The sequence below is a fragment of the Capra hircus genome, chromosome 18 (genome assembly GCF_001704415.2).
Source record: "Capra hircus breed San Clemente chromosome 18, ASM170441v1, whole genome shotgun sequence".
Taxonomy (NCBI): Eukaryota; Metazoa; Chordata; class Mammalia; order Artiodactyla; family Bovidae; genus Capra; species Capra hircus.
Genome location: NC_030825.1, coordinates 53150581 through 53214025, shown reverse-complemented (window position 1 = coordinate 53214025; position 63445 = coordinate 53150581). Strand labels below are relative to the sequence as shown.

Here is a 63445-nt window from a genome sequence, read left to right as displayed (position 1 = left end):
CATCCTGTTACTGCCAACCTAAAGCAGTTCTCTAACGCCAGTAGTGCTTTGTTTTATCTCATTGATAAAACATAACTAATATTTGAAGAATCAGAATCTTAATAAAAAGAACTATAAGAAACATATCAATGCAGTAGGATTGTAACCACTCTACCAGAAAAAACAAATGGGGCGGGGGTGGGGGGTGGGGAGGATGATAGCTTTAAAATGTAGTTTTAACGTTTTTAGATATGAGTGAAAGATCCCAAAATGCAATGGGGGAAGGTCATGGATTTCTACTATTGTTAACAGAAAAGTCAAATAATTCAGAACTTGGCCGCTGAGGACAACTAGACATGAAGTGGAAAGACAAGTTTCGTAGCCTGTGGGATCAATTTCTCAATGCAATCAGGGCCTTTGTACTCAATCCTCAGAGTTACTGAATTTGAAAGATGAAAACATTATTGTTAATTAGCTGTTTAGTGGCCTCACTCGTGTCCAACTCTTGGCGACCCTATGCACTGCAGCCCACCAGGCTCCCCTGTCAAGGGGATCTCACAGGCAAGAATATTGGAGTGAGTTGCCATTCCCTTCTCCAGGGGCTTTTCCACCACCCAGGAATCAAACCCTGGTTTCCACCAGGGAAGCTCCTAGCTGTTAAGTCTTGGGCAGATACAATAAACTCACTAAAAGTAAAATTCTAAAAACCTGAAAGAATTTTCCTTGTCCAAAGGACAACTAGACATGGAGTGGAAAGACAAATTTCGTAGACCGTGTGATCAATTTTTCGATGCAATCCGGGCCATTGTAATCAGAGAGTTACTGAATTTGAACTTTTCCTGTCCTTTTTCTTATAGCAATTTCATAAAAAACCCAGTGCTTTTGGATCCTTTCACTAACCTTCTGATATGCATGAAAATTTTCTAAGACACTAAGCTCTGTAGATCACAACAAACTGTAAATTTCTTAAAGAGATGGGAATACCAGACCACGTCACCTGCCTCCTGAGAAACCTGTATGCAGGTTAAGAAGCAACAGTTAGAACTGGACATGGAACAACAGACTGGCTCAAAATTGGGAAAGGAGTAGTCAAGGCTGTATATACTGTCACCCTGATTATTTAACTTATATGCAGAGTACATCATACAATGCCAGGCTGGATAAAGCACACGAGTTTGAGCAGGCTCTGGGAGTTGGTGATGGACAGGGAAGCCTGGCATGCTGCGGTCCACGGGGTTGCAAAGAGCTGAATAAGGACCGAGCGACTGAACTGAATGACACCACGTTAATAATGCGGATAATGAGGCCAGGACAGAGTAAGTAACTAGCACAAAATTATACCCTAGGAAGTGGCAGAACTGACTGTAGTTGAAGGAGGCCAATTGAAGCCCCGGGAGACCTTTAAACCTGACGACCAGTCCCCAAGTTGGGGCTACAGGAACTTCTCTGAACTGGAGGCTCAGCAGAGAGGAACACAAACTCTGCAGCCTGCCGCGGTTTCTCTTACTCTCTCTGAGGACGAGGGTCAGAGACTCGCTGGCTCCACCACCAAGATTAGCCGGGCCCCGGGAACTGAAGACACTTTTACCCGAAGGGAAAGTGGAAGGTAGCCTATTCCTCCTACAGCGAAAGCACCGCCTATCTACTGGAGACAGCCCGTGGACCACTTCCCAGAATGCTCCAGCCATGCATAACGGAAGTGCTCTGTGCCACACGGACCTCAGACTACACGTCCCAGAATGCCCTGGAGAAATGACGGACACGGCCCCGCCCCCTGAAGTGGAAGTACTTCCGAATACCCTGAACTTCTAGGTACTGAATTCTAGAAGGCCAGCGCGGAGTTTGGCGAAGTTGTTCCGTTTGGAGCTGCTGTCTTTCTTGAGAATCCCAATCATTCTAGTATTGAAAGCTGAGCATCACTTTAGCCACGTTCAAGGGGCTTGAAAGGAGGTCGGGGTAGGGAAGAGAAGTCGGTAGTAAAACCTCAAAGAACTGCCTATAGGAATAAGTAACGTAGGGTAATGGATCACCTTTGGTGGAGACTAAAACCAAACTCTAAATCACCTCAATTACTTGAAATCAGATTAGCGTGAATCTTTTCTGTTAGTATCTTCTAGCACTTAAAAGTCTCGGCTTCCCTGGTGGCTCAGATGGTAAAGAATCTGCCCGCAATGCGGGAGACCCAGGTTCGACCTCTGGATTGGGAAGATCCCCTGCAGAAGGAAATGGCAACCGACTCCAGTACTGTTGCCTAGAGAATTCCATAGACAGAGGAGCCTGGCGGGCTACAGTCAGTCCATGGGGTCGCAAAGAGTCGGACACGACTGAGCTACTGACACTCAAGCACTTAAGGGGAATAAATGACAATTCTCTCTAGGGAAGATAGCATTATCCAAGGCTTCAAATTATTCCTATAATTTAAAAATAATATAGGGCAAAGTAGTCCTTGAAGAAAAAAGCATTATAAAATATACAAAGTTGATAAATTTCAAACTACCAAGAACGGGTTCACATACAATATAAAGCAAACTTGGAAAAGCAAAACTGACAGAACCACAAGGAGGAAAATTCACTATCAGAATGGGAATTTTTAATACAGAATTAGGAAGAAATGTGGGCTTTTGAAAGCATATACTAATACATAAGCTAATTATTAAAATGAAAAAAAAATAGCCCCTTGGTAATTTAAAAAATAACAAAAAATACAGTAAGTAGATGTAAGTGAATGAAGAGATCTATGAAATAGAAAGCAAAGACTTCCCTGGATGGGGAACGAAGATCCCATATGCAGAGAAGTGTGGCAAAACAAACAAACAAAAAAACACCAAATTTAAAAGGCAGTAGTTTTCCAGTCCTTGACTTAACTCACTAAACTATACAAATTACTTTGAGAGTTGGTGGGCTATTTTGATATCTACTCAAAACAAAATATAACATCTAATGCAATTTGAGGTAGCATGGACTTTCATACTCATATGAAGGTGTGGTCTAGGAAATGAATCTGAGAAACCTGCCTCTCACATTATATATACATACTCATTTTTGCTGAGTAAAGTTCTTTAACCAAACAAGTGTTAAACATCAGTGAAAAATGAACTAAGAACTAGGAAATAATATTCAAATCTCAACAGGTTGTTCTCATCATGCTATGTTCTTTCCCTAAGCACATCTTTTCCTTAGGGAATCTTTGATAAATTCTACCTCCAAGACTTACATATATTGACTCTTTATCTTCAGGTTTGCCCAATCAGTGTTACCTTGGTAAACAATTAAAACACTCATTTTCTAAATTCCTTTCCCCGCATAGCTCAAGGTTCTTTGTGTTACAGTACCTGGAATGAACCAGTTACTTTCCTAATCAAACCAAGCACTTGAAAGGACAAGCCAGTACTCTGGATTATCCATCAGCCCAGTAAGAAACAGAACTAAGACGTATTAATTTCTACTATTGGAATTAAAATAATCTTCTGGGCTGTATGGATTTATGCCTAAACTTCATTAGTTACAAAAATAAAGTTATACTAGCTGATATTCTGTATCTTTGAACACCCATTTATGTTTCTTTTTATAATTGATTCCCAGAGTTCTATTCCTTAACTTGGGCTATATATACATTTTCTTAACTGTGAGCGATTAGTATGTTTAGTAACTTTCTATGTTTTACATAGTTTTACTACCTACAGTGCTATAAATATCAGCATTTTACTGTAAAATTGATGCTTAATAAAAATTTTAAAATATGGAACCTAAAATGTGGAAACGCTCTGAAAATCCTGTCACTGTTTACATGAGGGTGAATATCCTTTTACAGATGACAGGATGGATTAAAATACACACGTTTAAACTGTGTGACGTCCCTAAACTACATTAGCCTGTTACATGCTTTCGTCCTGAGTCTTGGACATCATTTCTCTAGATCTGGTTTCATATACCAAAATATATTTAAATAAACTCCTACTGGAGATTTATTTCACTTTTATAAAATTTAGCAGCATCCTTGATGTGCTACTCACCTTTTCTACTTGACTCTTAAGTTCCATTTCTATGATTTCTGTATCATAGAAGTCACATCCTATATCTTGATATATATTTGCCAACTTCTCTTCAAAAAGCAGTTTTTCAACCCATCGCTATGAAAAGTGTGCAAGTCAGTCACTGAATCAATATGAAATGACCAACTTCCAACAAATAGTTGTTTTCCTTTTATTTCAGGCCAGGAAGGAGTAGTAATGGGGTAGAGAACTTGATGAAAGTAATCTACTTTATAAACAGTGTCTCTTCTTAACTTTGAAAGTCTTGATCAAAGTTAACACTAAGACCTTTGGAAGGCTATGACATCAAAGCCTAGATGGAAACGTGGAGAATAAAAAACCAACAATCGATTCATTTACTAGAAATGTTTGTCCTTTGTCACTGTCATTAATAACTCCGACTTGAAAAGAGAATCAACAGTATGTTTTCTGTACTGCAAGGTTAACCATCCATTTTTTAGTAAGTCTATACTGTCACAAGGGCTTCCTTGCAGCTCAGCTGGTACAGAATCCTCCTGCAGTGTAGGAGACCTGGATTCAATCCCTGGGTTGGGAAGATCTCCTGGAGAAGGGAAAGGCTAGCCATAGTATTCTGGCCTAGAGAATTGCAGAGAGTTGGACATGACTGAGCAACTTTCACTTCATTTCATACTGTCACAAAAAGTACCTGAATTTGTACCGTATAAATCTGACAGAATACTAGACAAACTCCAAGATGGTCTTAAGATACAACTGGAAGCAAGGCTAGGCAGACAAGAGCTAATCAAAATGGGACAACGTCAAATTAATACTGCAGACTGCAGTACTGAGTGGTTTACTCGTACTTTTAACTCTTTGTCTCTCTGAACTACTTTTAAGGCCACATTTAATTACCTGTTCTGAATAAAACTTTTAATGAAATTTTGAGCATGATTGCAATATAATCTATAAAACATTTTTCAATTACTAATGTAACAAATATTGAACACGTATGAAGTATTATGGGTTTCCTTTGTGGCTCAGCTGGTAAAGAATCCACCTGCAATGCAGGAGGCCTGGGTTCGATTTCTGGGTTGGGAAGATACCTTGGAGAAGGGAAAGGCTACCTACTCCAGTACCCTGGCCTGGAGAATTCCATGGACTGTATAGTCCACGGGGTCGCAGAGAGTCAGACATGACTGAGTAACTTTCACATGAAGTATTACTTGGCCATGGTCAGACTATGCAAATTCAGAACAAAGTCTCTGCATTCTGGAGAGACTACTGGGCAACAAGAGTTCTAATGGGCATTACTTTTGACCCATCCATCATACTTTTGTACAAGGCCTGATAAAATCATACTAAGTCTTCTCCTCTGAGTAGTATTTAATAATAAGGTCAAAGTTGAACTGAAGCCCTTACTATACTCCTTATAAGGGATCTCCGTTATGTGGCCTTCTGACTACTGGGACATGTTGAGCTATGGTTAAAATGCTGACTTTTTAATGAAACAAATGATTTTTTTTTTTTCTTTTGAACTTGACAACCAGAAGAATTCACATGACACTTGAGTTTTAAAAAAATCACTTTATAGAACTTTTCTCCTAAGTTGAATCTCTGATGGTCTTACCACCCCTATGACTTTTATAGGATTTATCAGCAGCATGGATTCTTTGATGAATTGTTAGATTGGAGCGCCAACTGAAGCTCTTACCACACATCTCACACTTGTAAGGTTTCTCCCCTGTGTGGACTCTCTGATGAGACTGAAGCTGTGAAGACCGACTGAAGACTTTACCACACACGTCACATCTGTAGGGCTTCTCTCCAGTGTGGACACTCTGATGAAGCTGAAGACTTGAGGCCTGACTGAAGCGCTTCCCACACTCCCCACACTTATATGGTTTCTCTCCTGTGTGGACCCTCTGATGCATGTCGAGGTTCAGGCTCCACTTGAAGCCCTTCCCACACTCCCCACATTTGTATGGCTTCTCTCCAGTGTGGACTTTTTGGTGGGCTTGAAGGTGTGAACTCCGACCAAAGCTCTTGCCACATTCTTCACATTTGAATGGCTTTTCTCCACTGTGGACTCTCTGATGGGCCAGGAGATTTGAGGCCTGCCTGAAGACTTTTCCACACTCCTCACAATTGTATGGTTTCTCTCCAGTGTGGATTCTGCAGTGAATTTTAAGATCTGCTCTACGACTGAATCCCTTCCCACACTCTTCGCATTTATATGGTTTCTCACCAGTATGGATCAGCTGGTGGATCTGAAGTCGTGAACTCTGATTGAAGCCCTGCCCACACTCTTCACATTTGTAGGGTTTCTCTACGCTATGGGCCTTCTGATGGATTTGAAGATACGAACTCTGACTGAAGCCCTTCCCACACACTTCACATTTATAGGGTTTTTCTCCTGTGTGGACGACCAGATGAACTTGATAATGGGAGTTCCTCCTGAAGTTCTTCCCGCACTCCTCACATTTGTATGGTTTCTCCCCTGTGTGGACTCTCTGATGTGCCTGAAGGTTTGAACTCAGAGTAAAGCCTTTACCACACACATTACATACATATGACTTCTCTCCAGTGTGGATTCCCTGATGGGCCTGAAGACTTGAAGGCCGACTAAAGCCTTTCCCACATTCCTCACATTTGTAGGGTTTTTCTCCTGTGTGGACTCTCTGGTGAATGTACAGATTTGAGCTACAAATGAAGCCCTTCCCACACTCCTCACATTTGTACGGTTTCTCTCCTGTATGGACTCTCTGGTGGGACTGAAGGTGTGAATTCCGACTGAAGCTCTTACCACATGCATCACATATGAATGGTTTCTCCCCAGTGTGGACTCTCTGATGGTCCTGAAGGTGGGAGGCCTGACTGAAGGCTCTGCCACACTCCTCACAACTGTAAGGTTTCTCTCCCGTGTGGACTTTACAATGAACAGTAAGTGCTGACTGACGACTGAAGCCTTTCCCACATTCCTCACATGTGAACGGTTTCTTTATGCTGTGGACTTTCTGATGAGTTTGCAGTTGTGAGCTCTGACGGAATTCCTTTCCACACTCATCACACACACTGCATTTTTCTCCTATGTGCACTCTCTGATGAATATGAAGAACTGAGCTATAACGGAAGCCTTTTCCACACTCATTGCACACGTGAGATGTCTCTTTTGAGTGTAACTGCTGGTGAAGATCAAAGGTAGAAAGGCTGGTAAAGGTTCTTTTACATTCATCACATTGGTGCGGCTTTTGTCCTGTGTGAATCATACTATTCTGATCCAATGTGGAAACCTTCGTGCTGTCTTTTCTATCATCACTGTGGCAGTAAGACTTTTCATTCTTGTGTACTCCTCGATCACCAAGGTGGCATGAAATCCGACCAACACCGTCAACATCCTCTTCACACCGACACAGTTTACTTTGCGTGGAACTTTCCTGGTATCTATTCTGATAGTTCTGTGACTCAGTCAAGGAACTTTTTCTCCAAGAATCGAGGGTTCTCAAAGATGCAAACCTTGGATTTCCAGTATCACCAGGATCACCTGCTTTCTCATTTAATATATAGTTCTCATCTTCAGAAATCTGAATAGATAGTCCTGCCCCAACCTGGTGCAGGGAATGACCTTGTTTGTGGAACTGACAACTATTTATCACAGAGTCTTGACATCTGGTTAAGTCATTCGCAATCTGTTGCCAGATTTGCCAGCAGGAAAGCTCTTCATGTAATCCTCTCTCTTCAACGGCCCTCAACTCACTTTGATTGTTTTCTTCTATAACGACAGAGAATTGAGAAATGTGGACAGGTGAAAGCTTTGTTTAAAGAGTCAAGATTTCACACTTAAGACACACTATGAGACTTTAATGAACCCCAGCATGGTCTGACTTATCTTTTTCCCCACAAATAAAGTTCTCAGGTTTATATATTGACAGCAACCAAGAGATGGTCCATTAAACTCCCAAATACTTAGAAGTAATGAAAACCATGTAAAACAAAATGCTATCTGACATACTATTTACAGCATCTTTTTTTTTAATGAAGTACAGCATCTTTCAAAAATTACATATCGCTCCTATCACAGTACAGTATCCAGACAGACAAGCATTTTGCTGTGCTCACAGGTTTCACAATGTTTGGCAGTTAAGTTAGTCAGGGCTTAAGAAAGGCATGTACGGGGGAACACCAGTTTGATTTCCAGGATGCTCAACAATTTTGAATTCTAGATTATCTCTGAATCAAGTCAGAGAAGCAAAAGAGCTTTCAGAAGGAAGGCGTCTGAAAGAGGAAAAGCACTGGAAAGTACAGCGTGCTGAAAAGCTGCACAGGCAGCAGTACACCAAGGGGGTAGTGCTGAGAAGATTCAAGGTGCTAAGAATCAGTGGGGGTGAAAAAAAGCACGAAAACCTATACAACACTCTGGCTTCTTAGTGCAGTAGGCAGCACATCAGTATCATAATCTGAAACCTATACACTGGATCCTTCTGAGGTAGCTATATAGCCTAATATGGCTCCACATCCCCCTAAAGTAGGAATCAACATTTACAGGCTAAGGAAGAATGATCTCTCAGCATAGAAAGGACTTCCCTGGTGGTCCAGTTCCCAATGCAAGGGTTCCAGGTTTGATCCCTGTTTGGGAACTAGATCTCACATGCTGTAACTAAGAGTTTACCTGTTGCAACTTAGAGATGCCACACACCGCAACTAAGACCTGGCACAGCCAAATACATAAATAAATAAAACAAACTGGCTGCTTATTTTTTTTAAAAAAATAACCACAGCATGGAAAAATTTTGGACATAATTGGCCTTTAACAAGAATGATTTCCAAAGTGAAGAAGGCAGTTTATGAGTGAGGTGGGAATAAATTCCATAGCTTATGATAAGTATTTAGAAAGACTGCTGCTGCTGCTGCTAAGTCGCTTCAGTCGTGTCTGACTCTGTGCAACCCCACAGACTGCAGCCCACCAGGCTCCCCCGTCCCTGGGGTTCTCCAGGCAAGAACACTGGAGTGGGTTGCCATTGCCTTCTCCAATGCAGGAAAGTGAAAAGTGTGAGTGAAGTTGCTCAGTCGTGTCTGACTCTTCATGACCGCATGGACTGCAGCCCACCAGGCGCCTCCGCCCATGGGATTTTCCAGGCAAGAGTACTGGAGTGGGTTGCCATTGCCTTCTCCTTAGAAAGACTAGACACTGTCAAAGAATCATCAAAGCAGTCAAGGCAAACATGATCTGAAATTCCTTCCAAAGGATATGTACAAATCGCCACACAAACAAAATGTTTGTAGAAGTAACAACCTAAGATCCATTTCTTGTTATTGAGGTGGGCTTGGGAGGAAGGAGATGGGACAGAGCTGGGAAAATCTTTTCAGGGCAAGACTAACTCACCAGTTAGCTATTTTCTGAGACCTTTCCCCTCCAGATATGATGGATAAGGAAATAGAATTTTTTTTTCCTTCTATGAAAAGCTACCTAAGTAGACATAAGAATTCTTCATTCAAAAAACAAATTTCTCCCCAAATGAATATGCTTGCTACTAATGGCTAAAGGAAAGTCACAGGAAAAGCATTCACTCAGTTTGGTTATAATTACAGGTTCTATGTGTGTGCCTGCTCAAGTTGATGAGGGTCAACTTGTATGGAAAGGCAAACAACCACATATACACCATAGGACCTGAGAAGTTAGAATTAGGCTGCTGCTGCTGCTAAGTTGCTTCAGTTGTGTCCAACCCTTAGTGACCCCAGGGACTGCAGCCTACCAGGCTCCTCCATCCATGGGAGTTTCCAGGCAAGAGTACTGGAGTGGGTTCCCATTTCCTTCTCTGAGAATTAGGCTAGGAATTCGTTGGAAGACACAAAAACATTTCGCAATATCCCTATTCACTCAGATTTGTTCACCAGCCATTGCCTATTTAAGTGGTAGGCAAATTTCTCTATCCATTGACTCATCCATTTATTCAACAAATATTTAGAGTCCTTGTCATGTACCAAGGCTATTCTAAGCACTTAGGCTTGTAAGTTATAAATGGAACCGACCAAATTCCTGTACTCTGGGGACTTCCCTCGTGGTCCAGTGGCTAAGACTCCACACTGCCAATGCAGGTGGCCTGGGTTTGATCTCTAGTCAGGGAACTAGATCTCACATAGGGAATGAAGACTGAAAATCCAGCATGCCTCAGCTAAGACTGGCACTGCCAAATAAAGAAATCAATATTAAAAAACAACAGGGACAAATTCCTCCATTCCTGGAATACTCTCCAGGGGAAGAGAGAGAAGTGACAAACAGGTAAACCAAAATGTATGTACATGAGTGAAGATCAAGGCTCAGAGATCACACAAGGCAGGGCAGAGAAAGAAAGAGAGGACTGGATTTTCCATAGGGTGGTCCAAGGACAGCCCTCTCTTCCTCCTGAAGGTGAGTGACCTGAGGTAAGTACATAGGCCTGAAGGATTACAGGTGAAAGAGTATTCCAGGCAGAGAGGACAAAGAGACACATCCTGTGCAGGTCTGAGACAGGAGGGAGGATGATGGAGATGGAAAAGACAGAGTCAGAAGGAGAGGAGATGTACTCAGGGAGGTGGTGGGGTCGAAAAGCAGACCGTTAGAGGATTCCAGAAGCTGCTGCAAGTGGTTTTCATTCTAAGTAAAACAATCCATAAGAGAATTTTGAACAGACAACTAACACAATCTGACTTAAAGTTACAAAGGATCCCTTCGCCACTTCAGGAATGAATGGTAGGAGGGGAAAGGTGGGAGCAGGTGACCAGTACAGGCTATGCAGTAACCAGGGAAAGAGGTGTCCCGCTGGGACCAGGTGAGGGACAGCACAGGGCTGGCGAGAAGCACAATGTATGGAGAGTTAACCACGACAGTGAACAGCTGCTCGGTGCCTACCTAAATTTCTATCTGGGTCGCTGAATTCATCATCCAAAGCCTCTTTTTTTTTTCTCTCTCTCTCTTCTCTTTCTATATGTTTTGTATCTCTTTTGAAGAATGAGAACATGCAGAGTTGCAAGTTAAAATGAACAGGTCAGAGCTACAGTTTACTGGACGTTTGAGTTTCCAACTGTATATTTAAGATACTGAAGAGGGAAGTCTGAACAGCAGAGAAGGACAAACTGTAAAATGGTTCTGATTATATTTCCATTAGCAAGGCTAAGAGTTTGAAGAGACTTTGCCTTGATTATAACAATAATAAACAAATAATTTATGTTTCAAAACTAGATACCGAAGGCCCTGTTTTTCAAACTTTGTATCATGAGCCACTGAAGAAGTAGCACTTATTTCATGACTCAGACACATATGTAGGAATATGCAGTACTAAAATGAAGGCTGAAAGACCTATTTCTGACCAATGTCTATTTTCCTAAATTCTGTTCCCACTGGCTCTCAGACCACTCATGCATCAACCAGGGTTTTCGCTGCAACATGATCTATTCTTCCTAAAAAGCTTTTGATATCTTCTCTAATATTTGATTTCATTAAAAATGGCATGTTAGGCTTGATAAGTTGGCTTTATAACCCACTAATGGGACTGCCACTAATGGGACATGAGTGAAATCTGAAAGATAACAGACAAGGTACAGCAGGATACTGTTCATTTACTGTTCTTTGACCAAAAAAAGAAAAAGACCTGAAACACACTGTTTATAAAGACCAGAGATAGCCTCTCATGTCCCACTGGAACTGGAAAAGTCTGGTCTCCAAACTCAGAGAACCATTTCAAGAAGCCCAGAGCCTTGAAACACCAAGGTCACAAGACACTTGCGGAGAAAGGCTGTCCTCACCTACTGAGACCAGGTTCCGGAAGTTCTCCACCATCACATCCTGGTACAGCTTTCTCTGGGCTGAGTCCAGTAACCCCAGCTCCTCCTCTGTGAAGGCCACAGCCACGTCCTTGAAGGTCACTGCCTCCTACAACAAACAATACCAGCTCAATCTTATAGCCAGTGTCCAGTGGAAGAGGGGCAGCACCAGGAAGGAGAGGAGGATGAAAAGAAGTTGCTCTGGCTCCTGTGCAATGTGTAGACTTCTCAGTCCTCTCCTTCCATCCTGCCAACATCACACTGACTTCCCTTAGCCTCACTGCAAGTACAGCTATGAAGAAGGAAGCTTCGTGTATCTACCTGGTGTTCCCAGTGAACTCATAAATAAACTCCCTAGAATTCTAACCGCTGCATCCTGAACTAAAAAGCCTTCACTTTTATTTCTGGCCATGCCTTGCAGCTTGTGGGATCTTAAGTTTCCTGACCAGGGATTGAACCCGGGCCATGGCAGTGGAAGTGCAGAGTCTTAACCACTGGACCACCAAGTGAAAGTCACTCAGTTGTGTCTGACTCTTTACGACCCCATGGACTATACAGTCCATGAAATTCTCTAGGCCAGAATGCTGGAGTGGGTAGCCTTTCCCTTCTCCAGGGGATCTTCCCAACCCAGGGACGAACCCAGGTCTTCTGCATTGCAGGTGGATTCTTTACCAGCTGAGCCATAAAAGGAACTCCCCAAAACACTTCACTTTTTAGTTACAATTGTTGATTGTCCCAGCAACATTTACTAATTTAGGCCCGGTAGTATATGATGGCACCTGCCTCTCACTGAAGTAGGAACCAGGTGAGGAGGGTCATATGAGAGAATTAACCAAAAGGCCATGCCAGGCCTCAGATGAAACCCCTCTTTCTCTCCCTGTTTGTCTTTCTCTTATCTAATGGTATAGTCTGACTCCAGAATCTTGGTTTTCTGGATAAATCTGAATTGGTTCCTCATTTTTCACAACCGTTTTATTTAAAACAAAGATAAAACCAAGTATGTACCTCTTTAGACAATTGTTCTCAGGTGTCAATGCAGTGACAAGTGAAGTACCACCTGACTTTTAAAATTAAGGTCGTGGATTATTTTGATCAAAAGAGAAAAAAAATACTGGGTTAGCCAAGAAGTTCATTCCAGATTTTCCATACCATCATACAGAAATATCTGAACAAACTTTTTGGCCAACCCAGTACAAGATGGAAAAACAAACAAATCAGTAAATGAAATACACCCAGAGTCTGATTCAAGCACAGGAAGACAGAATCTCACTCTTGTCATAAGAAAACTAACAACAGTTATTTTTTCTGTGTGAAGAGGCAGTTTGACCCTGCTGTGCCATATTTGGCTATTTTACCAAAAAACATTCAAGGCACCACTTACAAAGCATACCACTTCAATTTTGCATATCTAGTATGTCAAGGGCAAAAAGAGACAATATTTTTCAGAATATATTTTTTGAGAAAAAAGTTAAATCAGCAACATCATCACTGTAATATTCTTAAAACAGTAAAAGTCCTAAACTAAAGATCTATGAATAAAGAATAGTTTAAAAATAGGTATGTAAGAAAGCTAAGCCCCAGAGAATTGATGTTTTTGAACTGTGGTGTTGAAGAAGGCTCTTGAGAGTCCTTTGGACTGCAAGGAGATCCAACCAGTCAATCCTAAAGGAAATCAGTGCTGAATATTCACTGGAAGGATTGATGCTGAAGCTGAAACTCCAATACTATGGCCACCTGATGTGATGAACTGACTCATTGGAAAAGACCCTGATGCTGGGAAAGACTGAGGCAGGAGGAGAAGGGGATGACAGAGGATGAGATGGTTGATGGCATCACGATGGACACGAATCTGAGCAAGCTCCTTGGTGATGGACAGGGAAGCCTGGCGTCCTGTAGTCCATGGGGTCGCAAAGAGTCAGACACGACTGAGCAACTGAACTGAACTCAAGTTTTTGGGAACATGATAAAGCAGTTAAAAGTAAATGTTGACAGTGAAAGTGAAGTTGCTCAGTCGTGTCCGACTTTTTGCGACCCCATGGACTGTAGCTTATCAGGCTCCTCCGTCCATGGGATTTTCCAGGGAAGAGTGCTGGAGCGGATTGCCATTTCCTTCTCTAGGGGATCTTCCTAACCCAGGAATCGAACCCAGGTCTCCCACATTGCAGGCAGACGCTTTACCATCTGAGCCACCATGGAAGCCAAAAGTGAATGTTGCTGCTGCTGCTGCTAAATCGCTTCAGTCGTGTCCAACTCTGTGTGACCCCATAGACGGCAGCCCACCAGGCTCCCCTGTCCCTGGGATTCTCCAGGCAAGAACGCTGGAGTGGGTTGCCACTGCCTTCTCCAATGCAGGAAAATGAAAAGTGCAAGTGAAGTTGCTCAGTCGTACCCGACTTTGTGACCCCATGGACTGCAGCCTACCAGGCTCCTCCATCCATGGGATTTTCCAGGCAAGAGTACTGGAGTGGGTTGCCATTGCCTTCTCCGAAAGTGAATGTTCAGCTCAGTTCAGTCGCTCAGTCATGTCCGACTCTTTGCGACCCCATGAATCGCAGCACGTCAGGCCTCCCTGTCCATCACCAGCCCCCGGAGTTCACTCAGACTCAAGTCCATCGAGTCCGTGATGCCATCCAGCCATCTCATTCTCTGTCGTCCCCTTCTCCTCCTGCCCCCAATCCCTCCCAGCATCACAGTCTTTTCCAATGAGTCAACTCTTCGCATGAGGTGGCCAAAGTACTGGAGTTTCAGCTTCAGCATCATTCCTTCCAAAGAAATCCCAGGGCTGATCTCCTTCAGAATGGACTGGTTGGATCTCCTTGCAGTCCAAGGGACTCTCAAGAGTCTTCTCCAACACCACAGTTCAAAAGCATCAGTTCTTTGGCGCTCAAGTTTCTTCACACTCCAACTCTCACATCCATACATGACCACTGGAAAAACCATAGCCTTGACTAGACGGACCTTTGTTGGCAAAGTAACGTCTCTGCTTTTGAATATGCTATCTAGGTTGGTCATAACGTTCCTTCCAAGGAGTAAGCGTCTTTTAATTTCATGGCTGCAATCACCATCTGCAGTGATTTTGAAGCCCCCAGAAATAAAGTCTGATACTGTTTCCACTGTTTCCCCATCTACTTCTCAAGAAATGATGGGACCAGATGCCATGATCTTTGTTTTCTGAATGTGGAGCTTTAAGCCAACTTTTTCACTCTCTCCACTTTCACTTTCAGCAACAGGCTTTTTAGTTCCTCTTCACTTTCTGCCATAAGGGCAGAAACATAAGTGAATGTTAGGTAGTATTAAATGAGAGAAGTTTTAAACTGTATCTGTTATAAATGAACTTCCCTGTAGCTCAGATGGTAAAGAAGCTGCCTGCAACGCAGGAGCCCGGGGTTCGATTCCTGGTTTGGGAAGATCCTCTGGCAAAAGGAATGGCTACCTACTCCAGTATTCTTGCCTGGAGAATCCATGGACAGAGGGGCCTGGCAGGCTACAGTCCATGGGGTCACCAAGAATCAGACATGACTGAGCGACTAATATAACTACTACTATGTTATAAATACAAATACACAGCTATGAATACATACGATGAAGAGATTACAGAAATATAAAAGCAGCTAATTTGTAAGCTGGGAAATATTAAAGTGGAAGATGTTCTTCGTGTCCCTTAATTTTTCTTTTACTTGTGAAATAAAAAATGACAAAATAAAACCAAAATTAAAACCAAAACTCATTACATAAGACAGGGATTTTTAAAAAAAGCACACATGGCTCACGAAGGTCCTCACAGGCTTAGACTCTGCTTGAAAAAGAAAAACCCACAGGGAACTACAGTCAGTATTTTGTTATTACAAAATATTTCCCTGTAAGGGAAAAGAATCTGAATATATATATATAGATACACACATATATATAACTGAATCATTTTGCTGTACCTGAAACTAACACAACATTGTAAATCAACTATGAAAGTGAAAAGTCACTCAGTCGTGTCCGACTCTTTGGACTATACAGTCCATGGACTTCTCCAGGCCAGAATAGTGGAGTGGGTAGCCTTTCCCTTCTCCAGGGGATCTTCCCAACCCAGGGATCGAACCCAGGTCTCCCGCATTGCAGCTGGATTCTTTACCAGCTGAGCCACAAGGGAAGCCCAAGAATACTGGAGTGGGTAGCCTATTCCTTCTCCAGCAGATCTTCCCGACCCAGGAATTGAACCAGGGTCTCCTGCATTGCAGGTGGATTCTTTACCAACTGAGCTATAACTGAAGTATAGGGAAGCTATACTTCAATTAAAAACAAAGAAAGAAAAATCCATGTAAAATCTCTGAGTACAAAAGTGGTATTTTTAACAGCAAAAGAGACAAGCTCTACTCACCATGAACATGTTCATCTTCTGTCTCCTTCCAGGGAAGTGCAGAATCCTAGGAAGACAGAGGGGAAAAGAGAAAGACATCAATGAAAACTGGTTTACAAAAACATGACTAACCCAGGTGGGGCTCGCTGTGAATCAGCAAGGCACTCAGTCCTCCAAGTGGCTACAGCTGAGTGGGCTTGAGAGGGATCCTGCACGGATACCAGATGCCTCCAAGACCCCTCTCATTAGCTGTTCAGGGAGCAACACGCCCACCTACACACTGGCCCCATCAGTGAGCTGCGGCTTCCACAGTGGTCGTTCTTATTCCAAGGTGTAATCAGAGACCATGTGAGTAAGAGCAGGCTTTGGAGTCAACACACATGGGCTCAAATCCGGGCTATACCACTCACTAGCAGTGTCATCTTCAGCAAATTATTAACATTTCTCCGCCTCAATTTTGTCATGAGCAAGTAGGGGAGAACAGGGGTATCCACCTCATGAGACTGGTGTAAGGCAGAAAGCTCTGAGAACCCCGTCAGGATTTCTTATTTCTCAGCAACTGTGGTAAAGCAGATGATACTGTACAATTTGAAATGATCCTTATAGATGTGATTTCTAACAACAGAACACTGTCAAATACAGGCAGGTCCCAGGTTGTTGTCCCGAAATGGAAGTTTTTAGAATTCTGCAAATCTCTGCCTGTATTCCTCATAATTTTGTTACCACAACATTAATATTTAACCTGAAAGAGGCAACTTTTTATAAAAGATATAAAAATACAGTTTCTTTTTAAGCAGGAAGTACCCTTTGGACAATTATGCATAGATGTAAAGAGCACTAATAAAAGCCTGGATTCTGCAACAATAATAAAAAACACCTTGACAGGCCATACCGAAAAATTCCATACAGGAATCTGAATTATACATAAAGAAATGTTTAAGAAATAAATGGATGAGAAGAGAGAGCTCCTCCCCATTGTAGAACACAAACTAATAACTGCAGAATGAAAGAGAAAATCATCAACGGGTGGTGAAATTTGGAAAAGTTTAGCGGGGAGTAAGATAGCCACACTGTTTCAAAATATTAATTGCAAAAAGGACAACAGTTACTTCCCAGACACCTTAACCAAGCACACAAAGCTGAAATCACCAGCTGGAACACACCCACAAACTGACATTTGCTTGGTATGATGCCTTAGAGGGCTGCCTCACCACTTCTGGGGCATCACTGTTAATAATGGGTAACCCGAATCCAATTATGAACAAATATCAGATAAACCAGGGCTTCCCTGGTCGCTCAGTGGTAAAGAATCCACCTGCCAGTGCAGGAGATGAGTTTGATCCCTGGTCCAAGAAGACCCCACATGTTATGAAGCAACTAAACCCATGTGTCCCAACTACGGAGCCTGTCTGTGCTCTAGAGCCCGTGAGCCGCAACTTCTGAGCCCTCGAGCTGCGACTACTGAAGCCCACGTGGCCTAGAGCCTATGCTCCACAATGAGAAGCCACTGCAAGGAGAAGCCCGTGCACAACTAGAGAAACGCCCGTGCAGCAACGAAGACCCAGCACAGCCAAACACCAATTAATAAAGTTATTTTTTAAAGTGCATAACCTGAATCTAATCATCAACAAGCATCAGATAAACCACAGCTTCCTTAGGTGGCTCAGTAGTGAGGAATCTGTCTACTAATGCAGAAGACATGGGTTCTACCCCGGATCTGGGAAGATACCACATGCTGTGGAGCAACTAAGCCTGTGTTTCACAACTACTGAGCCCACAAGCAGTAGAACCTGTGCTCCACAACAAGAAAAGCCACCACGATGAGAAGCCCGTGCAACTAGAGTGCTCGCCATAACTAGAGAAAAGCCTGTGCAGCAACGAAGACCCAGCACAGCCAAGAATAAATAAATAAATAAATTTATTTAAAAAATGATCATGTATAACCTGAACCTAATTATGAGCAAAGGTCAGAGAAACCAAAAAAGAGGGCCCTCCCACAACATAATTTATCAATACTCTTCAAAAATATCAAAAGCCAAAAAGTCTGAGGAATCATTCTGGGCTAAAGAAGACTAATGAAACAAAAACTAAGTGCAATGCATATAACTGGACTCCTTGAAAAAGAAAAGTGGCTCGCCAAGACTTTATTGGAACCAACAAGGACCGACTGTATAGCATAGGGAAATTATACTTGACATTTTGTAGTGACCTGTAAGGGAAAAGAATCTGAAAAATAAATGAATCACTGTGCTGTGAAATAAACGTGATATTATAGATCAACTAGATTTCAATTTTAAACAAGATCTTAAAGAAAAGGCTAATAAAAAATGTAAATATGGGCTGTGCATTAAATAGTAGTGTGTTACCAATGCCATTAACCTCCTTTTGATCAACTGGCTCTGCAAACGAAAAAATAAACAAGCATGATAAAGCCGTGAAAAACCACACTGCACTGAGAACTAGCAACAGAAACGGCTCGAACTTGCTGTTTTCAACTGATCAACAAGAACTGTGTTGAAATGAGAAAAAGACAAGCTGCTCCTTAACACAGACAAAAATAACCAAAGAAGTGGGACTTCCCTGGTAGTCCAGGGGTTGAGAATCCACCTTCCAATTTAGGGGATGTGGGTTGGACCCCTGGTCGGGGAACTAAGAGCCCACATGCTGTGGAGCCACTAAGCCTACTTGTCAAAACTAAGACCTGATGCAGTCACAAGTAAATAATATTAAAAAACAAAAAACAAAGAACTGTCCTCTCAGCAAACATGAGTGATGGACCACTTCAATAGTGACTCCAGTCCCATTTTGTTTCTTTCACCCACTAGATGCAAATCATTACGATATTCAGTAGTCAAATTGCATCTCCTTCTTGACACCATCCAATCCAGAACAAACCCTCACTGCCTAAAGCTCTCCCCAACTCAGTTAACACAAACCAAAACTGTAGAAGCAGCCATACCTCACGGCCTCCTTACCAGGACACCAGTGCTGCACAGGCGTCCTTGCTGCAGTAAGCTCAAACAAACTGAGCTCTTTGATTACAGGTATGTTCCTGGTGGCTGCTGCCTGGTGGTCACAAATGAGCAACTGAGCAAAACAGAAATAATTGGTGATTCCACATAAAGAGTATATGAGAATTCCTTATACTATTTTTGCAACTTTTCTGTTTGAAATTATTTTTATATTACTTACTAATATTTTAATGAAAATAAAGTTATAGAAAACAATAACAGCATATCAACTATACTCCAATAAATATTCTAATAAATAAAACTTAAAAAGAGAAGCTAAGAAACAGTCATAGTAATAACAATAGTAATAATAGTAGTGGTTCATTGATGGTGACTATGGCAAAAATATCTAGTACAAATTAACAATAACTACCAGTTGATCTTCCCACTTTAGGCACAAGTACTCTAGTTTACGAGGCTTTCCAGGTGGCTCAGTGGTAAAGAATTCGCCTACCAAGCAGGAGACTCGGGTTTAATCCCTGGGTGAGAAAGATCCCCTAGAGAAGGAAAAGGCAACCCACTCCAGTACTGCTACCTGGAAAATATCATGGACAGAGCTGCCTGGTGGGCTACAGTTCATGGGGTCCCAAAGAGTCAGACACAATTTAGCAACTAAACAGCACCAACAGGACTCTAGTTTAAAAGATAGCAATGAATCTATCCCCAAAAGCCTGGAAGGGATATATCTTCACATCTAATACCCTTCCATTTTGATTCTACACTTGCTAGCTACCTTTTGCTCAAGTCAGGATTTTTTGCAAGGATTCCTGACAAGTGATAATCATTAGTTGGGTAATAAAATCCTCCGACTAAGTAAAGCTCTGCTTTATCCAGCTCAGCTTTATCTGCGACATCCAGCAATTTCCTCGGCCTCAGTTTCCAGACAAGATCCTTTCCTGAGCTTCTCATATTTTCACGTGCAGGGGAGTTACTACAGGATCTTGTTGGAATGCAGACTTCTGAGCCCCCTGTGCAGAAATTCTAAATCAGAAGGTCTTGAATGGGGCTCAAGGCTGGGCCTTCCTACCCAAGTGATGCCAATGCTGCTGGTCTGTGGACCACAATTTGAGTAGCAAGGCAGTGTAACCTCAGTCCCAAAGAAAACAGCCTCCACTAAACAGACACATAAATAAAGAGTAACCAGACAAAAAGGCACTAAAACATTAACAGCTGTTATCTTTACATCCTAAACTTATGGGTAATTAAAATTTTTCTTTATATCTGCATTTACCGTAATGATTGTTATTTGTGTAATATAAATATTATTTGAAATAAAATAAATGACCCAGTTGAGAAAACTATCTTAAAATTGATAGACTAGGGAATTCCCTGGTGGTCCCTGGTTAGGACTCGGTACTTTCACTGCCATGGGCCCTGGTTCAATCCCTGGTCAGGGAACTAAGATCCAGCAAGCTGTGTGGCGAGGCCAAAGAAACCACACAAAAAAACACACAACGAACAAAGAAAAAAACTTCATAGAATAACCTAAACCTCGCTCTCAAGGTCCCCACATTTAAATCCCAACCAACTTTCATGAGGAAATTCTAGTCAGTTCCCTATGCTCAACAAGAATATATCAAAGAGATTAGCAAACTAAGGTGTTGGACTCAGCCTGCCTGGGGTTACAACCACAGCTCTGCTTCTTACTATTTAGGTGAGGATGGGCCAACAGGGTTGTGTTCCCTGGCTCCATCTCCTTATCTCTAAAGCAGAGAAAACAGCAGTACAGATGCACAGAGCCAGTGTGATGGAAACGTGTTCATCTGTATAAAGCTTTTGGAATGGAACTTAAGTGACCAAGGCATAGTTACAATCATTACTCATGCCCATCCATTCTACAGTTTATGCATCTTAAACAGAAGAATGCCAAGTTCTACTCCGCTGGGTCTCTGTTGCCTCTTCCTTCGTGTAGTGCTTTTTGAGAAGTCAAGGCTGGGGAAGGAAAGGAGGTTGTGAAATCCCAGGATTGTGTTGCATCCCCTATATTTCACACCCTCTTGTACCAGCTGGAAGAAACCCTCCCTTTTCTAAACAAGTCCGGAGTCCAGGATAATTCGGCTTCCTGGGCTCCCAGAATCTCACTGTGAGAATCCAGGTGCTTCTGAATTACAGTAGCATTATTAACAATTACGTGTCAGGCAATTGTTGACCTTTTGCTATCTCTTTTTTCTCCAAATACTGTATTAAGAAACCATTGCTTTTATTTCTCTTTTACGGAACAGCAACGGAGGCACAAAAGGGTTAAGCAACTCAGCCAGTGTGACAGTATGAAGCCAGAGTTACCTTCATAAGTGGGAGGTCAGGTTAGAGGTGCAGAAAGCCGGGGAGACCCTCAAATCCCGAGAAGCACGACCTGAGCCCGCCCCATCCCGGGATGCTACCAAACGCCCAGCCCAGGGACACGGACATCATCACCCTTGGCCGTCAGACCTCTGCTTCTAGCCGCTGCTTCGCTTTCTCTCCAAATGAAAGGTCAGGAGATGCTGGCCCCGAGCGCATTTCGGGGAAGTTTGAATGGATCGTGAAAAGCGGACCTGAAACACCATCATCAAGCGAAAGATGGCTGCTACCTCGTCCTCCTGGGGCCGAAGGGCCTACGACTACCCGGAGCTCCTGGACTACACTTCCCAGAATTCCGCGGGGAGACAGTCGCAGTCCAGCCTTACTGTAGCTGCAGTAGACGAGCCTACACGGAGCTTTGGACTACCCGTTCCAGAATGCAAAGGGAGTGCGTGTGGGCCCTCCGCACTACCGCCCTCTTGGACTACACTTCCCGCGAAGGTCCGAGCGGAAAACCGTCGAAGCCTCGCCCCCTGATGAGGAAGTGGCTAGTTCCCCTAGTTTTCACTTCCCTTAACCCCTAAGGTCTCAGGCAAATGTCTTGCCAGTCTACCGCGTCAGCCTTAGAACAGGGTCACAAGCTTAGAAGCACTTTGGACATGTCCAAGGGCCCAAATGCATTACCAGCCACAGAGGCTTCCTGGTAAACCCCAGAGTTTTACTGTTGAAATAAGAGAAGGAAACTGGGCTTTCTTTGGAATGGGCTATAGTCAAAAGTCAAAATACCTCAATACCTGAAATGTGACCAAACATGCTTTGTCCTTACTGGTTCCACACTGAGGGTCCTCTGTTGTAATTCTGTGTTCCCTCCTCACGCACATCTTTTCAACAGTAAAAGTGAAAGTCACTCAATCCTGTCCGACTCTTTGCGACCCCATGGACTATACAGTCTGTGGAATTCTCCAGGCCAGAATACTGGAGTGGGTAGCCTTTCCCTTCTCTGGGGGATCTTCCCAACCCAGGTTTCCCACATTGCATTTTGTGGTATTTTGTGGATTCTTTACCAGCTGAGCCACACATGTAAAGAATCTGCCGGCAGTGCTGGAGATGGGGTCAATACCTGGGTCGGAAAATCCCCTGGAAGAGGGCATGGCAACACATTCCAGTATTCTTGCCTGGAGAATTCCATGGACAGAGGAGCCTGTCAGGATACAGTCCACAGGGTCGCAGAGTCAGATGCCACTAAATGTATACCTACTTCGTTTCCAGCTACTGAATTTGCCCTCTCCATGTTATGTATTTAAAGTACAGCATAAAGATTCAATGGTTGAAACATCAATTTATCTGTGTATGCAAAACAATCAGATTTTTTTTTTTAATTTTGAAATTGGCTTCTGGGATCCTATTGTAATTTTTGATCTTTATATGCCTTATGACAATAGAGAACAATCATATTATGAGGTGTTAACTACAAGGGATATATAGTAGTAATTTTTTCAAATTCTGTTGTAATTTCTTGCTTTGGTAGTACTAGTCAATGAAAAAAACCATAACATGAAATTATAAAATGAAAAAAATACCACAAAATGCTCCTAACTAAGGAAAACCACTATGGAAGAGTATCCCTTTACACACGATCTTATGCATGTCTACATACAGATGTATGTGTGCATGAATACACATACATGCACACACATACATGCACACACACACAGATTCGATTATAATCTGAAGGTTACAATCTGTGACCTCTCAAAGCCCATATTGTGTATCTCTTGCCATTATATTTGCCATAATTTTAATGGCTTCAGATTAATATACAAATATAGCAAAACTCAAATTCCTACAGCTGTACACTTATTTCCATTTAAAAAATTCAGTGACATCATTGATGTGATGCTTATCTTTTTCGTATCTTAACCTCATAGTCAAAAGCATTCAATTATATGAATTTGAGATCAAAGAGATATATAACCTATATACTGATAAGTACTCCTTTCCCAAAACCATGCTTTACTGCTAACCAGTAGGTCAAAGGACATAAATGTCAATCTTGCCTCAATAATACATTTAATAATTTTATCAAATTCCTACAAGTTTCCTGGGTAGGAATGGATGTGTGTGAAGAATATGGCATAGCCTCTACCTGAGAAGTTTTGACAGAAGAAATGCTACAGTTCTTAGTAAACAAACATTTCAAAGTCTGGATAAAAATGCAGGGAATTAGAAATCAGTAAGTTCAAGGTCGACTAACAAAATTTTTTCTAGTGACCATTTTTGTGACATTTTCAAAATGTTACAGTAAATCCCACCTTAACATTGAGTGACTCACAAAAAAATCAATTGTAAAGTATGCAGTTACCTATTGTTGCAAAGTTAGTAACATTTTCAGTTTGTACTGTCAGGAAAGAAAATCACAAAACAGTTCAATTTTATATTAGACACAATCCTTGGAAAACTAGACAGGGCCTCAGAAAATAACCCTACTTGAGAACAGAGGCTGTGGGAGGCAAGGAGCCAGCTGCAATAGGCTCATATCATATTAATACTGCAGATTACAATATCAAGTGGTTTTCTATACTTCAACAAATGATCACTTTCTGAATTAAATTTACTTGGTAGGTTTCCTCCCCTGAAACAATTTTCATATAGTGTACATTTCCCCCTTTTGGTTTATTTAACATACATGAGCTGACCACACCTACAAACAAGAGTCGATGTTAAGGTTGTGTAGATTCAGCATCCAAGTCCCTGCCCTCATGGAGCTCACATTCTCCTGGACATCAGTTTTGACAAGCCCATCCTTACACTTTCATTAAGGCAAGACCAAACTCTTCCTCTCTAAGTGCTATCTCCCTAAGTGGTATCTGACGAATGTCAAAGTTCTGAATGCAATCCTTACTGCACCAGTCAGAGGAGGTTTCTGCTGTGTGGTCTGGTGAACACTGGGATATGTTCAGCTACTGCTTCGACAAGCAATACCTTCTCTCCTATGAGACCTGACGCTTGCAAGAATTCAGGGTTGCACATGAGTTTTTTGACACAATCATTTTGTGCAACTTCTTTCCTTTGACAATTCCCTGATGTTCTTAACACTCTCATCACTTTCATATATCTCCAGTATGAATTTTGTGATGACTTACAAGATTGGAGCGCCAACTGAAGCTCTTACCACACATCTCACACTTGTAAGGTTTCTCCCCTGTGTGGACTCGCCTGTGATACTGAAGCTGTGAAGACCGACTGAAGACTTTACCACACACGTCACATCTGTAGGGCTTCTCTCCAGTGTGGACACTTTGATGAAGCTGAAGACTTGAGGCCTGACTGAAGTGCTTCCCACACTCCCCACACTTATATGGTTTCTCTCCTGTGTGGACCCTCTGATGCATGTCGAGGTTCAGGCTCCACTTGAAGCCCTTCCCACACTCCCCACATTTGTATGGCTTCTCTCCAGTGTGGACTTTTTGGTGGGCTTGAAGGTGTGAACTCCGACTGAAGCTCTTGCCACACTTTTCACATTTGAATGGCTTTTCTCCACTGTGGACTCTCTGATGGGTCAGAAGATGAGAGGCCTGACTAAAGACTTTTCCACACTCCTCACAATTGTATGGTTTCTCTCCAGTGTGGATTCTGCAGTGAATTTTAAGATCTGCTCTACGACTGAATCCCTTCCCACACTCTTCGCATTTATATGGTTTCTCACCAGTATGGATCAGCTGGTGGATCTGAAGTCGTGAACTCTGATTGAAGCCCTGCCCACACTCCTCGCACTTGTAGGGTTTCTCTATGCTGTGGGCCTTCTGATGGATTTTAAGATATGAACTCTGACGAAAGCCTTTCCCACATACCTCACATTTATAGGGTTTTTCTCCTGTGTGGACGACCAGATGAACTTGATAATGGATTTTCATCCTGAAGGTCTTCCCACACTCATCGCATCTGTATGGTTTCTCTCCTGTGTGGACTCCCTGATGGGCTTGAAAACTTGAACTGTAAATGAAGCCCTTACCACACACTTTACATACATATGGTTTCTCTCCGGTGTGAATTCTTCGATGGGCCTGAAATTGTGAAGGCTGAACGAAGCATTTACCGCACTCCTCACATTTATAAGGTTTCTCTCCTGTGTGGACCCTCTGGTGGATATGCAGATTTGAGCTACAAGTGAAACACTTCCCACACTCCTCACATTTGTATGGTTTCTCTCCGGTGTGGACCATACAATGACTGTTAAGTGCTGATCTGCGGCGGAAGTTCTTACCACATATATCACATTTGAACGGTTTCTCCCCAGTGTGGATTCTCTGATGTTCCTGAAGATGTGAAGCATGAATGAAAGCCCTTCCACATTTGTCACAATTGTAAGGTTTCTCTCCCGTGTGTAATTTACAATGAACAGTAAGTGTTGATCTACGACTGAAGCCTTTCCCACACTGCTCACATCTGAACGGCTTCTCTACAGTGTGGACTTTCTGATGAATTTGCAGCTGTGAACTCTGGCTGAATTCCTTGCCACACTCATCACACTTATAGCGTTTCTCTCCCGAGTGAACTCTCTGATGAATGCGAAGCGCTGAGCTGTAACAGAAGCTTTTTCCACACTCACAACATGTATGAGACTTCTCTCCGGAGTGAATTTGTTGATGAAGATCAAAGTTGGAGAGATCACCAAAAGATTTTGTGCATTCATTACACTGAGAAGGTGTCTGGCCTGTGTGAATTACAGATAGTCCTGCCCCATTCTGGCTAGGTGAGTCACGTTGTTGGCGGAATTCAGAACGGTTTATCCTGGAGTCTTGCCACCTGGTTAAGTCACTTGCAATGTGTTGCCAGATCTGCCAGCAGGAAAGCTCTTCATGTGGTCCTACTTCTGAAATAGTCTCCATCTCACTTTGGATCTTTTCTTCTGCAAAGACACAAAATTCAGAGATGTGGACAACTGAAGGTTCTGTTCACTGTTTTCAAGATTTCACATTTGGGAGAGAGTATGAGACGTGAATGAATCCAGAGAATGTTCAGTTTGTCTCTTCCTTTGTGTGTCATGTGCTCTGGTTTGTATGCCAACGGAAACCACGTGGTGGTCCAGGTCGCTCCTACCCACCACCACTAAGCGTAGCAAAACCCACTGGTGTGAGCTTCCTCCATGAGGTGCGAGTTAGACGTCAAAAATTTAACTTGAAAAATTGATAATTAGATTCAAACTGTTCACCTATAGACACTTTCTATTGGATTCAAAGGCAGTGTAGAATCTCAGATAGTAAACTTTATAGTTAGTAAATGATGCAGACAAAAAAGTTATATAGATAATAAAATATGAATCAACTAGAACTTTAAGGGAATGCAATAACTTTTTTTGTAAACAAAACCTGGAAGCAACTAAGATGCCCTTCAGCAGGTGAATGTATAAATAAAAAGTATGGTACTTCCACACAATGGAATATTATTCAGTGCTAACAAGAGATGTACTACCAAGCCAGGAAAAGATGTGGAGGAAATGTAAATACATATTTCTAAGTTTCTAAACAGAAGCCAATCTGACAAGCATACATACTGTATAATTCCAACTATATGACATTCTGGAAAATCCAGTGCAGCCGAATAAAATAAAGTAAATAAAAATAAATATTTAAAAAGAAAAAAAAACCAGTATCATCATCAACAGGAAAGGGGTCATCACATGAAATACCTATGAAAGTGATACATGTAAATCTCCAACACCTGAAATGCAGGTTTTGGTTATGACAAAGCATGCATTTCTTACCATGGTTCATGTTTTACAAAAAAAAAAAAAAACACCTCAACAACTGAGTCTAACTTCTTGAGTTACTTTGCTGCACAGCAGAAATTAGCACAACATTGTAAATCAACTATTCTTCAATTTAAATTAAAGAAAAAAAGGAAAGAAATTAAAATAGAAAGGAACTGGGAAAATTAACTAAATTTTAAAAACTAAAAGGAAGAAAAAAAAGAAAGTAATCAGATAGGCAATCATCAAAAGACGAAAAATGCTCTGCAACCTCCTTCCTTCACTCTGGTTTTTACATGACCTATAATTATCCCCTTCACACTGAGAGAAATAGAGCTCTCCCGTCCCATCCATCAAACTCACACAGAGTCAACAAATATTTACAGATGCCTGCCACATACTGGGCTGCTCCGGGTACTCAAGACAGACAAAACTCCACACTCCTGGTGATCACACTCCAATGCAGAGAAAGGGGTGATAAACAAGCAAAGTCTGTGAGATCCAGTAAGATGCAGAATGAGGAGAGAAAAGGGGGGATAGAATTTTACACAGGGTGGTCAGAGAGGGCCTCTCTCATGATGTGGGAACTGAGCGGAGACCTGAAGGCAGAAAGGGAGGGAGCTGGAAGACCAGAGGTAGAAGAGTAGGTCTGGCGGAGTTAAGGGCTCACAGGCGGAAGTATCTGCTGTGATCACAGTAACTGTCCCCCAAAGAACTCACATCCTGATTTTTGGAGCCTAGACTATGTCAGATTATGTGGCACAGGGGAATTAAGACTGCAGACAGGATTGAGGCTGCCGATTAGCTGACCTTAAAATGTAAGTCCATCCTCTACTTTGGGGTGGAGTGGGAGGCTCAATGCAATCAAAAGTCTCCTACGAAGCAGAAGTGTGGTGCAGGGAAAAAGCAGAAGAGGGACACGTGACAAGGGAGGACGGGGCAGAGAGAAGCGATGTCGCTAGCCGTGAAGCTTGAGGAAGGTGGCCACGAGCAAAGGCAAAGACACAGATTCTCCCCCAGAACCTCCAAAGTGAAACCACACCACACCTCTGACCTCTGGAAGTGTAAGATGTTCAACATGTGTTGTGTTAAGCTATGGTGTTTGCAGTGATTTTCTCAGGCAGCCGCAGGTGATACCGCATCCCTGGCGAGTCTGAGCCTGGCGTGGTGTATGGCATGGGTGGGAGACAAAGAGCGAGAGGAAAGGAATCAGAGAGACAGTGGGGGACCATGAGCAGATCCTGGAGGACTGCAGAAGCCACTTTAAGAGGTTTAACTTTAAGAAAAATATGAAGCTATAAAAGATTTGGAAGAGAGGAATGGCAGTCTTTCCTAAGCATCACTCTTGGCTGCTACTTGGAAAACAGACTATAGGAGGGGCAGGGCAACCAGTACAAAGGTGTTAGAGAAGAGAAGTAAAAACACATGGGAGGGCTTCTCTAAGGACCCCCATCTGCCTGGTTCTTACCTGACTTGCCTTCTCTTTGGGTTGCTGTCTTCACCACCCAAAGCCTTTTTTCCTTTTCTAAGTGAAATATATCATGTCTGAAGGGGTGACACCCTGTGAACATGCAGAGTTTAACATTTCAAATGAACACACACTGTGTGGCTGATTCATGTTGACATGTGGTAGAAACCAACACAATACTGTAAAGCAATTATCCTTCAATTAAAAATGAATAAATTTAAAGTCAGAAAAACAGAAGAGAAAATGAATACACTAACAGTACAATTTACTGGAAATTAAGATTCCTGTATTTAATGTTGATCAATGAGTCAAAACGAGGGTAATTAAAATATTTTTAAGAAAACATGACCTATTTGAAAAAATATTGGAACTTCTTTGATGGTCTAGCAATTAGGACTCTGAGTTTCTATGCAGGAGGCACGGGTTTGATCTCTGATCAGGGAACTAAGATCCCTCATGGCCCAAGGTGCAGTCAAAAAGTTAAAAGGAAAACACAAAAAAACCCCCAAAATACCAATATTTCAAGACCTGGACACATAAATACAGTAAGTATTACAGAAACCAATTTCTCACCAGTGCCTATTTTAATTAAATCTCCCCTCACTGGTTCTTATATGACTCACACAATTGGCCAGAGTTTTTCCTGCAATGTATTCCATTCTTCCTGACGAATTCTGATATTTTTCTCTCTCATTTTGTTAAAAAGCTTTGGTATAAAAGTCAGGTCCCCAAATGCCATTTCAATACCCCAAAAGCCTTCCACATCTGAGGACACAAAGCCAAACCAGGGAGATGACCTTGTCAGAAAAGGTGCCTGGGACCTCTCTGGTGGTCCAGTGACTAAGACTCTGCACTCCCAATGCAGGGGGCCTGGGTTTGATCCATGGTCAGGGAACTAGATTCCACATACCGCAACTAAGACTTGAAGCAGCCAAGTACATATATTTTAAAAAAGAAAGGGCGCCTGTCCTCACCCACTGAGACCAGATTCCGGAAGTTCTCCAGCATCACATCCTGGTACAGCTTCTTCTGGGCCGAGTCCAGCAGCCCCAACTCCTCCTCCGTGAAGGTCACAGCCACATCTGTGAAGGTCACTGCCTCCTACAACAAACAATCTCAGCTCAATCTTACAACCAGTGTCCAGTGGAAGAGGGACAAAGCCAAGAAGAAGAGGTGGATGATGAAAAGATATTCTGGCTCCTGTGGAAATGTGTAGACTTCCCAGTCCCCCTCCTTCTGTCCAACACCATACACTGACTTTCCTCGGCCTCCTCGGAAGTGTGGCTATGGAAAAGAAAGGATGGGTGACATGTGAGTTCAGATTCTGAAGGACTTCAGTCAATCTGCAGACCTCCCAGCCCTTCTTCTATCCTGCCAGTGCCACACACTGATTTTCCTCAGCCTCAGTGGCTTCCTCAGTGATTCTCCTTCCTCAGTGGCAACAGACTGACTGAGTCCCTCAGAATCTGGACTCACTTCCGACTCACCCTCTCCACCTTCTTGGCACTTTCCCTTTTCAAGTAGCCACTGATTGTAAGATGGACATTACATGTGTCTGGTGTTATACCAACTTTTAAAAAAAATATATTTATTTATTTATTTGGCTGAACCAGGTTTCAGTTGCGACATGCAAATTTTTAGTTGGGGTATGTGGGAGCTAGTTCCCTGACCAGGGATTGAACTCAGGCCCCCTGCATTGGGAGTATGGAATCTTAGCCACTGGACCACCAGGAAGTTTCCCCAAATCTTTTTAACAAACTAAAATCCCACAAACCGTGTGGTGCATCAAAAAAAAAAAAAAAACAAAGAGAGAGAGAGAGAGAGAAAGAAAGAAGAGCTGTGCCATGCTGTTATTTGGATATTCTACCTAAGAAACAGCCAACACAACACAGATCAAATGTACTCTTTCTATATTGAATGCATAGTACATCAAGGACAACACCGACATTGTTTTCAGAACTGATTTGAGGGGAAAAGGTATCATGGAAGAAAGCTGTCCACTTAAGTGTTGCCTAGAACAGTCAAATTTGTAAACCACCTAAATGTCTACAGGTGGAAAGTAGTCAAAAATAAAAAGGCGCCCCCCCCCCCCAAAAAAAGGTATATCAATACAGTGGCAAATGTGAAGTACCCATTTAAAAAAATATACAATATAAAAGGAACAAAGTCATAATTTAAAGTTAGATGTACACCATAAATACAAATACAGTTATAAATGCACATGAGGAAAAGACAAAGAGAAAATAAAAACAGTTAGTTTGCCAGTAGGGAAGTAATGAAATGGGAGAGTTATTCATTTCTAGTCATTTTTCTACTCCATAAAATATATAATAATCACATAAAATAAAAACAAACACAAAGAAAACTCAAGAAGGACAATGCAATGTCTCCCGTGTCTCCTGTTCTGCTTGAGTCATCCCGAAACAAACGTGTAACAATCTGAGCAATGAGATGGAACTTTAAAGTGAGAAAGGCAGGTGCTACTCACCTTGAATGTGGTCATCTTTCCTCCTGTGCCTAGGGATGGGCACAGTCCTGAGTTATACAGGTTCTAGGAGGTCAGAACTATCTGAGGGAGTTCTGAGAGTCTGAGAAGGCAGAAAAAGACACGAAAGAGTAGCTTGGGTCACTGCTCATCCACACAGATGCTTCCTGTGAAAAGAGTGCATGAACGTTCATAGCAGCAGTACTCATAATAACCTAGAACTGGAAACAACTGGAATGTTGGCCTATGTGTGAATGAATGGAATATTATGCACGCATGAAAATGAATCCAGTACTGATTATGCTACAGCATGGGTAAACCCTGCAAATGCTATGGAAAGCAAAAGAAGACAGACACAAAAGACTACATACTGTATGATTCTATTTGTGTGAAATGTCTAGAATAGGCAAATCTATGGAGACAGAAAGTATGTTAGTGGTACCCTGGGTTTCTGGGGAGAGAATGGGGGTTTTAACTAAGGAATCCAACTGCAGAAATGAAAATGTTCCAAATTATTATGGCGATAGTTGTACTGCTGAGCAAAGTTACTAAAAATCATTCATCTGTACACCTGAAATGGGTGAATTCTATGACACACATATTTCAGGCTGGTAAAAGTAAATGTTTATTAATCTACATGTCATTTAGATTTTCAATATGAATTGATGGCTTGAGTCAATACTAATATTTATATATGAATGAATAAATAAATAAGTAGGGAAGGAGAAGCTTCTCTTTATAGTACAATGTGAATTAATAAACATATCTCCCTATTAAAAAACTTTATTAATTAAAAAAGATTACAATGAAGAAACCTGACAGACATTACTTGAGCCTAGCAAACAAAGCTGAGTTTACTAATATAGGGATATACTGATATCCTCTGGCTCCAGCTATGTTGCAGTGACAAGGACACCTCACCGCTTCTGTGGAATCCCTTTGCCAACAATGCATAATCTGAACTTAAAAATGGAAAACATCAGACGAACCTCAAATGAAGAACTTTCTCCAAAATAACTTGACTCTATACACCCCCAAAAACCTAGCCGGCATATTAAAAAGCAGAGACATTATGCTACTGACAAAGGTCCGTCTAGTCAAAGCTATGGTTTTTCAAGTAGTCATGTATGGATGTGAGAGTTGGACCATAAAGAAACCTGAGCATCAAAGAATTGATGCTTTTGAACTGTGGTGTTGGAGAAGGCTCTTGAGAGTCTCTTGGACAGCAAGGAGATCAAATCCATCAAACCTAAAGGAAATCAACCCTGAAAATTCACTGGAAGGACTGACGCTGAAGCTGAAGCTCCAATACTTTGGCCACCTGATGCGAAGAGCCGCCTCATTGGAAAAGACCCTGATGCTGGGAAAGATAGAAGGCAGGAGGAGAAAGGGACGACAGAGGATGAGATGGTTGATGGCATCACTGACTTGATGGCATGAGTTTGAGCAAGCTCCAGGAGTTGGTGATGGACAGGGAAGCCTGGCATGCTGTCCATGGGGTCATAAAGTCAGACAGCGACTGAACTGATACTCCTACAAAATACCAAGAACAAAAAAGACAAAGGTTGTAGAATCATTCCACATTAAAGAAGAACATTAAGAAAAGTATGAGAAAAATTCTGTAAAATGTTTATTAACAAAAAATACGACATAAGGCAAAAAATTGGACTTTGAACTGGGGGAAAACCAGTTATGAAGACTCTTAGTTAAAAAAAAAATAACAAAATACAAGACTGTGGATTATTTAATAGCACATTATCCAATATGCTATCTGGCATTACTTACTTATGATTAACTTAATAGACCCTTGCTAGATAAAACACTATTCTTTAGTATAATATCTAACATTACCAAGTATGTGACGCTAAAATTCTACAATCAGTCTTTCTGAAATCCCTCTTACCAAGACACCTCCTGATTTCATGGTATGTGGGCTTCCTTTACGCAGAAAGTTAAGATAAGCTGTCATTGAATACAAGTAACTTCCTGGTGTTAGATGATGGAGGTACAGAGCAGATGGGCAAAATGTAAACAATTGGTCGATTTGCGTAACAGGTATATGAGAGCTCCTTATACTATTTTTGCAATTTTCCATAGTTTTAACATTAGATAAAGATAAAATAGCCTTAAAAATAAAAAAAACAGTCATAGGAATGGCAATAATGAAAACAGTAAGACTAATTATGAAATTACATGGAAGTTCATTAGTTTATTCTTTCTTATTGGGGTTTGGAAATTCCCATAGTTAAAACACATAAGGGGAAAACCATTGAAAATGGCATGATTAAAAATAAAATCTGTAACATGTTTATAGACAAATACACAAAAAGAGCCACTAAGCAAAAACATATTAGAAGCTTAACAGTTGCTATCGTTACACCCTGGATTAATGAGTAATTAAGAAATTTTTTCTCTCAAATTTCTTAATTCCTGAATGCTCCACAATAAGAGTCTGTAAGAATAAGAAATATTATTCACAACAAGGGAAACAAAATAGTTGACAATGACTTTAAAAACTCACAGGAAAGTCCAAACCCATCTATTTGATTTAAGGCCCTTCATGATCAATTCCTAACTATGATGCCTGATTCCACCTGGTTCCTAAGCCTTAAGGACTAAAAGACTATAAACTCAAGCTCTGGACTAACTGCCTGAATTTCAACCTCAGTTAAGCCCCCTGACTTGGTGGGTGACTATGGGCACATAATTTACAGCACTCTGAGTATCAATCTCATTTTACAGAAGGGGGAAAAAAGCAACATTTCTGTTCAGAGTCATAGTGTGGCACAATGTATTTATTTGTGTAAAGCCCTCATCATTGGTGAAGAAGACAATGGCAACCCACTCCAGTACTCTTGCCTGGTAAATCCCATGGACGGAGGAGCCTGGTGGGCTGCAGTCTATGGGGTCGCAAAGAGTAGGACACAACTGAGCGACTTCACTTTCACTTTTCACTTCCATGCATTGGAGAAGGAAATGGCAACCCACTCCAGTGTTCTTGCCTGGAGAATCCCAGGGACGGGGGAGCCTGGTAGGCTGCCATCTATGGGGTCGCACAGAGTCGGACACAACTGACGCGACTTAGCAGCAGCAGCAGCTCATCATTGGGGCTTCCCTGGTGTCTCAGAGGGTGAACAATCTGCCTGTAATGCAGAAGACCAGAATCGGATCCCTGGGTCAGGAAGATCCCTGGAGAGAAGAGAAAGGCTACCCATTCCAGTATTCTTGCCTGGAGAATTTCATGGACGGGAGGCCGAAGGGCTACAGTCCATGGTGTCGCAAAGAGTTGGACAGGACTGCGCAACTAATACTTTCACTCATTGAAGTTAACGGTTAAGGGTTAATTGTTATCAATACCCATGTCAAATTACACATCGGACAAATTCTCTGATGTAACCGTCATTGTAAGAGAAAAATATCAAGTCCTACTCACGTGGAGCTTTGCAGTTAGTAGCCCAGGAGTCACTCCTACCTCCTGTAGTTGTTTTTGAGGTCACGCTGGGGAAAGAAAGAATGCTAGGAAATGCCAGGACAGAGCCCTCGTCTTCATTAAAAGTTAAAGCCTCCCTTCCCTCCGAGCAGTTTAGAACCTTCTCTTCCGAGTCCCAAGGGGTGCAGAATGACCCAGTGTCGCACAGAGATAGAAAGAAGGGTAAGGGTCACTGGAGGTGGATCTCTGATGCTAACCCGGGTGATCATTCTTTGAGAAATTAACAGCAAGGAAAAATCACCATTCACTATTTGCCAGGAATCGGCTAAGACTTTTATTTGTATCACCTCTTTCCAAAACAAAAAGTAATGGGTGGCTCAGGCGATAAAGAATCCTCCTGCAAAGCGGGAGATCTGGGTCCATCCCTGGGTTGGGAAGATCCTCTGGAGGAGGGCATGCTAACAGTATTCTTGCCTGGAGAATCCCATGTAGCTTGGAGGGCTACAGTTCATGGGATGGCAGACACGACTGAGCGACACACACACACACACACACACACACACACACACAGGCGGGAGGCACAGGAGATTAACTCCCCATACACACACACACGCACGCGGGAGGCACAGGGAGATTAACTCCCCATATGAGGAAGTAGAAGCGCGCGTGGAAAGTTGAGAGGAGGAACGGGCTATCCCAAACCCACGGAAACTCTTACTCTAGGAGATATGCGACGGGAGCTGGTCCTCTCAGAGTCTCCAGAATACCCCAACCGCTCCGCCTAGGGGAACGCACACTAACGCCTTTGCTCCTCCGCACCTGCACTCTCCGCCGAGGATTCTTTTCCCCTAAGTCGATTGCCAGGTAATTGCACATCCCATGCATGGATCCAGGAAATTTGGAAGGGCAAGCAAGACGCGGAACTGACAAGCCCGCCCCACGGAAGAGACACCAGCAACCTCACTCTCCCTGAACGGAAGTCCTAGGAGTTCGCGGGGCGTCTAGACTACACTTCCCAGAATTCATCAGATTTCCCCTTCCTGAGCGGCAGTGCAAGTAACTAACAGTGTCAGAACTACACTTCCCCGAATGCCGAGGGACACTAACCAGAGTCTCACTTTCCAGGAAGAAGTGTTGAAACTCCGAGGAGCTCCTTGACTACACTTCCCCAAATTCCACAGCGGAAAGAATCCCACAGTCCCGATTCCCGGGGTGCTAATGAGGTTTCCTGCACGGAGTCTGTTACTTTCCTTGAGTTCCCCAGTGAAAATATTCCATAGACAAGACTTTCTGAAATCAAAATGTCTCCCAATTATGGCAGGAGTGTTGTTGGACAAGGAACAAGTAGGGAGATACAATCTACAAGATATTAACTACTTAGGGGACACAAGGTGATTGAATGTAGGGTCATTTTAGTGTAATCTGCTGTTACCAGGCTAAAGCTGTGAGGTAGAAGAATAGGCAAAGAGGAATGATTTGGGAGGGGCAATGAGGAAGGAAGAAGGTAGCAGTGCCAACTCCAGACCCTGTGGTACCACTGCTTTGGCAGGAAAAACAAGCTTGACAGGGCCAAAATGGAATCTTGTCCTCATGGAAAAGTGCTCTTCGCTCACCTAAACTTTTCACTGAAGTTGATATGATCCCTACTTTGGATGTGAAAACACCAAATTTCAGAAAGTTAAGAAATTGTCTGCTATCTCAATGCAAGCATCATTGCTGAAGAGCTGGGCACCGGAGTCACTGTCATTTCAAAAGCCTATGATTTAATGCCAGAGCACTGAGGAGGATTCTATTGGTGAAGGAGGATGTTTATATTAATATGAAATGTGGTATTTATTATATTAAATATTGATATTTTCTGGTTAAAATCTTTATTATAGGTAGTAATTTTAAAATGTATGTTCAGTTCAGTTGTCGCTCAGTAGTGTCTCTTTGTCACCCCATGAATCACAGCACGCCAGGCCTCCTTGTCCATCACCAACTCCCAGAGTTCACTCAAACTCATGTCCACTGAGTTGGTGATATCATCCAGCCATCTCATCCTCGGTCGTCCCCTTCTCCTCCTGCCCCCAATCCCCCTCAGCATCAGGGTCTTTTCCAATGAGTCAACTCTTCGTGTGAGGAGGCCAAAGCATTGAGGTTTCAGCTTCAGCATCAGTCCCTACAATGAACACCCAGGACTGATCTCCTTTAGAATGGACTGGTTGGATCTCCTTGCAGTCCAAGGGACTCTCAAGAGTCTTCTCCAACACCACAGGTCAAAAGCATCAATTCTTCGGCGCTCTGCTTTCTTCACAGTCCAACTCTCACATCAATACATGACCACTGGAAAAACCATAGCCTTGACTAGACGGACCCTTGTTGGCAATGTCTCTGCTTTTCAATGTTATCTAGGTTGGTCATAACTTTCCTTCCAAGGAGTAAACGTTTTTAAATTTCATGGCTGCAATCACCATCTGCAGTGATTTTGGAGCCCAAAAAAATAAACTCTGACACTGTTTCCACTGTTTCCCCATCTATTTCCCATGAAGTGATGGGACCAGATGCCTTGATCTTCGTTTTCTGAATGTGGAGCTTTAAGCCAACTTTTTCACTTCTCTTTCACTTTCATCAGGAGGCTTTTTAGTTCCTCTTCACTTTCTGCCATAAGGGTATTGTCATCTGCATATCTGAGGTTATTGATATTTCTTCCAGCTTGTGCTTCTTCCAGCCCAGCGTTTCTCATGATTGTACTCTGCATATAAGTTAAATAAGCAGGGGGACAATATACAGCCTTGACATACTCCTTTTCCTATTTGGAAGCAGTCTGTTGTTCCATGTCCAGTTCTAACTGTTGCTTCCTGACCTGCATATAGGTTTCTCAAGAGGCAGGTCAGATGCTCTGGTATTCCCATCTCTTTCAGAATTTTCCAGTTTATTGTGATCCACACAGTCAAAGGCTTTGGCATAGTCAATAAAGCAGAAATAGATGTTTTTCTGGAACTCCCTTGCTTTTTCCATGATCCAGCAGATGTTGGCAATTTGACCTCTGGTTCCTCTGCCTTTTCTAAAACCAGCTGGAACATCTGGAAGTTCATGGTTCACGTACTGCTGAAGCCTGGCTTGCAGAATTTTGAGCATTACTTTACTAGCATGTGAGATGAGTGCAATTGTGCGGTAGTTTGAGGATTCTTTGGCATTGCCTTTCTTTGGGATTGGAATGAAAACTGACCTTTACCAGTCCTGTGGCCACTGCTGAGTTTTCCAAATTTGCTGGCATATTGAGTGCAGCACTTTCACGGCATCATCTTCCAGGATTTGAAATGGCTCAACTGGAATTTCATCACCTCCACTAGCTTTGTTGGTAGTGATGCTTTCTAAGGCCCACTTGACTTCACATTCCAGGATGTCTGGCTCTAGGTGAGTGATCACACCATCATGATTATCTGGGTCGTGAAGCTCTTTTTTGTACAGTTCTTCTGTGTATTCTTACCACCTCTTCTTAATATCTTCTGCTTCTATTAGGTCCATACCATTTCTGTCCTTTATCAAGCCCATCTTTGCATAATATGTTCCCTTGGTATCTCTAATTTTCTTGAAGAGATCTCTAGTCTTTCCCATTCTGTTCTTTTCCTCTATTTCTTTGCATTGATCACTGAAGAAGGCTTTCTTCTCTCTTCTTGCTAGTCTCTGGAACTCTGCATTCAGATGCTTATATCTTTCCTTTTCTCCTTTGCTTTTCACCTCTCTTCTTTTCACAGCTATTTGTAAGCCCTCCCCAGACAGCCATTTTGCTTTTTTGCATTTCTTTTCCATGGGAATGGTCTTGATCCCTGTCTCCTGTACAATGTCACGAACATCATTCCATAGTTCATCAGGCTCTCTGTCTATCAGATCTAGTCCCTTAAATCTATTTCTCACCTCCACTGTATAATCATAAGGGATTTGAGTTAGGTCATACCTGAATGGTCTAGTTGTTTTCTCTACTTTCTTCAGTTTAAGTTTGAATTTGGCAATAAGGAGTTCATGATCTGAGCTACAGTCAGTTCCCAGTCTTGTTTTTGCTGACTGTATAGAGCATCTCCATGTTTGGCTGCAAAGAATATAATCAATCTGATTTCGGTGTTGACCATCTGGTGATGTCCATGTGTAGAGTCTTCTCTTGTGTTGTTGGAAGAGGGTGTTTGCTATGACCAGTGTGTTCTCTTGGCAAAACTCTATTAGCCTTTGCCCTGCTTCATTCCATATTCCAAGGCCAAATTTGCGTGTTGCCCCCAGGTGTTTCTTGACTTCCTACTTTTGCATTCCAGTCCCCTATAATGAAAAGGACATCTTTTTGGGGTGTTAGTTCTAAAAGGTCTTGTAGGTCTTCATAGAACCGTTCAACTTCAGCTTCTTAAGCGTTACTGGTTGGGGCATAGACTTGGATTACCGTGATACTGAATGGTTTGCCTTGGAAACGAGCAGAGATCATTCTGTCGTTTTTGAGATTGCATCCAAGTACTGCATTTCGGACTCTCTTGTTGACCACGATGGCTACTCCATTTCTTGTAAGGGATTCCTGCCCACAGTAGTAGATATAATGGCCATCTGCATTAGATTCACCCATTCCAGTCCATTTTAGTTTGCTGATTCCTAGAATGTTGACATTCACTCTTGCCATCTCCTGTTTGACCACTTCCAATTTGCCTTGATTCATGGACCTAACATTCCATGTTCCTATGCAATATTGCTCTTTACAGCATCAGACCTTGCTTCTGTCACCAGTCACATCCACTACTGGGTATTGTTTTTGCTTTGGCTCCATCCCTTCATTCTTTCTGGAGTAATTTTCCACTTATCTCCAGTAGCATATTGGGCATCTACCGACCCGGGGAGTTCCTCCTTCAGTATCCCATCATTTTGCCTTTTCATACTGTTCATGGGGTTCTCAAGGCAAGAATACTGGTTTGCCATTCCCTTCTCCAGTGGACCACATTCTGTCAGACCTCTCTACCATGAGCCCATCTTGGGTGGCCCCACACAGCATGGCTTAGTTTCATTGAGTTAGACAAGGTTGTGGTCTGTGTGATTAGACTGACTAGTTTTCTGTGATTATGGTTTGTGTGTCTGCCCTCTGATGCCTCTCGCAACACCTACCGTCTTACTTGGGTTTCTCTTACCTTGGATGAGGGCTGTCTCCTCACAGCCCCCCTCCTGACCTTGAACGTGGAGTAGCTCCTCTCAGCCCTCCTATGCCCAAGAAAAACTTAAAAACACTTTAAGGTTGTATTATAGGGACTTCCCTGCTGAGTCACTAGTTAGAATTCCAGGCTTTCACTGCAGTGGCTTGGGGTCAATCCCTGGTTGAGATTAGAGATCCTACAAGTGTGGCAAGGTGAAAAACATACAAAGTTCAAAAGGGTATTATAACCTTCATGGGCCCAAGAGAATACAGTAATTTGGTTGATTCTTTATTGTATGTCTCATATGAGTTTGAATCACCAAAGTCAATGAGTCAGAAACTTTTGCAGTAGTTCAGTGGCTAATATTCCGGCTTCCACTGCAGGGGGGCCTGGGTTTGATCTGTGGTCCAGGAACTAGATCCCAGAAGCCCATAACTAAAGATTCTGCATGCCGCAAGAGCAAGGATCCCACATGCCACCAATAAGACTTGGCACGGCCAAATAAATAAATATTAATTCAAACGGATCAGAGACTAAATGTAAAACCCGAAACTGTGAGAGTAGAAAAAAAAGTGGGGGCAGAGAAACCTTCGTGACATTAAATAAGGCAGAGTTCTTATATCTGAAACCCAAAGCACAATCACAGAAGACAAAAACTGAACTTCATCAAAAATTTAAAAAACTTAAATGCTCTGCGAAAAATACTAATGGGGCAAAAACAAAAACCACACACTGTGACAAAATATCTGCAAAACACATAACTGACAAAGGCCAAGTGTCCAGAACATTTAAAGAACTCAAAAGCTAAGAACAAGAAAACATGTTCACCAAAGAAAATACGTCTGTGGTTATCAAACATTCATGTATAAAGATGCTCAACTTAGTCATTAGGGAAATGTAAATTAAGACCAACATGAGAAACCACTATAAAACTACTGAAATGCTAAAAACTAAAACCCTGATATGCACTGGTGGTGGGAGTGCAAAATGGCATATCCACTTTAGAAACACCTGTTTTTCACAAAGTTAGACATACTCTTACAACCCAACAATCCCACTCCTAAGTATTTACCAAAATAAAGAAAACCTGTGTTGATACACAAATATTGTCAGACAGATGTAGTTAATACACCATATAGAAATCATCATACTTGCTGCCTCTGGAGGTGGAACTGACAAGAATGGTACACAAGAAAACATTTAGGTTTAATAGAAATGTGCTATATACTGATTTTGGTGATGATTACACAAGTAGATACATTTGTCAAAATTCATGAAGTTGTAAACTTGAGATTTATGCATGTGCTTGCATGCAAATTACATCTCAATAAGGAACTGTTAGCATACAAAATTGCTGGCCACACACAACCTGGTGATTCTGGACCCACTAATGGGTTATGACCTTCAGTTTGATAAGCACTAGTTCACAAGACCTGCAGGGTTGGGAAGATGACCCCAAGTGTCTAATCTAATCCTCCAAGCCTTGGAGAATTCCCTGTTTACAAGTTTTTAGAAACTTTTAGAGAGGAACTGAATAAAAATTTCAAAAGTGACTGTTCTCCCTTTAACTCATTTAACATTCCTGGACACCTGCAGTGTGGTAGGCATTGAAGAGGCAGAGTGGACTTGCTGTAAACAAAGTCCATGCCTTCCGGGAACTTCTATTCTAGTGGAAGAGATTTGGGCATTTGTGTCTTAGTATTTTTGGTTCCCTCCAGATCGGACCCATCCTTCCCATGCCTCTCATCCATGTAGTTTCTGCTAAATGTCAAGGTTCTGAATGAAGCTCTCTGTCTCCACGCTCATGAGGCTTCTCTGCTGTGTGGTCACCCAACCACCATGACAGTTTGCGAGTTCTGGAGGAAATAAATGTTTTGTTTTCTATGACGGGACCATTTCACCACGCATGTGAGGTATTAACACATGCAATTTCATAGAGATTCTCTGCTGTGTGTATTCTCTGATGAGGCAAAGTCCTTGTCACCCTCATCCCCAGCATGGACTCGCTGATGAATTGTAAGACTGGAGCTCCAACTGAAGCCTTTCCCACACTCTTCACATTTATATGGTTTTTCCCCTGTGTGGACTCTCTGATGGGCCTGGAGGTATGAGCTCCAACTGAAGACCTTACCACACTCCTCACACTTATATGGTTTCTCTCCAGTGTGAACTCTCTGGTGGGCTTGAAGGTATGATCTCTGTCTGAAGCGCTTACCACACACATCACATCGGTACGGTTTCTCTCCTGTGTGGACTCCACGATGAGCCAGAAAATTTGAGGCCCGACAGAAGCCTTTCCCACATTCCTCACACTGGTAGGGTTTCTCTCCAGTATGGCACCTCTGATGGGCCTGCAGCTGTGAGCCCACACTGAAGCCTTTCCCACACTCTGCACACTGATACGGTTTCTCACCAGTGTGGACTCTCTGATGCACTTGAAGGCTTGAGAACTGACTGAAGGCCTTCCCACATTTTTCACATTTATAGGGCTTCTCTCCTGTGTGGATTCGACAATGAACGTTAAGATCTGAACTCCGGCTGAAGCCCTTCCCACATGTACCACATTTGTATGGTTTTTCTCCAGTGTGGCTTCTCTGATGGGCCAGAAGATTCGAGGCCTGACTGAAACCTTTCCCACACTCCTCACATTTATATGGTTTCTCTCCTGTATGGACTCTAAAATGAATGTTAAAATCTGAGCTTCGACTAAAGCCCTTTCCGCATGCATCGCATTGATAGGGTTTCTCACCACTATGGCCTCTCTGATGGTCCAGAAGATTTGAGGCCCGGCAGAAGCCCTTCCCACACTCCTCACATTTGTAAGGTTTCTCTCCTGTGTGGCTTATCTGATGGGCTTGGAGGTGGGAACCCACACTGAAGCCTTTCCCACACTCCTCACACTTATATGGTTTCTCACCTGTGTGGATTCTACAATGGATGTTCAGGTGTGAGCTATAACTGAAGCCCCTGCCACACGCATCACATTTGTAAGGTTTCTCCCCAGTGTGGATTCGCTGATGAGCCTGCAAGCGTGAATGCCAACTGAAGCCCTTCCCACACTCTTCACATTGATAAGGTTTCTTTTCCGTGTGAACTCTCTGATGGACATGGAGATAGGAGCGCTTACTGTAGCCCAGCCCACATTCCTCACATTTATAGGGTTTCTCCAATGGGTGGGCTATTAGAGGAGCCTGAAAATGTGAGCTTTTTCTGATATTCCTCTTACACTCCTCTAATCTGTGTGGATTCTCTCCAGCGGGGACTCTTTGATGTTGATGAAGATATGACCTCTGACTAAAACCTTTATGTGACGTATCATGATTGTTCAGTTTTGCTCTACTGTGGACTCTCTGATGAGCTTGAAGACTTGAAAACCGACGGAAGGTGTTTTCACATTTTTCACATTTATAGGGCTTCTCTCCTGTGGAGGCTGTCTGGTTCATTTGAAGGTGAGAGCCCCATATGAAACCCTTCCCACACTCTACCCCTTTATAAGGTTTTCCTCCAGTGTAGTCTCTGTGCTGAACTTGAAGATGTGAACTCTGACTGAAGTCTTTACTGAACTCATCTTTATAGAGTGTGCCACTTTGTTTTTCCAATTGAGAGCCAATTCCTTGAATAATTCCCATAGAATCTCGACACCTGGTTAATTCCTCTGTAACCTGTAGCCAGATTTTTGAGCAGAAAAATTCTTCGTGTGGCAGATACCTTAATCCAACTTCTTGAAGAGTCTCTATGCCATTTAGATTCTGATTTCCTAAGAGGATAAAGAAAATTAAAAGATGGGGCATATGAGTGCTTTGCTCAGAAATGCCAAGGTTATAAACTTAGGCCCACACCCTAAGGCCTTATGGGGACATGAAAAACTTCTATTTTTCTTCAGCATCATGTATCATTTGCATACCTCCAGACACCAAGAGGTGTTCCACCAGGCTCCCTTTCACTACACATTCGTGGGATCCATTTAGAACCATAATAAGTTTCATAGGTGAAATATAAATTAGAGATCTAGTAGCTATACAGCAAGAAAAATACCTCCTAGGGAATGTTTACCAAGATGAGGCTGCATGTTACTCAAAGCCTTACTTTCTCTGCTGCAACAAGTGTTTAATAAACAGCTTTCACATAATTGCACATCTGATCGAAATGCTCAAAAGCTCATGTAAGACCCTTACTAACAGATTATCAGAAGACATTCCCAAGCAGTGTTGAAAACTTTTGCTTTATTAGAAGTTTACTCCACCGGAAGGAGCTTTGGAGGCCCTGGTAGGTTGGAAAGATAGATGTTTAGGAGAAAATAATATATTACCTAAGGGCCTAAAGTTCAGAGTATAAGCAGAGAGACTGGTCTTTTGTCTCCTGCTGGGAAATATCCTTCATGAAGACAATATGCAGAGAAGTTTACTATAATAATATACACTATTCTAAAACTTCACATCAATAAAATTCCTACAACTTCCATTGGGGGGAAAAAAAAGACTGAAAAAGTAAAAGATAACCTAATCTTTAAAACAGAGTAAGACCTTGCAAGGAGTAAATAAATAGGGTGGAATACAGATTTTAAAAGTCAGTATTGGACAGGAAGAGTTACATTCTCCTTGGAACTCTGTTTCACCAATTAGTCATATAGCTTGCTACTAACTTCTTTAGAGGTGTCTTTTCAAATAATGCCTTATCGGTGATGCCTCTTTTATTACCAAACGATATCATATACTAAATTCTCCCTTTATTCTACATTCCTGGAAATCTCCATTAGCCATACATTGTCTTGTTTTTACATAGCACATATTCCCATCTGACAGACTATATACATAGTATAGGGCACAAAAAGTCCTTGATCTTTTTCATTTTATGTCTTCTCCTGCTTGAATGTAATACCCACAGGGACAAGGATTCTGTACTGTTCGCATGTTTATCACCACTCCCAGAACTCTGTCTGATATGGTCAGGGTTTCAGAAGTACATGCTGGATAGATAAATAAATCCTAGTTTCATGTCTCTGTGACAGTTTGAGCCATGTTACAAAAGTAAAAGAGCTTTTGCAAGTAACTTACTCATCACAGGAAAGGAAGTGGAAACAGCTGGGAAGCTGAAAGGCTTCACTAGATGCAGGGCTAACCTAAGTGAATGCTGCTGACAGAAAACCACGATAATCACAAAATCAGGGAATTTCCTGGTGGTCTAATTATTAGGACACTGCGCTCTCATTGCCAAGGGCCCAGGTTGGATCCTTGGTCAGGGAACTAAGATCCCAGAAGCCACACAGTGTGAAAAAGAAAAAAAAAATCTTGGCAAGAATCACTCGGAAGGCAAAAAAAAAAAAAAACATAGGGCATAAAGATGGCCATGGGGCATACAGATGGACTGTTTCTGAAATTCTTATACCCTTTTCCTGTATGGGTAAAGATTTTCCTTTTTCATTTAGGAGTCAATATTTAGACCCTTATGTTATCCCTGCCCTGTGAAAAAGTTGTTTCTAAAAAGTAGACTATAAAACTGATGGGCATAGGGGACATCACAAGCCACTTTCTATACTGGGATTTTATTCTGAATGAGAGACCTGAGCAGAGAAATGACAATGTTTGGATTTAAAAGAATCACTTGGAGTGGAGAACTGATTGCGAAAAAGCAAAGCAGAAGAGAGAGCATTACAAAGACTGTGGCAGTAATCCAGACTACTGACTTGGACCAGAGCCACAGCTGGAGAGGCGACGAGAAGGAGGACAGACTCCGAGTCATAGGACTCTCACCCGAGGAACAACAGCTCTGGGCTGCTGTCTTTATCATTTGCAGCTTTTCTTCTCTCTCTAATTGGGATGGAACATCTGGTGTGAAGGATTGATGCCCTGCAAAAAGGCAAGGACAAACATTTAAAAAGAATGTATTAGAAGCCCAAATTATGAAAAATTGTGGTTTACACTATATCAACACTGACATCAAAATCAGTCTTTTCCAAGCTTTCAACTTTGACCCATTGGCAGAAATATATTTTATGCAAAACTGAGGATGTATAGTCATTGCTATTGTTGTTTAGTTGCTAAGTCATGTCCAGCTCTTGAGATCGCATAGACTGTAGCCCACCAGGTTCCTCTGTCCATGGGACTTTCCAGGCAAGAATACTGCAGTAGGTTGCCATTTCCTTCTCCAGGAGATCTTCCCGACCAAGGATCGAACCCGTATCTCCTGCATTGCAGGTGGATTCTTTACCACTGAGCCACTTGAGAAGCCTCCAGGATATGTAGACTAAGTACACATTACTGGAAGACATTATTTTCATTGCACCCTTTTCATCATTTCTCACACTATTCTCGCCAACAGGCCATAGTTTTTATCGCATCGTGCAGTTACTGCCAAGTGCTGTGATATTTTCTACCCTATTTTATTTCACTTCCTTAAAGAATGACCCACTAATTGGAGATGATTACAATTTGAAAAGCCAAAAAGGTAGAGCAATCATGCAGACAATTTATAGTATGTTTACAAACACACTGATCAGCAGAGAAAGAAAAATGCTATTTCTGTGGGACTTCCCTGGTGGGCCAGTGGTTATGAATCTGCCTTCCAATGCAGGGGATGCAGGTTCAGTCCCTGGTCAAGGAACTAAGTTCCCACATGCCATGGGGCAACTAAGCCAATGCACTGCAGCTAGAGAGCGTGCACTTCAATGAAAGATCCTGCATGAAGCAACAAGATCCCGTGTGCCTCAACTAAGACCTGATGCGGCCATAAATAAACAAATATTAAAACAAACTGATGAACAAAAAGCCCTGCGATCTCTGCATCTCATGCTGATTAGAAAACCGAAATTCGGTTCAAGAGCTCCAAAGCTCTGCCTGTTCAAGGGCACATAAATATTGAAGGGGGTCTCTGTTCAGTCACAGGGCACCCATCCTCACCCACTGAGAGCAGGTTCTGGAAGTTCTCCAGCATCACCTCCTGATACAGCTTCCTCTGGGCCAAGTCCAGCAACCCCATCTCCTCCTCTGTGAAGATCACGGCCACATCCTTGAAGGTCACTGCCTCCTACAACATCAATCACACTCCTGATTCTCCCTGGAGGAAGGGTAACAACTGAGAAAAGTGGGCAGGATGTGTACAAAGTGGTTCCAGGTGCTGAGAGACCAGAGTCAATTTTACTGTAACATAATTAAACGTCCCCAATAACGCATTTATATTGTATATATTTTCCTTTTCATAATAAATGCTAAAAAGGACAACTTTTTATATAGATTTTTTTGCTTCCCTTCCGATTATTTCTTTAGGATAAGTTCCAAACAGTGAAAAATTACCATGTCAAAGAATAGGCAGCTTCAAAATTATTACGTACAATAGCAGATTTTCTTCTCAACTCTTCTCTTACTTTATCCTCCTCCAAGAGTATATCAGTTCAGTTCAGTCGCTCAGTTGTGTCCAACTCTGTGACCCCATGAATCGCAGCACACCAGACCTCCCTGTCCGTCACCAACTCCCGGAGTTCACTCAAACTCAAGTCCACTGAGTCAGTGATGCCATCCAGCCATCTCATCCTGTCATCCCCTTTTCCTCCTGCTCCCAATCCCTCCCAGCATCAGAGTCTTTTCCAATGAGTCAACTCTTCACATGAGGTGGCCAGAGTACTGGAGTTTCAGCTTTAGCATCATTCCTTTCAAAGAACAACTAGGGCTGATCTCCTTTAGAATGGACTGGTTGGATCTCCTTGCAGTCCAAGGGACTCTCAAGAGTCTTCTCCAACACCACAGTTCAAAAGCATCAATTCTTCAGTGCTCAGTTTTCTTCACAGTCCAACTCTCACATAAGTAGCCCCAATTCTCCATATCCCACACTTTGAATATAACCATATTTTTAAATCCTAAGCAAACTTGTCAGTAAAAGAACAACCAACTTGATTATCTGTACTTATTTGATCATTAATAAGCTTATCATATTTTCACATATTTACTAGGTGTTTTTATTTTTCTTCTTCAGAACTTGGCCTGTTAATATTCTTTTTTTTTAATTTTAATTTTTTTTCAGCAACAGAGGTATCAATGGATTCTCAGAGTAGCTTCCTTGTCTGAAGCAAGGTCCTGGGGCAAATCCTACTGTGTGTGTCCCATGGCAGGCAAGACATAGCCAATATATAGATATTTTTTAATTACCTTGGCCATACCACATGGCACGTGGGATCTTAGTTCCCCAACCAGCGACTGAAGCCACACCCCTCTGTAGTGGAAGCATAGAATATTTAACACTGGACCTCCAGGTAAGTCCCACCTGTTAATATTCTTTGCACATACTCCAATTGGGGTTTTATATTCAGATTCTGTAAAATTCCTATTACAGATTTCAAGCTTCAGTTTTTTGAGCATGGTGATGGACAGGGAGGCCTGGTGTGCTGCAGTTCATGGGGTCGCAAAGAGTCGGACATGACTGAGCGACTGAACTGAACTGATTACACATATTTTCACCCACATGTGGCTACTGTTCTTGTACAGCACTGGGGACAGTATGGTTTCACATCCTCGGCACTGCTGACATTCGAGGCCAGATGATTCTTTGTTGAAGGGGGCTGCTGCGTGCACTGCAGGGTGTTTAGCAGCGCCCCTGGCTCTCATGTACTGTATCAGTGACATCCCCCAAGTCACGACAGCAAAAATGTTTCCAGACGTGGCCTGAGGGCACAATCGCTCATGACTAAGAATCACTTGCATACAGCATTATTGTAACATCTTCTATTCTACTCTGATATGTGAAATTACAAAAAAGTGATAAAACAACAAAAAAGAAACTATATTAAAATTAAAAATCAGTGATCATCTGGCACTCTTCTTGGAAGAGGTTCTCAGATGCCTACTGTTCACTTCAAGTGTTCACTTCAGGGCTTCCCGAGAAAGAGAAACAGGATGTGCTTAATCGCTGAGAAATGAGGTGAATGCCTAGAAGGGCAAGCCCAACTCACCTTGAACTTGGACATTCTGTCCTCCTCCTTCTGGGGAACTGCTGAGTCTTAGGAAGGCCTGATGGGAGAAGAAGGAAAAAAACTGTCAAAGTCTGGTCAAGGATGTCACTGACCCATGTTGTTATTGTTCAGTTGCTAAGTTGTGTCTGACTCTTTTGAGAACCCATGGAATGCAGCCCACCACACTCCTTTGTCTATGGGATTTCCCAGGCAAGAATACTGGAGTGGGTTGCCATTTTCTTCTCCGGGGGATATTCCCCACCCAGGGATTGAACCCACAGCACAGCAGAAAATGGAGGGATTAACAATGTCTATCTGGTACAGCTACTGGCTTTGCTAAAATAATCAAACTGTATTCACAATTTCAGTACAACTTATGTGGCAAAATGCACAGGCTAACATAACATTTCACCATGTGAATAGAACTTATACTTTTAATTTTAATTAAACCTGGAGTATAAAAACAAAACAATGCTCAGGATTGCTGTCAGAGTTAAACGAGTAGGCGGAAAGCTCAAAGAACACTTCCAAGGCACCTTATTTCTCAGTAGCAGCAGAAAGCAGGTCATGTTCAGTAACGAAAAACCTGTCCTCATAAATAGTTTCTATCGCTGGATCTTTCAGAGGCTGTTGCTTTGTCATACGAAAATCACCTTTAGCCTCTGACATGTTATTCTTGCTTGGTTTATCATACTTAATTTGATGCCTTTGCAGTAATATTTAAGATTAAATTGATGATTTTTTCCCTGTGTAAGATATATATCATATAAAACTTTATATGTGAACCATTTTTTTAGGGTGTTGAGTTCATTAGGTGCGTTCATATTGTGAATCACCACCACTATCTGTCTCTAGAACTTCTCCACCACCAGGAACTGAAACTCTGTACTCATCAAACACTTAACTCTCCACTGCCCATCCCCTTGGCCCCTGGTAACCACTATTCTACTTTCATAGTCGTAGTGTCAAATTTCAAAGATATAAGACCTTGCTAATTTGACTTTGCTAACAGTGAAGTGAAGTTGCTCAGTCGTGTTCGACTTTTGCGACCTCATGGACTGTAGCCTACCAGGCTCCTCCCTCCATGGGATTCTCCAGGCAAGAGTACTGGAGTGGGTTGCCATTTTCCTTCTCCAGGGGATCTTCCCGACCCAGGGATCGAATCCTGGTCTCCCGCATTCCAGGCGGATGCTTTAACCTCTAAGCCACCAAGGGTAGGGCCTTAAAAAAACCCATATCACTGAGCTGAAGAAAAATTAACGGAACCCTATTATTTAACAGTAAGTTAATCAGTATGCCATTTTAATTAACAAGCTAATCATAGTAATGACAAAAACAATACAAATGGCGATGTTTAACACTGCACAAGCACTGAGTATGTGCTAAGGACCTTGAGAAGCACTTGGCACACATTGCTCCATTAGGTACCTCGCACACACCTGTGAAGAATCTAGTGTCGTACAAGCGGTGTGACCCTGGTCTGATCACCTCCGCCTCTGTGCCTCTCCTCGGCTACAACAGGAGAGAAAAAAAGAAGAGAATGTCAGTCCTAGGGTTACTGTGAGGGATGAATGAGCTAAATGTCCTTAGCACTGTACCTGGCATTTTAGAAAGTTCTCAGTAAATGATGATGGTCACGATTGTTGTTCCCACGTAACAGATGAGGAAGCCGAGGCTCGGTGAGGTCAAGAGGCAGGGGAGGAACCTGAATCCACTCTCACAAAGGAGCTAATCTTCTAGATCTTGTACCTCTGTTGCTTCTAAGGAAAAAAAAAAAAATACACAGATGGGAGTCTGAGGTCTCATGGAAAGAGAAATGAGAGCTTGAGAGCTGGGGACAGAAGACAGACATGGAAACTGGAAAAGGAGTCTGAAGTCAGAGGATCTGCTTGAAGGAGGTGAGAACAGAGTCAGGAGGGGTGGAGGCTTTGGAATCAGACCACTGGTATTTGAATACTGGCATCTCCAACATCCTACTACTTAGTCCCAAGGTCTGATCTGTAAATCAGGAACTAACTGGGTTATGATTAACCAGTGACCAACAGAAGAGTCAAGATTTTCACCGAGAGCCTAACCTAATAGCACATCAAACTCACAGGGGAGTTTAACATCTGCATTCTTACCCCTCTCCTAGCACCCCAGCCTGTGATTTCATTGTCCAGGCAGGACACTGCACCAGGAAATGAACCCCAGGTAATATGACACGGAGTGGTAACCGTGATCAACGTGCAGTGGTTTCCAAGCTCCAGTCAGCTCTATTGTAAGGCCTAAAATTCCCAGTTCTACCCTGACACCTTTGAGCCTCACAGAGCCCAGAAGGCCTAACTCTTAGTTCCTCTGCTCTCTCCAGACATGAGCTTTTCCCTGGGGAAGACTCCCCATCCACCTAGTTCGCCTGTGGGTTAACCATGTTTTTATTTATTCATTTATCGGTTGTACCTTGTGGCTTGCAGGATCTTAGTTCTCCAACTAGGGATCGAATCTGGGCCCCTGAAATGAAAGTGCTGGGCCTAAAGACTGAACTGCCAGGAGATTCCCTTAACCATGTTTTATTTTAATTCATTAATTAACTAATTTGTTTATTTGCCAGCACCACATGGCATGTGGAATCTTAGTTTCCCAACCAGGGATCAAACACGTGTCCCCTGCAGTGGAAGTGCAGAGTCCTAACCACTGGACTGCCAAGAAGTCCCATCCCTTAACCACGTTTTTAGATTCTAGCTATTTAACATCTGTGATTCCTGACTTCTTCCTCAGTCTGTTGAATCACAGGGCCAGACTGTCAACCACAGTTAGTAACACATTCCCCACAAGCCAGCTTTCCAAGGCATGTGAGGGTCACAAGGGTCCATAACATGTTATGGAAAAAATTCAAACAAACTTTTTAGTAAATGTAAGATAACCTGCCCAACCACCGCCCCCTGCTCTCCTGTTCTTAGTGCCCCAAAGGGGGGGTGTCACCACCTATTTACTTCCCAGCACTATAGTCATAAGGACAGAGTCCTCTTGCTCTGCTCCGTGACTCCTGCGTGACAGGCCTCGTATGGCCCTGGGTGGCATGCTGTGTCTCTTTTTGGGGGAAACGATAAGTACAGAAAACCTTCTTTCTTGGTAACCTCCCCATGCTGTCATTCGATCACCTTTATAAATGAAGACCTGACACAGTTCACCCCATCAAATGATCAGAGGTAGCCCACCTAGTTCTCAACCTAACAGGTTTCGCCTCTGTGCCAGCTTCAAAATTGTTCAAGCAAGCCAACCACATCCTCCTGCCAGAACCAAGGGTTACCCTGCTGCTGCTGCTGCTGCTAAGTCGCTTCAGTCGTGTCTGACTCTGTGCGACCCCACAGATGGCAGCTCGCCAGGCTCCCCCATCCCTGGGATTCTCCAGGCAAGAACACTGGAGTGGGTTGCCATCCTACTCTCTGTTTAATACAGAGCCTGCCTCCCAGAGCCACTGCTGCTTCATTCTAGACCCAAGTGCAACCATGCATGGCCTTGCATGGCTGTATGTGATAAACAAACCGCTGCCAACCTCATCTGCCAGGCACAGATATCTCATATTGTTTAGGACAGGGATTCCACCTTCCTAAATAAGGTGAATAGGAAGTGACTGGAACACAATCACAATCATCCAGAAAGCTAAAAAAGAACACATTAGTCCAGGGACCTCCCTGGTGGTCCAATGGTTAAGATTTTGCCTTCCACTGCAGGGGGTGTGGGTTCAATCCCTGGTCAGGGAGATTCCACATGCCTCATAGGCAAAAAGCCAAAACATAAAACAGAAACAATACTGTGAAAAAAAAAAAAATTCAATAAACAAAAAACAAACCCACAGAAGCCCAGACTCACTGAAATGGTAAAAGGACTGGGTCTTTACAGTTTTTACCAACTTCCTTAGGTGACTCTAATATGGCGCAAGTTTGGGAACCACTGCAGTATTCGATTCTGCCCCTCAGAGTGTTATCTGAAATGCCTAAAAGCCAGGAAGCCCAGGGCAGGGCTAGAACTGGCACTCAGGCCTCCTGATGACTAGCCTCCTGCTTCTCTCTGTTGTAGGATGCCCTCGAAGTTCTAAAGAGGTAAGAGTAATTTGTAAATGCCCTGGGAGGCAAATCCTCAGAGGAAAAATGGAGGCTTCCATTTACACCAGTGGTGCCCAGCTGAAACATAATGCAAGTTACATGGGTAATTTAAATGTTTCTAGCAGACACGTTGAAAAATGTAAAAAGTCTCATGTGACCAATGGCTACCATAGTGAATGGTGCAGACTCAGGCCTTTTTAAAGCAATAGAGACCATATGATTATTCCTAGGAACTGCTGCTGCTGCTGCAAAGTCGCTTCAGTCATGTACGACTCTGTGCAACCCCACAGACTGCAGCCCACCAGGCTCCCCCATCCCTGAGATTCTCCAGGCAAGAACACTGGAGTGGGTTGCCATTTCCTTCTCCAATGCATGAAAGTGAAAAGTGAAAGTGAAGTCACTCAGTCGTGTCCTATTCTTAGTGACCCCATGGACTGTGGCTTACCAGGCTGCTCCGTCCATGGGATTTACCAGGCAAGAGTACTGCAGTGGGGTGCCGTTGCCTTTTCCGCCCCCAGGAACTGACTAAGTTCAAAAGACAACCAATTCTGTTAATTACCAGTTTCAACAAAGGTTATTATGGAAACGATTCATTTTTGCTCAACTGTATGGTGAAATTGAAGTAGTAAAAGAATAAAATGGGGGAGAAAAGAAAACCCTAAAATATTCTTTGCACTTTTAAGAACTCACTGCATTTTTCATACTGCATACTCTTCTGTAATAGAAAAAAAAGGACAACTGTAGTCTATAACACATATAGGATGTATTACGTGCCAGGCACCATTTCAAGCACTTTGCACATCATATTTCTTTTAATCATCATGTGTCCAACTCTTTGTGCCCCCCTCAGCTGTAGCCCACCAGGCTCCTCTGTCCATGGAATTTTCCAGGCAAGAATACCGGAGTGGGGTACCATTTCCTTCTCCAGAGGATCTTCCTGACCCAGGGATCGAACCCAGGTCTCCTGCATTGAAGGCATATTCTTTACCATCTGAGCCACTAGGGAAGCCTCCAAAACTTTAATTCTGTGGTTACCTGATGTGAGAAAACCGAGGCACAGAGAAGTTAAGCAAGCTGTGCTGGTCACAGAGTGCTGGAACAAGGAGGTCTGAAAGCCAGTTGCTGAGGTTTGACTCTGGCTCTGCCCCTTGCTGGGTCACCAGGTCATTTATTCAACTGTCTTCGACTGTTTCTTCATTTTAAAAATGACAGTAATAATTATTGCACACAGAGCACTGGAAATTCACTGAAACAGAAGAGGTGCCCAACAAATGTTATCTCTTCTCAGCATCCCCATCACGATCCTGACATAACAAACAAAACACGGAACACTAACATCGATTTGACAACAAACTTATGGTTACCAGGGGAAGGCAGAGGGACAAATTAGGAGTTTGGGATTAAAATATACACAGTTCTATACACAAAACAGATAATTAACAAGGATTCACTGTATAGCACAGGGAACTATGCTCAGTATTTTATAATAACCTTTAGGGAAAAGAATCCGAAAAGAGTATATATACATATGTACTGAATATATATATACATATATGCACATATATATAAATAACTGAATCACCATGCTGCATACCTGAAACTAACATGAAAGTAAAAGTCACTCAGTTGGGTCCGACTCTACTGGAGTGGGTACCCTTTCCCTTCTCCAGGGGATCTTCCCAACCCAAGGATCAAACACCAGATCTCCCACATTGCAAGCGGATTCTTTACCAGCTGGGCCACAAGGGAAGTCCAAGAATACTAGAGTGGGCAGCCTATCCCTTCTCCAGCAGATCTTCCCGACCCAGGAATCAAACCAGGGTCCCCTGCATTGCAGGTGGATTCTCTACCAACTGAGTTATCCGGAAAGCTCGAAACTAACAACACTGTAAATTAACTATGCTTCCATTTTTTAAACAAATCGATTTGCTTCCAAGGAAATCTGTCTTACAGCATGACAATGTTAGGCACGATGATACATCAGCTTTTTTTTTTTTTAAGGTAAAAAGTGGATTTACTTAGAGAGAAACACACTTCACAGAGTGTGGGCCATCCCAGAAGGCAAGAGAGTTGATGATACATCAAACTTTGAACGCTTGGAAAAAGTTGGTGAATTCTACAGCTCGCCAAAGGAAAGTGAGGCACCAGACAAGGCATATGGCTATAGATTGCCTTTCTACTTTGTTCTCTAATTCCAGGCTATAGCCCCTCTGGGCGACTGTTTGCATCACACTTACTCACTAAATAACTCCTCTATGCCGACCATGTGCTGGACTCTCCAAAAAGAATAGGCCCAGGTCCATGAATCAGAGGTCCCTGTAGCCTAACAGGAGAAAAAGATGAAACTGAGAGTTACGTGCCCATGGCAAGTGCAACTCCAAAGAAGCACAGGAAATTTATCATTTTCCTTTCATAATTCCAACTCTTTCTAACTTTCTTATATAAAAAACACTCTCTTAGTGGCCAAGTGTGAAAACTCTTAGAGTTGCTGTTAATACCTATGGACTGAATTCTGAGTCCCACCCCTATACTCACACATAGAAGTCCTAATCACCAGGACCTCAGAATGTGACTGCATTGGCAGACAAGGCATTTAAAGGGGTGATTAAGTTAAAATGAGGTCATTAATAGTAGGGGCATGCGCACACACAAAGGGAAGACCTTGTGAGGACATGACAAGAAGGCAGCCATCTGCAAGCCACGGAGAGAGGCCTCAGAAGACACCAAATCTGCTGACAGACTCCTAGCTCCAGTTTTTGTTGTCTTGCCAGCCAGGCTGTGATATTTTGTACCAGTAGAAGCTGAAGCTCCAATACTTTGGCCATCTGATGCAAAGAGCTAACGCCCTGGAAAAGACTGATGGCAGGAGGAGACAGGGACAACAAACAATAAGGTGGCTTATGGCATCACCGACTGGATGGACATGAGTCTGAGCAAGCTCTGGGAGTTGGTGATGGACAGGGAAGCCTGGCATGCTGCAGTCCATGGGGTTGCAAAGAGTCGGACATGACTGAGCGACTGAACTGAGGCACTGTACTTCAGATACACTAACTTATTTATTCTCATCTAACCATGTCATGATCTTTAACTGCAGCTTACTTGTTTTTATGATATATCGCCCCCTGCTGCAACTCAGTAGTCCATCTTGAATTTTTTTCCCCACTTTCACAAATAATACATGGATCTGTCATTTCAGGTGCCTCTTACATTCAGTGACGTGTCAGTGATGTGGCATGTTGCAGTACATGGGGTTGCAAAGAGTCGGACCCAACTGAACGACGGAACAAGTTTTAGCAAACTAATATAGTCTCGGTATAATAATTAATGTTTAAGTTCTATTGACTCAACATCTGGGTTTGCTTTAAAATACTCAATGGGAAAAACCTGTGCATGGGAGAGAGCGATGCAACAAGATCAGCAAGAACTGAAGCAGGATGACTTTTACACAGGAGTCATTATATTACACTTTGTGGGGCTTCCCCGGTGGCTCAGATGGTAAAGAATGTGCCAGCAATGAGAGAGACCTGGGTTCTATCCCTGGGTCGGAAAGATCCCCTGGAGAAGGGAAAGGCAACCCACTCCGGTATTCTTGCCTGGAGAATTCCAGGGACAGAGAGCCTGGCAGGTTGTCTGGAAATTTCCAGAATTGAGAGTTAGGGATATGAATAATCTGATAACAATTATATATAATATAGATAAATACTTATAGAAAAGCTGCTAAACAGAAATGCACTTAAATGTTGATAATCGTCTATATCTTACAGGTCTGTGTCCTATATACGTCATACACATCGTATAAGTTTTAACATACGTATCTACATGGGTAATTCTTAATGGTTTTGACTATGTCATAGCTCTACATTTTCTGAATTCTCTACAATGAATGTACATTTCTTCCATAATCAGTACACAAGCTTTAAATAATATTTAAAATAAGATTAAATGAGAATGCTTTCAAATTTTTACAAAGACGGCCAAACTCACTAACCCTGCTTTCAAATCCTCTCCAATAAAATTTCAACCTACCTGAACAAATTGATCCCAAAAGTCTCCTCTGCAGCCAGTTTCCTAATGGTTGACTATTTCAATAGACTGCTTTTCTATCTACGAAAGGCAAGTGAGTACTGAGAGGGTAACAGGCAGGAAGGCCAGGGGTCTCCAAACAGAGGAAATAGCCTGCAAGTGTCGGATACTTTTATCTCTCTTAAGCGACAGGAGGCAACAAACTAGCGATATTTTTTTCCTTCTCTATACAAATTTAAAAGTTTCTGTTAAAATACTGTGTTGCCATAATGACACCTGGTTTCACCTGAAGTTCAGTTCAGTTCAGTTCAGTTACTCAGTCGCTCAGTCGTGTCCGACTCTTTGCGACCCCATGAATCGCAGCTCGCCAGGCCTCCCTGTCCATCACCATCTCCCGGAGTTCACTCAGACTCACATCCATGGAGTCCGTGATGCCATCAAGCCATCTCATCCTCGGTCGTCCCCTTCTCCTCCTGCCCCCAATCCCTCCCAGCATCAGAGTCTTTTCCAATGAGTCAACTCTTCGCATGAGGTGGCCGAAGTACTGGAGCTTCAGCTTTAGCATCATTCCTTCCAAAGAAATCCCAGGGCTGATCTCCTTCAGAATGGACTGGTTGGATCTCCTTGCAGTCCAAGGGACTCTCAAGAGTCTTCTCCAACACTATTCTCAAACCTAGAGATAACCAATGCCTTTTTCTTATGGAAATGTTTGTCTTAAGCTATGCTAATGTACTATACATTTATCCCAAACTCTGTCTTCAAGTCGATTCCGCCTTTTGGCTCAGAACCTACTTGACAAACCAGTATGTTATACTCAGATATTGTTCCTCTAAATGAAACTATTTGTATGGTGATCTGCTCTTCTTCAAGATTCAAGTTAATCATGTTATGGCCCAGGATGAACCATTTGGTGCCAAGATTATCCCAAAATGCATCTTATGGGTGAGGGGCCTGGTGCCGTTCTGAGTTTTAAGACATTCCTTTCTTTCATTAACAGACTGTTAGTGACTATATAACAACCAGCTGAAGACTAGCAGGAGGGTACTCTTTCTGCCCCCTTCTGATGCTTATGTCAGAAGCTTTCTCTATCTCCTGTATACTTTAAAAAACTTTATTACACAAAAGCTCTGAGCGATCAAGCCTCGTCTCTGGCCCGGGATTGAATTCTTCTCCTCTGGGGGCCAAGAATCCCAGCGTCTTTGCGGGGATTCACCAACAACCTTTCAGGACCTGCCTTATACTCTTAGTATCCCTTTTTATAGAAAAGGAATCCAAGGAACAGAAAGAATAAATTCGCATCCAACGTTACCTCGCTAGGAAGTAACTAACGATGTGGAAGGTGCTGGAGGAGGCGGATTGGACAGCAAAGAGACCAGGAGACAGTCAAACTGTCGATTTCAGTCCGCCTACAACCCCAGGACTTGTGAACCCCCCCAAACGCAGAGAAATCCAGCCGGTAATAGGAAGGCAAGCGGCCGCCCTCGCCCTTCCATCCCGCCCTCTGTCGCAAGTCGCGGCTGTTCTGCCCTGCTACCGAAGACCGAGTCCAGCTGATCCCAGGACCGGGTCAGAAAAGTTAAAAGAGACGGCAGGCTCCCAGGGAATCACTCACCTACCTGTGAGAACCTTGGGCCGCAAACGCAACCTCCTAAAGCGGAAATACCTCCAACTATTCGCAGCTCCTGGACTATTTCCCAGGATCCCCGAGAAGGGCAGGAGCTCCTGCCCCGCCCCCTGACCAGAAGTGACGTTTTCGACATCGCAGGCCTGAATCGAATTTCCCAGAATCCACGAAAGCAGCGAGATTCGTGTTTTTGCCCTCCGGTGGGCGAAACACCACCAGACACACACAGCGCTGGATTATGCCTTTTTATTTTCCAGGACAGCGAGTAATTCCTCCGCGCTTTCCCGGAGCGGAAGTCCCGAATCACAGGACGCCTCCGAGACTACACGTCCCAGAATGCTCTCTGCCGCTGAGCTTCCCACCTGTCTGCAATTTTACTTTTGAATTAGTAGGTGGAGTACGTGTAAGCCGTCGGGCGCTTGTAGAACTTGGCTTTTTTTTTTTCCCCTCGTTGTTTCCTGACAGAAATTGGAAATATGTATGGAAAAGTAAATGGCAAATAATTGTGAAGGCGTGGTATGTGTGAAGGAAAAATAGAGATCGTAAAAGGGACGGGCTGAGCTATAATGAACCATCTTCTTTACTACCTGGCCCTGTATTCAACCTTGGCCAAGAAAATGAGATGCAACCATTGAATGGGACATGAGACAGAAGCAGAAAAATGCTCCGCTTTTCTTTGCTTTGGTTTTCTTACATCGTTAGGGAATTGAAATATTACTTGTAGTTTGAAAAAGTTATTCGTCTTCCAATTAAGAAATCACACCATATAATTCTTATTCCTTTTTAACCGGTTAATTGACGTGTAATTTTAAGGAACAACAACATATGTTGATTTGATGCATTAATGTATTGCAATATGATAATCATCTTACTGTCAGCTAACACTTCTATCACCTCAACTAGTTTTCATGACTTTTTTTGGTTTCAGAACAATTAGGGTCTAGTCCCTTAGAAACTTTGAAGTTTATAATACAGTATTATTGATCATATCACTATACTGTCCATTAGCTCTCCAGGACTTATCTCCTAATCCAAATTTGTACCCTTATAAAAGAGCATCCCATTCACATCCAGCCCCCCAATCTGTAATAACTATCATTCTACTCTGTATTTATGAATTCGCCTTTCTTAAGATTCCACATATAAGTGATAGATAATAAACAATATCTCTGTCTGATTTAATCTCACTTTAGCATAATATCCACCTTTGCTGTTGCAAATGGGTCTGTTTCTTTTCTTTCTTATGGCTGAATAATTCCATTGTATATATGCCACAACGTCAACACTTAGGTTGTTTCCATACTGTGAATAATACTGAAAGAAACATGGGAGTGCACATACCTCTTCAAATAACTATTTTCATTTATTTTGAATATACAAGCAGAAGTAGAATTGCTATGTTAGTTGCTCAGTCCTGTCCAACTCTTTGTGATCTCATGGACTGCAGCCCGCCAGGCTCCTCTGTCCGTGGAATTTTTCAGGCAAGAATACTGGAGTGGGTAGCCATTCCCTTCTCCAGGGGATCTTCCCGACCCAGGAATTGGATCTGGGTCTCCTGCATTGGAGGCAGATTCTTCACCACCTGAGCTACTGCTGGTAGCTCATTTTTGTAGCCATTTTTGTAGTAGAGTTTGGAATCAGGAAGTGGGATGTCTCTGGCTTCGTTCTTCTTTCTTCTGATTGCTTTGGCTATTACAGGTTTTTGTGGCTCCATACAAAATTTTATAATTTTTTTTATATTTCTGTGAAATATGCCATTGGAATTTTGATACAAGTTGCACTGAGTCTATAGATGGCTTTTGGGTAGTAGTGACATTTTAATGATATTAATCCTTCTGATCCAAGTACACAGGATATTTTTCTGCTTATTTGTATCTTCAATTTCTTCCACGAAAGTCTTATCATTTTGGGTATACAGGTCTTTCATCTCCTTATTTAAATTTATTCCTAAGTATTTTTATTGTCTTTAGTGATATTGTGAATGGAATTATTTTACATGTTACTGTATAAAAATAGCAACCGGTTTTTGTATGTTAATTTTGTATTATTCAACTTGACAGAAGGCACTGATGAGTTCTAACAGTTTTGATGTATAGTGTTTAAAATATATATATGTATTTATATATCTCTTTTGTTTGTATCTGCAAAGGCAATTTTATTTCTTCCTCTCTGACTTGGATGCCTTTTAATTTCTTTAAACTTTGATTGCTCAGCTAGGACTTCCAGTACTCTGTGGAATAGAAGCGGTGAGAGTGGGCACCTTTGTTTTGTTTCTGTTTGTAAAGGAAAAGCTTTCAACCTTTCACCACTGAGTATGACGTTATCTCTGAGTTCGCTGTATATGGCTTCTATTATGTTGAGTTATGTTCCATCTATACCAATTTGTTGAGAGTTTTTATCGTGAAAGGATGTACTGTCAAATACTTTTTCTTTATCTATTGAGATAGTCCTATGATTTTTATCTCTCATCCTGTTAAAGTGATGTAATGTGGTACATACTGCATATGTTAAATCATCCTTGTATCGGAGAATAAATTCCACTTGGTCCTAGTGGTGTTTAGTCGCTAGTGTTGTTTAGTCACTAGGTCATGTCTTTTGCGACCCCGTGGCCTGTAGCCCACCAGGCTCCTCTGTCCCTGGGATTTCCTGGGCAAGAATACTGGAGTGGGTCGCCATTTCTTTCTCCAAGGGATCTTCCCAACCCAGGGATCAAACCCATGTCTCCTGCATTGGCAGTCATATTCTTTACCACTGAGCCACCAGGGAAGTCCTGGTCCTAATATATGATCCTTTTAATACTCTGTTGAGTTCAATTTGTTGATATTTTGTTGAGAATTTTTGCATCTATGTTTTTCAGAGATATTAGTCTGCAGTTTTCTTTTCTTGTATTCATCTTTTTGTGATGGGCTTGTTTCACTTAATACAATGTTCTCTAGATACATCCGTGTTATAGCATGTGTCAGAATTTCTTCTTTTTAAGGGTAAGTTGACTCATTGGAAAAGACTCTGATGCTGGGAGGGATTGGGGGCAGAAGAAGAAGGGGACGACAGAGGATGAGATGGCTGGATGGCATCACTGACTTGATGGACGTTGAGTCTGAGTGAACTCCGGGAGCTGGTGATGGACAGGGAGGCCTGGCGTGCTGCTGTTCATGGGGTCGCAGAGAGTCGGTCACGACGGAGCAACTGAACTGAACTGGACTGAATAGAGTATAAAATATCCAAATGATTTGCCAAATAAATAGCAAATCCTTTAACCCAAATCTTAAAGTTATTGGTCCATAAAGGTGCAACATTCCTCTCATTCATTGTTGAGAAGAGTAAGGCAACTTATCGTCACTCACCAAGATATACAGTCATAATATCACAGGGTTCTATGTTCATATAATCAGAATCACATATTTCCATCTCATGTAGTTTCTCACTTAATAAGCCTGTTCACACTTAATAAACCTGTTTTAAGTAATCCACATTCACAATATCCATAAAATGCCCACATAATAAAAGCATGTCTTTCAAGGCATCACATATGTCTTTCAAGGCATCACATACATTTTAAGTCATACGCATAGATAAAAACACACAATCTCGTAACTAAAGCCATAATCGCACAGGCCTCAAAGTGTGCATTATATTATATAATTCCACACACAGTCACAAAAGCACTCAAACTTTTTAATGCTTATTTACAAAGAGTCTGGGGAGGGAAGTTTTATTAGGAGACCAAAATATGTGTTCAAACTTCATTTTCAAGGTGCCCAGACAGCTGGGGAAGGAAATGTTCCACTTCATCCTGGGGTCATGGAAAACTCACATGAGGGAAAGTCAGAGTTTACCACAGTTTCACCTAAGGTCAGCAGGTACAGTGCTGTTTTCACAAGTCCCACTGAAGAGGAATAAGGCTGGACTGAAATCTGATTTGATTTGGGTACGATGCGGGGCTGTGTTAGAACTTCATCAATAAACAGAAAATAAAAATAACAGTATTGTGTGATTCTTTAGGTATAGTAATAAGTTGAGTTTCTTTGAATTAAACATTTCCTTTGACCAAAAATTAATGTTTATTTCTGATTTTAAAAGACTTTTTGGTAGGCCCCTAAAATCAACCCTGAATATTCACTGGAAAAACTGATGCTGAAGTTCCAATATTTTGATGTGAAGAGCCGACTCACTGGAAAAGAAAGACACTGATGTTGGGAAAGACTGAGGGCAGGAAAAGGGGGCGATAGAGGATGAGATGGTTGGATGGCATCATGGACTCAATGGACATGAATTTGAGCAAACTCTAGGCGATAATGGACAGGGAAGCCTGAGGTGCTGCAGTTTATGGTGTCACAAAGAGTCGGGAAAAGCGACTAAACAAGAACAACAAAGAGTATTCTGGGCACTAGGCATTTTGCATACTGCATCTAATGGATGAGTTGGCCCTGCTAGTACGTCTCTGGCAAAAGTCAGCCAGACGTAGCCTTTAACGGAAAGAAACGCAAGATATTGGGCAGGAGGAATTTCAGGGTGGGGTTGGAGGAGTGGGAAGGAAGTGTGCTTAACAAGTTTTATAATATCTCAAAATCTGAAACAAACCATCTTCACATTTACACTCTAGGAAACAAACCAAACAGAAACACAATTCCATACATGGTGGTTGTTTAGTCGCTAAGTCGTGTCTGACTCTTTGTGTCCTCAAGGACTGTAGCCTGCCAGGCTTCTCTGTCCATGGGATCTCCCAGGCAAGAAAACTGAAGAAGGTTGCCATTTCCTCCTTCAGGGGATCTTTCCCACTCAGGGATACAACCCCATCTTCTGCATTGACTAGCGGATTCTTTACTGCTGAGCCACAAGGGAAGCCGCCATACATGGTTACAGACACACATTGTGGTCCCACAAAAACACAGAGAATGAAAACGCAAACACACACAACCCCAGGGGTTCTTTCTTTAAAAACAAATGCACACTTAATGCCAGGTGTGCTTCTGGGGTACTTGGGATGCTGATGCTACCTGAGCAGGAATGGGGGTAGGGATGAGGGTCAAAAGACTGAAGTCCCAATCCTCAGAGCTCATACCCAAGAAACCACCATACCCAAAAAAACCAC

At 42.4% G+C, this 63445-nt stretch overlaps 2 protein-coding genes and 1 long non-coding RNA gene across 5 annotated transcripts; all 3 read right to left on the bottom strand.

The window, feature by feature from the left end:
* Nucleotides 5536-21910, bottom strand: LOC102189514 (zinc finger protein 226). Of its 2 annotated transcripts, none has more exons than XM_005692624.3 (4): nucleotides 21535-21910; nucleotides 16138-16183; nucleotides 11751-11877; nucleotides 5536-7740 (listed from the first exon to the last, which is right to left on the bottom strand). In XM_005692624.3, the coding sequence occupies exons 1-4, from the start codon at nucleotides 21537-21539 to the stop codon at nucleotides 5573-5575; spliced, it is 2346 nt and encodes a 781-aa protein (XP_005692681.2). In that variant the 5' UTR covers nucleotides 21540-21910; the 3' UTR covers nucleotides 5536-5572. The 2 variants fall into 2 exon arrangements, with proteins under 2 accessions (XP_005692681.2, XP_017918031.1); XM_018062542.1 differs by having other exon boundaries at nucleotides 21558-21910.
* LOC102189789 (zinc finger protein 91) lies at nucleotides 22730-58640 on the bottom strand. The gene is given in 9 exon segments (XM_013971412.2): nucleotides 22730-24523; nucleotides 24525-26316; nucleotides 28625-28717; nucleotides 29599-29725; nucleotides 31113-31175; nucleotides 41621-43440; nucleotides 45434-45529; nucleotides 48622-48679; nucleotides 58346-58640. Coding segments are annotated over 9 exon segments (4263 nt in total). The 5' UTR covers nucleotides 58490-58640; the 3' UTR covers nucleotides 22730-24453.
* LOC102190065 lies at nucleotides 32604-35519 on the bottom strand. 2 transcript variants are annotated; one of them, XR_001919513.1, is made up of 3 exons: nucleotides 35258-35519; nucleotides 34543-34607; nucleotides 32604-32642 (listed from the first exon to the last, which is right to left on the bottom strand). It is a non-coding gene; the product is annotated as an uncharacterized LOC102190065 (long non-coding RNA). The 2 variants fall into 2 exon arrangements; XR_001919514.1 differs by lacking the exon at nucleotides 32604-32642 and adding an exon at nucleotides 34213-34252.

Coding starts and splice junctions, on each gene's coding strand:
- LOC102189514 (XM_005692624.3), bottom strand. Junction 11,878..16,137: donor AGAAGATGAACATGTTCATG/GTGAGTAGAGCT, acceptor TGTTTGTTGTAG/GAGGCAGTGACCTTCAAGGA. Junction 7,741..11,750: donor CCGGAACCTGGTCTCAGTAG/GTGAGGACAGCC, acceptor CTGTCGTTATAG/AAGAAAACAATCAAAGTGAG.